Raw genomic sequence first — 71,769 nt, 5'->3', positions numbered from 1 at the left:
AATCTATCATTACTGCTTATATTTTCTGTTTATAGCTCCGTGCATCTGGGGATCCTGAGGACGTTGCACCACAAGCTCGAGGACCTGTCTTCGCTGTACCTGCCCTGGCCTCTGCTGAAGAGGCCTCTGCTAGGTCCAAGGAGTCCCGGATAAAGGAGGGCGAGACCTGGGCCAACAATGTCGAGACCAGGGCCAGTGAGCCTCAGACCGGGGCCGAAGCCAGGGCTAATAAGGTCAAAGCCTGGGCCAACGAGGCCGAAACCAGGGCAGGGCCACCGAGGCTGATGCCAGCATGGAGCAGGTTGAGACCAGGACCGACCTGACTGGGGGACGCTGAGGCTAGGGCGGCCGAGGCCAGAGCACAGGAGGTCGAGGTTGTAACGTAGCGTCCTCTGCATCCGGATGTAAGGTGAAACAGTATAACCTATTTGTCCAGGCCTAACTGCTCGATGTCGCAAATTTGCAACCTAAAAGATTTTTTGCTTAGAAGTTCATTTGCACCAAAAATAACTTTAGTGATCGATTACATATACACATTTGCAGGTACGTCCCCTGGGCGCCGCCATCTTTTTAGCTGGAGAGCGCGTGAGCTGCGCCATAACCTAATTACGATGCCTTGAGAAGAAGACGTAGTCAGATTATGGCGCGGCCCACAGTGTACCTAAGTACCCCCCAGTAAGCAAGATGGCGGCGCCCATAGGCCATACTTACAAAGATGTATACAAAGCAAAAAAATAAAGTTTAAAACGTTTTTCTTATCTACACTTTGCTTTAATTCCCTGCGTTAAATGGTCAACAAGCTTCTTCATATCCCAAAATGAGTACTACTGCTGCTACCATTCTTTGTGATTCTGTAAGTTTTTTTCGTTCAACTGAATGCTGATACAGGAGAGACTTTTTCAAAATCAGGGTAGGCAATATCTGTGATGGTAAAGCACTGAATCGTGATGCGAGAGCTGACCCTGCTTGGGTTTGGAGTTTGACTGTCTCTATGTTTACACACAGTGTCAATTTTCATGCCTTAATTTGCTGTTCTCCTTACAGGAAAAGCTTGTGCATTTCTCTTTAAAGTTGCAGCTGTACATAGGTGAAATGGGGCCACTCATAGTATGATATAGAGTGGCAGCAGCATTCTTACTCGATTTGGGAACGGTTTGTGAAGCGGCGTGTTGACAGTGAGTGCCCGTGTCGAAAGCAGTGAAATATGCACAAAAATACTGAATGTGCACTTGGAGAGAAATTTTGAAAATAAAAGTGACAGCCACTGAACTGAGCTGACTAAGATCAGGGAATGAGATTTGAGGGGTATTGGGGTGGCGAAGCAGTCTGAAGGGAGAGCAATATTTCTAGTGCAAGTTAAAGGGCTCGGATAATTTCACAAATGGTTTCTTTATGGTGAGTATACACATGTCCAGCATGGGATTTCAGGCTTGGATTTCACAGCTTCATGCTTTCCCACCATTTATATTAAAAGTTTGAAGTCTAGGAGCAAGTTTGGTGCAGTGTTTGCTTTAATCGTGTGCACTTTTAATTTTCCTTAATGTTAAACCAGGTGTCACATGTGTGTAACTTCAAAGCGCCTGTGATTTCAGTGTTGACTGTTGAACCAGTAATTTTCTTATAATTTGATGCTTCCTACCGGCAGGTGTGCCACCCCTTGTTGCGGCTATGGAGACTCGTGGAGTGGCAGGCCCTGTGGTTCAAGAGGATATTGTGTAGAATATGGTATATAACAATTTTTTTTCTTCACATCGCAGTTAAAGGTGTGAATCTTTTATCTTGTCTTTTTCCTAACCGTAATGGCTCATTCACACGAAATTTTGACGCTGGGCGTCAAAATTTGATCAGATTATTTTGATGCTCGAACCACAATCGCAGACTTTTGACGCTGGGTGTCAGAACTCTGTGGAATATCCTGTGGCAAGCGGATCGATCAAAGACCTTTTTGATCTTTTTTTTTCTTTTTTGCTGGAGAAAACTTTTTAATTAGAACAAAAGGCAGGAATTCTATTGCCATATGTCACACCAGGGAATGTCAGCTTATGTGCAGCAAGAAAATGAATTTCGGCGGCGCGAGGATGTCTCGTGCAAGGCTCTGTCACATGCCTCCTCAGCTTGCAATGGCCTTGCCGCTTGCCTTCCTTGTCTTGCTCGGCCTTTTCTGTCCTCAGCTACAGTTGTTTTGCGACAGCACACTGCCTTTTGGTGCCAGGGTAGGTAGATGCAGCTTTTAAAAAAGGTCTATTGCATCCTTTGTGATATAGCAGACGTTCACAAATCATTTTAAATCTCGTTTAGCAGACGATACATCAATGTCTTTTTTGTTCTGTTTTCGTCGGTGATTGACACTTCATGGCAGACGAAACCAACACAATTTAGACGAACTTGAGGTTTTAGCACCGATTTTCCATGTTACCTAAAAGGAGTCAGTGTGAAGCGCGGATTGAACACGAGTGTCATGTCAGCCTTGACTGCCCATTCGGTGAGAACACGAGTCGCACCTGATTGATGATGCTTCACTAATTATTAATCTTAAATCTGTGCTCTGCTCGGTCCCCCTTTTGGTCACAGAAAATCCAGTGCGTTGACTTCCCAAACTCTTCTTTTTCTCGCACTGACAGGCAACATATTTGCAAACAGTCTTTTAGCTCCTTCACTCTCGCCAAGACGAAAATCAGACCCCGTGCTGTGGACAGCTTTCGTTCGGTGCTCGCATATTTCTTGGTTGTCACTGAGCAATGAGCATAGGTAACATGTAATGCATGGTGTTTGTCAAAAGTTGACCTCCTAACTTCCTCCACCGACGCACACTGGCACGGCAGGGTTGTACTAAGGAAACTGATTTTCCAGATACATCATATGGGAACGGCAGGGAGTAGTAAGCCTCAACATTATAACTTACAGTGCGACTAGGACAAAGACAGACAGAGGAGAAAACGCAGGACAAGCGCTGAACTGGCAACTGATTCTATTGAAAAGAAAATACATATGATGCTGCTGCTGCTCAGGCAGGCATGCCCCTCCGTGGCCCTGGCGCTTCTTCTTTTACTCAACACGATACCAGCCGAGTTATCCGAGATCCGAAAAGCCGATCTCGCTCTTCATCAAAGTCACTGTGGGCTGGCTCACACACAGGGATCCGTTTTGTGTTATGTAGTATGTCTCCATCATTTCTCGGGGTAGTTTTTGGTTGTGTCGGAACATCACTGTCGTGTTGTTAACAAAAGGGTTGGCATCCGCAATCCCGGCAATGCATCGCGAGATGTGTGTGAGCGGTTCCTTTTGTAGAACTGTGGTGTTCTTGTAGTCTTATCTTGAGGCAACGCCAAGTTTGTCCTATGTAGGTACGCCCGCAGGAAAACAGAATCTTATAGACCACACCTTTTATGCAGGCGACAAACTGCATTCCGTGTTTGATGCTGCTGCGGCTGAGATGTCGGATCGTCATTTCTCGCACGTTTGTTGACTGGAGCACACAGAGCCGAGATTGTGACAGGCGGAAAAATCAACATTCACATTGTATCTCGAGGCAGCTTTCTTGAGTCCGTGGGAAAGGCGGTGGATGTATGGTATGACTGAAGTTTTCCTTTTCTCTTTCTGCTCGAGGTCACATTGCTCGATGTCTGGATCTGTTTTAAGGTATTTCACGATTTTTTCGCAAGTTGAAGTAATGACCGAATTAAGATACCCCAAATCCTTGAGCCGTTGAATTTTGGAAATGAAGTGGGAACTCAATTTGTGGATGCATGTGCTTGTTAAAGCTGTCCTCATACAGGGAAATGCGATGCCTTGTTTGACGAGTTTAGAGATGGCTGACTGAAAGTTTAGAAGAGCCTTTGCTGTTCTGGGACTGTAACACCAGCAAACATGATCATCCCCCTCTTTGATGCGGAGATCCAGGAACTCAATAAGGTTCTTTTTTGGGGCTTCATATGTGAATCGAAGTCCTTGCCTTTTTTTCGTGAAGATCTTCAGCACATCGTCAAGCTTCTGATGGAAATTAGCCCTCTCAACGAAGACCAAATAATCGTCTACGTACCTAAACACTTTTTTGGTGTTTTTCTCCAAGCAAGGTTCCAGATCCCGATGGATCTTGCCTAGGAAGATGTTACTGAGCACAGAGGCTACCCTCGACCCTATGCATACTCCGGACTTCTGTAGGTACACCTTGTCCTGCCATCCGATGAATGTGGACTTCAGCCCACTCCAAACTCGTCACACAAGGCATCGCATTTTCCTGTCTGAGGACAGATTTAACAAGCACATGCATCCACAAATTGAGTTCCAGCTTCATGTCCCAAATTCAACGGTTCAAGGATTCGGGGTATCCTAATTCGGTCATTACTTCAGCTTGCGAAAAAATCGTGAAATACCTTAAAACAGATCCAGAGATCGAGCAATGTGACCTCGAGCAGAAAGAGAAAAGGAAAACTTCAGTCATACCGTACATCCACCGTCTTTCCCACGGACTCAAGAAAGCTGCCACGAGATACAATGTGAATGTTGTTTTTTCCGCCCGCCACAAGCTTAGATCTGTGTGCTCCACAGTTAACAAACGTGCGAGAAATGACGATCCTACATCTCACAGCCGCTGCAGCATCAAACACGGAATGCAGTTTGTCGCCTGCATAAAAGGTGTGGTCTACAAGATCCCGTTTTCCTGCGGGCGTGCCTACATAGGACAAACTGGGAGTTGCCTCAACATAAGACTACGAAAACACCACAGTTCTATGAAAGGAACCGCTCACAGACATCTCACAATGCATTGCCGGGATTGCGGATGCCAACCCCTTTTGAACAACACGACAGTGATGTTCCGACACAACCAGAAACTACCCCGAGAAATGATGCAGACGTACTACATAACACAAAACGGATCCTTGTGTGTGAGCCAGCCCACAGTGATTTTGATAAAGAGCGAGATCGGCTTTTTGTATCTCGGATAATTCGGCTGGTATCGTGTTAAGTGAAAGAAAAAGCGCCAGGACCACGGAGGGGCATGCCTGGACGAGCAGCAGCATCATCATATGTATTTCCTTTTCAATCGAATCAGTTGCTCGTTAAGCGCTTGGCCTGTGTTTTCTCCTCTGTCTCTCTTTGTCCTAGTCGCACTGTAAGTTATAATGATCTCTACCGTAAACTCGCCCAATTGTCCATTCTGCTAAGCCTGAACAGTTCGGTCTTTTTTTGGTGACCAAATTCGGTCGGCAGCAAGACTGCTTTTTAAAAGTGTGAACGAACCATATGTTCTAGCAAAAAATGTGCCTATTAGAGAGGTTCAACTATTAGAACCATAGCTATACTTACTGACCTTATAATGTGAGGCCTAAGTTTCCACATTCCACCAGGATGTGCGAAGAGGTAAGCATTGGAATCTATGGAAGAAGCTTAGCAATGTTGAGGCATAGAAAGGTAATGGTTCTTCAAACAGCGCTAACCGTATTGTTGGTTTCATTTCTGAATTGTTTTGTGTTGTCTCTGTTTCTGTCGTGTCCTTAAATCTCGGTGATTTGCTTTGTTCGTGGTTTGCAAGGTTTCAGCAGACCCGTCCTCTTTTTTAAAAGGTTCTTTTTTTAATTAGATGCTGTATATGGGGTGTCTGTTCATGCAGGCTTAGGCCATCCCAACAATGTCAGGACTGCTTTCTGCTGATCATTTTCATAACCTAAATATAATTCAGTTAGAACCCAGGGAACAATTTTTGCAACAGATATATCCCTCATTGCCTCTACGCACGCCTTCTAAATTCTGGGAACTGGATGGAAATAGTGTATTAGGTTCACCACTATCTTTCGATGGTTTTCCGAGTGATGCTGCCACACTCCACGAATGCGGCCAGCGGAAGTTCTCATTCAGCCACTGTAGGGCGCGCAACATTCAATTGGTTGAGGCGTTTTCAAAGCTGGAGAATATAGTGGTGCCTCGATTATGTGACTTTCAGGAGACTGCGCGTTAACATTGGATAATCCAAAAAACAACAGTTACGGGTCAAAGACATACAGAACTTCCAAACAGCCTTTAAGCTGATAATCTGCTGGAATCTGAAGAAGCTAGAACCCTCATGCAACTATGAATGTAACCTAGAAATTGTGTAATAGGGGTGCCAATCAATCTTTATTATCACATTGGAACTTCAAAAGAAATCAGTGAGTTTCTGCTGACTCGTCCAGTTGTGCATAAACCAGGGACGCATAATTGGGGTTTTACTGTATCCACTGTGGGACACATTTCATTCTCGATCGCATAATGTGTAGAAGTTTCTTAAAAATTTCTGGGCGTTGCCTTTAAGGACTAGCATTTTCAAAATAAAAAAAAAACAATCAGAAAACTGCTTTAATAAACGACGCAGATCAAGCCTGGAATGTGCTCGACAGCGGATGTTTTCTTCAGCTTCGATAACACTTCCCCAGTCGACTGCTGCATGCTGCAAGATTTCCAATTCAGAACTTCCGGAGGCTGCAATCACATAGTGAAGCGTAATTATAGTTGGAGGCACCTACTACAGTCCATGTGCATGTTCTCTTAAAGGGACACTTGCATGGCTGTTGGGAATATAGCTAATAGTAATCAATAATATTGATTACTATTAGCCTTGGCACACTCGCAACTGTTGTTTATTTGGAAAGACAATTTACTATGTAGGCCTCTTCGGCCAGCCTAGTCATCATCACTTCGCGCGAAGCATTTTTGTTTAATAGTGCAATTGATGCCCCACTTACACACTCTTTTCCTTTTTCCTAAATATCATATTCCTCATGCAGTTCTCTGCTTGTTTTGGCATTGTATCTGGCAAGAATCTTAACATCGTGCAACACCAAGGAACAGGGGCATTTGCTGCAGTGAATGGCGGGGTGGCCAGACAGGCTAGCTCACGTGGCAGCCACGTGCTCATGGGCACGTTCATTCATGCATCCACAAATTTATTATTGTGTTTTATGCTGCAAGGCTCAGACGACTGCTCTATGATGTTGATTCTGTGGCAGAGCCGAGCCATCTTATTGGATGCCAAGGACATCCAATAGCACGGGAATGCGGTGGCGCTGACCGACTTTCCTTAATTGTGTGAAACTGAGGGTATGGTATCACAGCTGGTCTTACATTGGACCTCTCACGAGTGGGTTTGTTTATACAGAAGCAAGCTACCTGCAGATGTGTATAATTCAGGTCGCCAAAAGCTTGTTAAATAAAGTTGAGGCATAAACAAGCCTGCTCGTGAGAGGCCCAATGTGAGACCAGATGTGGTACCATACTTACACTCATACCTGCCAACTCTTCCGAATTTTTCGTAAAATGTACAAATTGGGACTAATTTTACGATTTTACGAATCTTGCTTCAAATCTTACAAAAAATTTTTTTATTTTTTTTGTTGTTGTTTTTGTAACTCCGTTGTTGGTGGTATCTTGTATTGCCACAAGAGGGCGATAGGTACCGTCCACAGCAGCGTCGTGGTTTTTACTATCCGTCTATTCGGTGGCCACGAATCGAAAACCAATCCAAAGCTCAAAGCCTTTGTTCGTGTGTTCGGCGGTGCACAGGTGCAAGTTGGTTCGGCGTGTTCAGACGTTGCTGGGGCCTCGTTGTTTCGGCCAGTTTCGAGGCAAAAAGTATGGCGTCTTTGTTTGTTGCACGTGTAACTGTAGCATTCTCCTTGTCACTGTGGCTTCGCGGCGCAATGCCGAACTCGAAACGTCAAAAGAGGTACTTTCAGGTGTTCCTGAAGTCCTACACGTCGAAATTTCCGTGCTTCATGCCGCCCAAAAAGCAAGAGAAGTTTGGATTGTGTAGCACGTACACGTGTGATGTAAGCGTTTCGCACGCTGGCCAGGCTGACATTAAGCTGCACATCGCTTCGCGTAACCCCCCCCCCCCCCCCCCCCCCCCGGCCGCAGCCGCGCGACTTTTATGAATTTGAAATTCCACAGGTTGGCAGGTATGTACACTCAGTGTCACACAATTCAAGGAAGTCGGTCAGCGGTACCGCACTACTGTGATGTCTTCGGCACACAATAGGATGGCTTGGCTCTGCCACAGAATCAACAGGCCCAAGCCCCGCCGTCTTAGCCTTGCAGCATAAAACACAAGGATAAAATTGCTGGGTGTGTTTTGGGCGTTGTGTGTCAGATACCAATATTGTGAGGGGCAGTGTATATGGGCCAGATGTGGGAATGACCCTGCCCGTGAGCATGTGGCTGCCACGCCAGCCAGCCTGTCTTGCCCTCTGTTCCCCGGTATTGCATTATGTTAAGATTCTCGCAAATACAATGACAGAACAAGCAGAGAACTGCATGAAGCATATGACATTTGGGAAAAAGGAAAAAAGCGTGTGAGTGAGGCATCAATCGCCCTATTAAACAAAAATGCTTTGCGCCAATGTGATGGTGACTAGCCTGACCAGTGGACTTTATATAGTAAATGTTCAAACTAGCCTTTTTACCCTCTTTACTATTAGCTAGCTCTCTTCATCAAACACTTCCTTACCACCAGCATGTCACGGCCATTCGTGCACATGCGCTCGTCTAAAAGGCATTCATATGGATGTAATGACCGTATTTGGTTCTATTTTTATGTTTCAGATAACCTTTGGAGACATTGCGCTTCCTGAAGCGCAGTTGAAGCATGTCGACTCGAAGCAGCCATCCATTTACGTTCAGGAACTCGCGGTCATGGTATTTGAAACTGAGGCCCTGACAAACTGCTGCCTTACGGGGTCGGCAATGAAGGGAAAGCTTCCTAAAAAGGGAGTTAAGGACTTGATAGGTGAGTAAATTGCCGTAAAGAGGAAATGGCAAGGCACTATTGCAATCAAACTTAACAGGAACAAATACTAAGTTTACTCTTGACATATATTGGACTTAAATCTTGGACAAAAGCTCACCAGACAGAAGCTCACCGGTCAAAAGCTCACCACGTGAAAATTTCATGTTGGTCTTAACACGAGTGCAGACAACTTAGGTGCATGCGTGCGACACTAAAACACAACAATGAATTAAATCTGATAGGCACATGGTTTGTTGATTAGACTGGAAACAAGTTTTTCGATTGGTTAGAAGGAAATGCAGTCCCGTACAGGCTGTTTCAAGCAGTCTTGGTAGATCTCGGTGTACCTGGAGCCCCTTGCAAATATTTTCCAGACGGTTGTGGCATACCTTGAGTCAACCCAGATTGATCTTATCACCTTCAGCTCCACTCATTTTGGTGACCTAAATTTTTGTCCCAAATCGTTGCTTCTGTACCTGTTATGGCTTACCTGTCGACACCGTTGCATGAGATGGGGTACCACTTCTTCTAAAAATAGTGCAATGTCCATTGCGTCCGCACTTTGGCCCAGCTTGTGACTCACCGGGTAGCCAAAAAAAAGGGGGTGAGCTATTGTGTGGGTCTAAGAAAAAAACGGGTGAGCTTCTGTCCGGTGAGCTTTTGTATGGTCACCATTGGACTTGTGTCTCGGTACTCATGGATGGTTGTTTCTTTTTGGCTTATGTTGGGGGAGGTATTTGTCTTTTTGTGTCATTACGTCTTGCGCTACACCTCTGGTTTGCAATAATGTGCCCCAGTTCTAGCATACTTTAATTTTGGCCTAGATTATAATTCACTCTGATGTTCCTTCTGCTTAATTTTGATCGTCGATTTATATCAGCGATTAAACTTAACGAAACTTCAGTATTGTTTACTTTTGTGTACAATTTTCTGAAGATAGCTGACTGTTTACCCCAGCTTTAGGCTGCTGAATCTTTCAAAAACTTTCAGCTTGTTCAGTTGTTTTTAAAGTAATTGTTTGGTACAGTATGGCCTCAGTTGGTTTTATATCAGTAAACCCTGAATTATAATATAAAATAGATGTCAGAATCGAAATTAAAAAAGTGTGGTCATCTGTGTGTTTAAAATTATTGTCTAGCTACGCTATCTCCGACTTTCTAGCCAAATATCCTGAGGCACTGGTTCTCGAACAGGGTTCCTAGTACAGTATACTGAGGGTTCTTTCAGCACCTGAACTTCCTCAATCGTTCCTATACCATTGTCATACACTCAATTGCAACAATGCCAAGAGTGGAAGGGGCTCCTCGGCTAACAATAACATTAGTAAATTTTTGTTCGCTGATGTCAGAAAGTTTGAGAGTCCCTGTCACAAAGAATGTTATGTTTGCAGGCTTTTAAAGGGGTTATGAAATAGTCCTCAGACTTCGGCCAAGTAAGTGTGGCAGTATGTCACCATCGCATGTGCAGTGAAGATCAGAAAACAATTTTTTCCAAGGTGCACTAGTTTTATTAAAAAAATTAAATAGACTTAAGCTTGGGGGGCCCCTCAACCTTTAGAGTCCTTTCCAGGTCATGTGCGTGTGACATGAATTGGGGGCCAAATGAGTGAATGACAACTTTTATAAAAACCTTAGCTTCAAATTGGGCAGATACCTGCTCAACCCGCAAACTCAACCACTATTGGCGCCAAGCCAGTAGTTCCTGTGGCCACCATAAGCTGCATGATGAAAAATGGACCCTTTTTTCCTTTCTGATTACGCAGTGCACTCGCGACATTTTGAGGGATCACGGTGTGTTTTCTCGTACTTGTGATAAGGTAAAAGAAATAAAAGTAACGAGCTCCAGACTGTTTCCACAGTAAACTTGTTTCATGATCCCTTTAATGCATTGCAAATTGACGAAATGCCTTGTTTTACATTATTTCACAGCAGCAATATTTCACAGTTGCCAATAAACATAGTCATTGGTCCCCGTGCTCAATATATTTATATGATTAACTTTTTGTTGTTGGTTTCTTTTTGTGAAATTTTCTAAAATTATGTGGACCTGAAGTATAATTTTAAGTAGTATTAAGAAAATATAGAGTCTTAAGGCAAGTTCCTTAATTGTCTATTGTCTTCTCTTTTCAGCTTTTGTTACTGCCAATTCCCTGGAGAAACTCGGAAGTCCGTGAAAGAATACCTGTAAAGGAAGTGCAGCAATGCTTCCTACACTCAAAACAAAGCCTCCAACACACAGAAAAAAACTGCAGAATGAAAAAAAAAAAAATTAGCTTTCATTTTTATTTATTTTGCGCATTGGCTTTTTTTTCTCTTAAATCTGATTAGCGATTAATTTAGATTTTATTTAACAAGTGCATTAACTTTTTTCATTCATTTTACTTCAGTCATGTAGGTGATGTTACTTCAGTCATGTTAGATGATAAATATTGTAGGTTTTATATTAACAGGTGCAATACTATTTTTGCTCGTTTTTCTTCAGCATGATAGTTTGTAATTATTTTTTTCTTCTAATAAGAGCTTGTTTATAAAGCTTTAAGTGCATCTGTGATATTTGTAAGCCACTAAAAGTATTACGTTTTTTGTTCCATCGTAAGTGTTTGTTGTAGGCAACATGTGTTCATTCTATTGAAAAAAATATTTGTTTAATAAAAAGTTCTTACTTTAATTTGTCATCACTTTGAACTCGTCTACATTAAAGCCTGTAACATAATGCATTTCAGTTTCGATAACTGCAAACCACTGCAATTGCTAAATCAATATAATTTTCTACTTTTCTTATCTGGAATTGGTCAGGAATAAATTGGTGAAATGCTTTAAAAGTTCTATTAAGTGTACCCCCGATTATATTTGAAAGCCTGCTTCCAAATTTAATCCGGGGTACAATTTATAGTACTAAAGGCCTGCATAAAAGCATACTAAAATTCTGCTCAGAAGTGTACTAGAAGAAGTATCCTAAAAGGATGGCGAAATGTTACTTCTGAAGTGCGTAAGAAGTGTACTAAAATGCCTCTTACAGGCATGCTTAGAAGTATCCTAAAAGTATAGCGAAATGTTACTTTTGAAGTGCGTAAGAAGTATACTAAAATGCCTCTTACAGGTATGCTTAGAAGTATACTAAAAGTATGGCGATATGCTACTTTGAAGTGCGTCAGAAGTATACTAAAAACCGGCCAGTTTAGAGCATCAAGCATACTTCTGGAAGTGCAAATAAAGTATACTCTAAGAGCCCCGGTTTTTCGCTAAGGGTGGTGCTCCCGGGATGTCTGGTAGATGCTTAATGTCATATCCCAGACCTCGTGCGATGGCCCGGCCTTGAGTAGACGTTGTTAATGATGGCGTTGAGCTTCGTTATGGGTGTTAGTCTTTTCTTCTGTCGTGTTGTGCATCACGGCTGCTTGTAGATCTTTGTTTTTGGCAAACGGTGGGACTCCGAGTTCTATTCGCTGGTAACCCCGCACCATGGCCTTGAGTTTGTTTTGTAGTGTTTTGTTGGGGCGAATGTAAGGTTATGCGTACATGATTCTCGAGTAAATGGCTGCCTCCATGATTTTGCCCATTTCGTGTTCTTTAAGGCCCGACTTGCCCTTAGTAATCATGTATATCATGTGTACTATCTGGGTACCTTCTGCGTAGTGCGCTTCATCTAGTCTCTACTGCCTCCATTTTGTTGCTAATAAAAGCCTGGAAGTTTTATGACATGTCTCCGTGAGAGGTGAATACCGTCAAGATGTAGGTTGATGAGGTTTCTGGCGGATTCAACCATCTTGTGGTTAGAGTTGTGGACTAAAACGCATTCGGATTTCTCCGGGAAGCAATATATAGCCAATACTTCGTGCATGTGCTGAAATGATGTCGAGGCCCTCTTGCATGGTTGATTTTTGCTCTCCAGCGTTTTCTTTGGTACACAATAGAGTGATGTTGTCCGCATAGTTGGCACGGTGAAGGTTTGAGACCTGATTGAGCTTTTGAGGAAGGTTCTTCATGGCGAGATTAAAAATCGTGGGCGAGAATACCGCACCCTCGGGTTTCTCTCGATGTACTGAAAACGCATCGGATGGTTGTCCGTCCGGCCCCAGAATGCGGATAGTTCTGTCAGTGAGACAATTATTGATGTAATGAAGCATTCGTGATCCGGGGTTAGTCTCTGTTGTCGAAGGCTTTTTGTTGTACTGCGCTGGGGGTAGCTTAGACTTCTTTGTGTATCATCAATGCCACGTCGTGGGTACTGACGTGTTTCCGAAAGCCTATGAAAGTGTGAGCCAGCTGATTCGTGTTCTCGAGACGCCGTTCTAGTCTTGTGAGGCCCATTTTCTCCATGAAGTTGCCTAGGTATGACGTCATCGAGATGGGGCGTAAGTTCCCTGGGTTGTTGAGCGTTTTTTCCGGCTTGGGTAACATGGTTGCATGCGCTTCCTTCTATGCAAGCGGTATGTGGCCAGTCTCCTATACAAAGTTGATGAACTTTAATAAGTTCTGTTTGGTGGTTGTCCGGTAGATTTCGTAGGATGTCATATGTGATTTCGTCAGGTCCCGGGGCAGTTTTGCGCCGTAGCAGCTGTAGGGCCATGTAAAGTTCCGCTTGGGTAAATGAGTAGTTTACGCCCCTGTCCTGCGAAGTATTCGCAGCTGGAATGTGAATGGCTCATGGGTCAAAAGCTGGATAGAAAGTGTCCCGGATCTCTTTGGTCAAATCTTTCATCGTACAGCCTGTTTGCAGCTGGTAGAGTTGCAAGGCGTATATTTTCTCATATTCTGTGTTGTATGTTTTGGTTATGCTGGTTCTTTTTCAAACGTTGGATTAAGTACCGTCGTTTAGTCGAAAGGGCTAGAAGATAGTTGTCGTTATGAAGATGGTCTTCAGTATTCCTTATTGTCTTCGTATACTTCTGGATAGTAGTGTGGATGAGTCGGGTCCATTCCTCCGGGTCGTTGACGGGATCATTGCAGTCCTCAAGTTCCCTGCAGGCTTTGGGCCAGTTCACGATGTTTGTCCAGTTGCAGTTCGCAATCCGAGTTCCGCGTTTTTTACACAGTTGGATTTGGATCTCCATTATATAATGGCCACTTCTAAGAGAATCTTGGATGTTTTCTTATGTCGCCAAGAAATGGTTCCTGATCCACGTGAGATCGGGTATTGTATTTTGTTCTTGTGCCGTGGATATTCTTGTTGCATGGGTAGTATCGTTCGCTAGCGTGAAGTGCTGATTGCTTGGGAGGTTGTCTAATTTGCGGCCTACTGAAGTTGTTTGAGCATATCCCCATGCTACGTGATGGCTGTTTAAGTCTTCCAAACTGAAGTGTGGAGCGCTGCCTGCTGGGCCTGTCTTGTATAGATCTGAGTTGTGCCACGGTGCAGTCTTGTTGATTTGGACCCCAGTAACAGTTGACAATATCGAGCGTGTGTTGACCGATATCTGACCGCGTAGCAACGTGCTCCATGGTGTGGGTGTTGATGTGCGTCTTCTCTATTCGGATGGTTCGAATGCATTTTCTCACGTATGTGGTTGCAATGGTTGCGTTGTTGGGTACGACTGTGACTTTTTGCTTTCGACCGGTACTTGGTTCTACAAAGTGGTTGTAGCCTCGCATTGGGAAAATTCCCCTAGTTTTCTGGAGAACGACGATATTGGCCTCAGTCGCCGTGAAAATCATGTGTTGCAGCAAGTATTCCTTCTTTCGACGCAGGCATATAAAGTTATATTGTCAGATTATGAGTGTCTGTGGTATTGTTGCGTGCTGAGGTGGTATCGCTTGTGTAGGATTAGTTACCATTCGAGTGTTCTACGGGCTGTATCGAGGGGCGTTTGTGTGGTTGCGCCTTCTTTTCTAGGACCTGTATGCGACTTTCAAGTGCCTCATATTGTTGTGTGTGAGGGGCTTTATGATGTGTGTGAGCTGCTCCCTGATTCTGCGTTCAAGAGTCTGCTCAACCGTTTGCTGGATTATCTCTTTGAGGTGGGCGGTGAAAGTTTCAGAGTAGAGAAGAGGAGTAGGTGGATAAGAAGGCGCGGGTATTTGGCTGAGAGGTGGGAGAGCCGGATCACTCGCAGCATATATAGCGGTTAACTGCGACGAATGGGGTTCGATGACCGGCTGGGGTGCCCATTCCTTTCGTGAAGCTTCAAAGATTGGGGCCCCCGTTACTGGCTCTTGAGAGTTGTTTTGGGTACGCCGGAATGGTGCGGACTCCGCCTGGGCGGCTGGTATTTCCCATTATCGAATCATGGCTTCGGCGAACGTAACTTCAGGTTTTAAGGGTGGTGGTATCCCTTTATTGGAGGGACGCTTGTCTGGCTGGGCGCTGGCCCTGCTCTGGCTGCGGTTGCGACTGAAGCTCCGACTCCTGCTTATGCTTCGATGAAAAGATGCCAGCAGTGCGTAGCGATTGTTTGAGGGCAGATCCGGCCAGTCTGTTAATGAGTCACGGTGGGGGTGTGGCCGGGGTGGCTGTAGTCGGCATAGTTCACCTCTTCTTCCCGCGTTGTTGTTAGTTTCTGTATTGCGAGGACACTGAGGGTGTGTGGCAGCCTGTTTACCCTGCCAGTTTAAGCACTTGGTGTCACACTCATGGGGGTCTCTGACGGGATCTGGTTGGGGGCAAACTTTTGGCCGCAGTTGGCACAGCACACGAACCAAGAAGCATGACCCTAATATGGTGAGAAACTGATAGATATAATAGAGCGTTTTAGGGCACCGTTTTTTGCAGATACCATATGGTACGACGGACCTTCCGGTACGAACTGACCAAATGCGAGTCTTGTGCAGTAGCACATGCGGAGTTCATATCGGAGGATCCATCGTACCGTAGAGGATGTGCAAAACGGGTTCTTTAAAATTCTGTAATGAAATAAGATAACGCGGGGACTTTAGAGTGTTTATCTCTGATTGAAAGGGTAGAGAGCAGAAGCAAAGGCAGGTAGAGTCTTTGTCTTTTCCCGCTTTTTGAACCCGTTTGGACGTCGAACGCCGGCATCCAGTGTTTGAGCGCGATACCCTTTTCGAAACGCAGAGGGCGCTCTTGTTCCCTCTAATTGGAGAAAGACAAGGTGTATGGCGAATAGCAGCTAGCCTCTGCGTCAACCCGCTGATCCTTCCCATCAGAGCTTGGCGCTCTGGCTCCACCCCTCTACCTCATCTCTTTCTCCGTTCCTCACCGTATAGGCCACGGCCTGCGTCTTGTGAACTCCCTGAGGTTATAGTAGCATCTGTATTGCTTCGGGGCGGGGAATGTAATCTGCCCAAACGGGTCTGTTTTCTTCACGCTCAATTGTACCATTATTGTACAGCACTCGCGGGACCTGTTGACTGCGATTCACTACTACCGCAAACAAACGGATGGCCAAATTTGTTTGCAATGGTTTCTTTCTTTTTTTTTTAATCGAAAGGCTGCCAGTCAATTTACCAGTGGGGTCATTTGAAAAGGGGTCATTTTAAAAAAAACGGTACATTTCTTAAGTACCCTATTTTTCCTTCACATCCCGCCTCTTGACTGCACAGGCAAATGTTGCCTGATTCAGAAAGGTTCTCCTTCTATAGTTGCCGCCTGGTGCATAGCCCACACCCACTCTGTACTTCGAACGCAAAACGAAATTAAACTTGGCACACCTTCCAAAATACCTACTTTAGTAACACACAAATAAGCTTAATCACACTGAAGTTAAATTTAACAGCCTCTTCGACATTTAAATAAAAATTTATTAGTTAGTCCGCACCGAGTAAAATTTCAAATTTCAAGCATGTATGGCCCTAGGATTCTACTAAAAAAAAAAAACGCGAAATTGCGATATTGTGTTCGCGCTCAATATTGTGCAGTGTACAAAAATGCAACCTGCACATTTCTGGAAACATTTTAGGACGCCAGGTGTGCGTGTTTAGATTGTGAATTAATTAAGGGCGATTGTAACCGCTAAATACTAGTCACGTGAGTTTGAATAGTGCATTAGAAAATCAATATTGAATTACAAATTTTGATCAGGATGTAGATTAGACAAGACTGTGGTAGACGATAGTAAATTGATGGAAGAAAATTGACAGAGAAAGAAGAACGTCTCAAACTCAGCTATTCCGTTTATTTCCTCAAAGCCTTATATAGCCACAAACTATTCACTGACCACCGATATCACAACGCCAACCTTTGTTATGCAATCCAACCCCTACTGTTCTTCATTTGACCCGTAAACAGTAACCTCAATTCCAAACTGGGAACAAGGGTTTCTTGAACAAACCACCCTACCGACCCACTTCCTCTCCAGCCGGAGTTCTAAAATGCTGTGCCTTATCTAAGCGAGGACTGACATGTCCCCCGACTAAAACTTTCCCTTCAAAATAACCCGTTAAGTTTTTGCCTAAAATAAAAGAAAAATCACCAATTGACACTATATTCTAAGAAACATCTTGGCACTACTTCTGAGGAACTACTTCCGAGAAACTTTTAAGAAGTTTTGGGGAGATTTCTCTCGAATATGCGTGGACGAAAAACAAAATAAACACTCTGCCTCAGTGTTCCACAATACTGCACTACACTAAGCACTTTTTTCAGGGGAACCTTGCAGAAAAATAAATAAATACTGTGATTCGCACTATCTACTTTCTGTGGAGTACTGAATAACTATAAAAATCAAGCTGCAGGACAATTATGAACGACGTGTAGATTTTATATTTCGCACATATCGGCAACAAGGGGTTTTGTCGTCGTTGCGTGCCTTTGTGACCGATAAGGCACACAATTAAAAAAATGGCGCGGTCTTGAGCTTTTTTGGCCTTCTCCATCTCCACCCTCTTCATTATTTTTCTCAAGATCAAGGTACTGTGATATTTCTCTACTTTCTTTCAGTAAGATATGTCCCAAGAGCGATCTAAATTGCAATATACGAGCACGTGTCGTTCAGCAGCAATGCAATAAGTTGCTCCGCACCCATGGGACACCCGCAGTTGCGCAGTTGCTTATTCGATCGCTCACAATACGTTGCCTTTTTTCTGCATATTATCTCTTTTTACATTCTTTCTTTTTCTGTGTAATGATGACTTCTTATTTCTTACAGTAAAAGAATAACGTTAGTACTTCAGAAAGGTGTGCCACGGTAAATACCCTGGGGTCCCTCGAATCCATGCGTTCTAGTTAGACTTGGCAGCGGTACATTTTTTTCGATTACCACAGAGAATGACAGGGGTGCCTCAATTCAACCTTATTTGCCCCATGAAGCAATATGAAAAAGCTGCGTTATGTATTAGTATCATCATATTTCGTGAGTAAGCTTACGGTCACATTTCAATAAAAAAAACTATGCAATAGCGTTTAAAATACATTAAATTGACAGCCACTAAACTTGAACATTTTAGTATCGATGTAGGCTTTAGTAGTAAGGCAGATAAATGGTTCCTGGGTGTAAATGTTTACTCTTTTTTTTTTTTTATTTGCCGAAATAGCAGCTGCATTTTTCGCTAGGCCAGAATTCGTCATTTGTTTCATAAGAAACGTTATTTAAAACAATCGTTTTAATACAAATTCTGATTTAAAACAGTTGTGTCTTGTAGGCTCCGATAATAGAACACACAAATATTTCGGGCGTAGCCATCGGACTCGTTACAGCAGTGAGCAGGCGAAAAATTCATCACGTTGTATGTTCAATAACGCGTTGTATGTTCAATAACGTGGCTCTTGATTCTCGCAGATGATGATGATACCGTGTCTCTAAAGCTCATAAACAAAGAATACTACATGTACACGGGACGGGACAAACAGTGGGAGGATTTCTGGAGCACGAACGAGCACGTACCACGTGACACTAAGCGTCGTACCGTGTTCCACGCGGCGGCGTGTGTTTCCAGAACACCTCCGATTGGATACATTTCGTTTCTTGTGCATTAGTAGAGAGTTTTAGTGGATCGTTCCCATGACTCCGATAACGATACCCGATACTCCACCACCGCCTTCCTTGCGCATGCATAGTATCGTTATCGGGGCTATCGGAGGTATTGGAACGATCTACTAAAACTCTCTAATTAGACAGGTAGGAAACGCCAGAAAGCTAAGGTGGAGCGGTGTAGTGGTTAGCACACTCGACCGGACATTGGGAGGCGCAGAGTTCAAATCCTGGCTCCGCCGTTTTATGGCTTTCGGCGGGTTCCTGAAAACTTCAATTCTTTGATTTAAGTATGATTCATCCATCTGCACATATTCGTTTATATATATATATATATATATATGTGTGTGAGGCAGAGTAGCTTGAGAACAATGGACCGGCAAAATGTAATAAGTTAGAGATCCGTACTTGCGGAGTTGCTATTTATTGCATGTATTACGACGGTTTCGCCGAGAGGCTCGGCTTCGTCAGGCGATGGCATACATCATATGTATATATATATATATATATATATACACATATATGTCTTAGCTAGTGGAGCTAAGTTAGAGGGTGTTTCCCCACTTCTATATGTGGCTCGCATGGTTTGCATGTCGCGTCTGCAATACAAGCTCCGAGGTGTAGACGGAAGTGTTCATCGTCTGAGAGCGTATCTGAGACTCCGCCCGGTTTACATTTCACGGAGCAATAATGTAACGCGTGCGCACTTGCGATCAACTAGCGCGAGACGCGTCCACCGTTAAATTGCGAACGCTCTCCAAGGTTGGTGTTCTCTAGGATCTAGGCTCTCGAGTCGTAGCGTCGACGCGTCGGACCTTTCGCTAAGTGTCCTTGCGTTGTGCACTCCTTTTGGGCCATGCACCTGAGGGCGTCAATTTAATGAGCATTTCTAACCAAACTATGGGAAGCTTTGCTTGTTTTGTTTGTGGACTAAACTCTCATTTTGGAAGTACACTCCCGATGAAACGAATATAATTATTATCCGAAACGTGTTAGCCGCGAGTAAGTACCCGTACACGGATGCTCTTTTAAAGGATCCTAAATATATTTATAAAAGCCGGTTGCAGCACTATAGATAACAAAAATTAACTGAACAAAGTACGACCTATATGTATACAGGGTGTTTATTTTGAAATGCACAATATTTTTTTTTTTTTTTTAAGGTAGTTCACGCGTACACGGGAGAGCTCTGTTGTCACTGAGTATTTAGCGGGTTCGGCGGACAATATGGGGCAATATTTTTTTTTCCAAACCGTCGGCTAATTAACTCATATTGCTTAATAAACTTATTCAGTATGGCTTTTATAATTTATGTCCCAATCGAAGTTTTAAACTCAATCACGAATATTTGTTAAACAAATATACATAATTTTTCAAAAAGGCAAAGCCCTTTGAAATATGTAGCAATACGTTTTCTAATTTTTCTCGGCAATACAAAAAGTGCGCGCAGGAAGCACGCCTCAATATATTCCTTTCACCCTTAAGGGAATGTTGAACAAAAAAAATTATAATTGGAGCTGTGGGGATGTCTAGATAGAGTGTAGTTGGTCAGCCATTTCAAAGGTGCGATGAGTCGCTCGATATAGATTAGCAATCCAACCAGTGCAGTACAACTGCTAGCCTGGGGCCTTTAACGTGCACCACGCAGTAGTAATACACGACCGCGCACCGGTACGACGCTCATCCAGATCGAAACGGGCAGGGGTGGGGATTGAACCCAGGATCTCCGGGTCTTGCAGCGCGAGCGATTGCTCCACGTGCTCCGAACTGGTGTGTGCTAGCCCACTCGGGCACGATCCCTGCTGAAATTCGGAAACAAGGAAAAACGTGTCTTTTTTAGTTAATTTCCATAATTTTAAAAGGTCTCGCTCAAGTCAACTCGTTATAAAACACAGCCGGGAACGTACTTGACCTTTTTTTTTTTCAAACTGTGGTATTGATGGTCCAACTTCGGTATGCGATGCGCTTGTTCGTGCTGGTGTTTTTAACCCGTCCTTTTGTGTGGCTTTCTCTTTCGTAAAAAGGATGCCTTCTCGGAAAAGTTATTCCAGTTTTTCCTATATTACTGGTGACTACTTTGGCTTGTATACATATTTTCAAGCTTGGGATTGGTCGATGGTTGTAATTGACAACTCTGTTGATACCGCCACTGAAAACCTTACTTTGATAGCCAGAATATGTATTGATATTTCATACTTTAGTGTGGTATTAATTCCTCGAGGTTACTGACGGGGATTTTTACGGAATTATGTCATTATATGCTCAAAAAAGAGCTGTTTCACGAACTTTATTAAATCGACTAGTACAAATTTATGGTACCCAAAGTTCAAAATTTATAGAACACTCGTGAAACAATTGTACGCTCACGACAAACGTGCTCACGAACTAAAAGTAGAAAAGAGCTTGTTCCGGAGACCAGACGAGTTCTGTCAATTTGTTAAACAGTATACGAAGAACCGATCAAACGGTATATTGTTGCCGATTGGAAATGGGATATACTTCTACTCCCCCATAGAGCCCTGCGCGGATAACAGTTTGATCATCCGTATCCGAACCGCATCCGCGAAATGTGGAACCAGATGCGACTGACAATTCAAGCATTCATTGTATATCATATCATCGAGCGACAATGAAAAAAAATATATATTGAAACAGCACTTTTTAAGTTGTTTGCTTATCCTTGTACAAAGAAATCTTCGGGTCACCATTCAAAAGAGATGTCGTTTTATCAATATCAGTTTCATCGTATTTATATTAAAAGCGATCAGCCTTCCCGAGGCACTTCGCGTCGAAGGTCAGTCACGTGATCGTCCTAGGAGTCCGCGACACTTCGCCAAGAAGAAGTGCACAAAAAGGATGTCGAGGCACTTCTTTTCTTTTTGGAATCATGGCCGCACTACTCTTTGCGGAGTGGGGACGTTTCTTTTACTTTCTTGTGACTTGTACGTTTGAGGTTTTCTTTGCTCGGAGAAAGTTTCCGTTCTTTTCCTGCCAAAGTACTAGCTTTCTCGGGACGATTGATGCCCTGCAATCTTTACTTTTTGTAAAGATAGCATTTTTGACGAGAGGAAACGCACTAACTGAAGCGATCTTCAGTGAGAATCAGATCTTTCTTAGGATCCCTATTGTTTCTTCGAAACGCGTTTTGTGGAAATACGTTTCGTGAACAACTTTTCATGGACATACATTTCCTGGACACACGGTTCGTCGACGCTGTGCGTTTTGCGGGCTCATGACCCTGCGACGTTTTGTTGACAACGCATTTTTTCACAAAGCCGTTAAAAGCTAGAGCGCGATTCACTAAGGCGAGCTTAACCAAACCACACACCCCTCCCCCCTGTAATCCTGGCGAGACGCAAAAAGTTTATTACGAAAATAGCAGGGTTGTGGGCTACGAAACGTCTCAGGTTTTTCGATGAGACGAACACGAGAAGTCTTTCGATCAAACGTCGCATGTCGACGAAACGAACTGCAGATGAAACGTCACTAGACGAATTAAATGCCACCGGGCAAAAGTCTAGAACTTGATCCGCGGATATCCGCATAGGCATCCGATCTGCAATCCGCCAAAATTTGTCTAATTTTCATCCACATCCGCCAGTTTACTCCGGATATCCGCGGATACCGGCAGACAATCCCCGGATATGCAAGGCTCTACGGCCATGAAGTCGCAGATACTTTCGCAGATCACTCTCGTGAATGTTATTCCACAGATATCTTAAGGCCCTTCCTCGTCTGGTCGTTTTGATGTACAGGACTTTCTGAATATCCCAATTTTAGCTACAGTCAAAATTGTTGAGGCAATAAATAAACTAAAACCAAAATTATTGGCGGTTTCGACCGGATACCAAGAACCATAGTGAAGAGTTGTGCCGAAATATTTACGCCGGTTTTTGAACACATTTTTACTCTACCATTTCGGGTGGGCGCCTTCCCGTCTTCATGGAAAACGTCGGCCGTAGTGCCTCTGCACAAAAGCGGGGATGCTTGTGCGGTCGACAACTATTGAGCGGTTTCGATGCTAAGCGTCTTTCCTAGGTTTTTTGAAATTCTTATTCATACCCGTCTGTCTCACTATTTCCGACAAAGTATTGTACTCTTTAGTATGGCTTCCATGAAGGTCGTTCTGTGGGGACTAACCTTTTTTTTGTCTTCATTCATCTGTCCATTTGTTCTCACCCGTAGTCAAGTCGACACAGTGTGTTTTGACATGTCAAAGGCTTTCGAAAGTGTAAATATAAGCTGCTTCTACAGAAACTTTTGTGTATGGTGTTTCCTCTACGCTAATTAGATGGTTTCAGACTTATCTATCAGATCGCAGAAGGAGCGTGCGAGGTTTAAACAGCTTCTCCGAACCTTTTGTTTCCTCGTCCGGCGTGCCCCAGTGATATAATTTGGGACCACTATCGTTTATTATTTTTTATTAATTATATTGAAATGTGCATAAAAATTTCTACGTTGTCGTTTTTTGCTGATGATTTGAAGCTGTGTTTACACATCGAGTCACTCGCTGGCTGTGCATATTTACAGGACGATGTGCCACCTGCGCATGAGTGGTGTTTATCCAATCACTTAATGATCAATCCTAATAAGAACAACGTATTATAAATGTATAGAACACGGAAACCGACTGTAATGACTACATTCACGGTACCACTCTTTGTTTACGGGCCATCACAGTTTGTGACCTTGGTGATAATCTTGATGGCCATTTTTATTTTATTTTTATGTATCATAGATTGTCAGCTCCCATTTTAATCTTTTCGGCATTTGTGGCCTCATTCGTTGCAGGATTAAGTTCGCCAGTGTTGTTTGGAACTATCTTACATAATCTTAATAAGAACAAATTGAACATATTCAGAAGAGGCTCATTCGTGTGATTTATGATCGGTATTTCTATAAAAAGTGTTTATGATTATAAATATAATCTTAGAAATCTGGACTTACAATCTTTATCAAGCAGAAGTGTCGCGCGAGACATATAACTTTTAACAGAATGATTCACGGGGAACTTGATTATGCTATATTATGTTATGGGAATTTCCACGTACCTGTCCCAGGTAGTAGACATGCGCTTATCCATTTTATCGTTTGCATCACGAGAATCTCTGTCCTATTACTCGCATGCAACTTACATTTATTTACATCTCCACTAACTTTGTGTATATTACTGTTATTAAAAACATTTTAAGCGTGAAGTTGAGTTACTCTTGTACACATACCTACCATATGGTTTTAAACATTTTTCTATTATATTGTATGGGTGTATGTATGTATGCTTGTTATTGTCAATATATAGCTATTTGTGAGCATGCTGTATTTTGTAATTAAAAAGACCGGTGGTTTTTTGGGGCACGAAGAACAAAATAAATAAATAAAAATGATCTACGACTTTTATTTTACTGGGACCATTGTATAAAAGGTGAAACTATCGGAAGGAACTCTGCAATATGGCGGCAATTTTATAATTGCGAATGACGCTTTTTCTTTTGCGTATGGCGCAATGAGAGACATTAGCTCCTGCGGAAAGGACCCCCGAGATGCCTTTATAGGTATCTTGGAACACATAACGGAGGAGATTAGGGAGAAATCATTATTAACAAATACACAGGACTACTTGCAGAAAGAGTAGACATACATCTTACAGGCTTCCTGGTAGAGGTTTTCTCACTTCCTGAAACAGCGCCACTTTAAGACATCTTCCCGCAGAAAGGACTGAACTACATTCGGGATGTTATGAGGGACACTAGTGAAGCTATCAGCAAGGTTGATGAAAATAATCCCTGGAGAAGGGGAACAAGAGGGATAGAGGACAAACATAAATCTGGTGTCAGAGATACGCGCAATGGCCCACCTCAAAAAGCAACACCGCCCAATGCTTCAACGACACTCCAGCTAGCATCCTCAATGGACAACAGAAAGATTCAAAGGATCACCGTGCTGAAATGTTAGGCAACATTGCCTCTGAAACAGAAATGTTTTCCTGGAAACTGGACGCGTGGCAAGGAGGTCGCACTCGTTCCAAAGGATAGCCAGTACCGACGGCACCGAGGTAACTACAAGGCACGGATTATGACAAGCACCCTATACATAACTTTCGCACACATCCTGAACGTGCGCAAGACGGCATGGGTGGAGGAGGACGGTTTACTCACAGAACGCCAAGGCGGGTTTCGACGGAACCGCAGGTTGGAATATCACCTCTTTACTTTTATGCAATGTATCGAGGTGACCCGAAAAGAGAAAACGAGTTTAACGTGGTGTTTCCTGGACATTGCAAAAGCCTCCGACAGCCTTCCACAGGACCTGCTCCTCGGACAACTGAAGGAGTTGACCATGCGACCAGAGTGGATCACCCTAATTAACCGTCGGTTAGGACACAGCTGGATAGAGCCAACTCTGAGGCGGTTTTGGTAGCGAGAGGTATCCGTCGGAGATGCCCATTATCTCCACTTTTATACATGTTATAAGTAGCTCGGCTAGAGAAGGAACTCGTCCGGTGCGGGCTGGGCTTTTCGTTGGTTCATCTGGAAGCAGGGGAAAAATCAACTGGATACTGCCGGGATTTACATATGCGAGACGACATAGTACTAACTGCAGAATCAATGAACGACATTCAGCTTTTATTTGACATCTGCACAGAAGAAGCAGCGGGGCTTGGCTTGCGATTCAATGTCAACAAATCTGTAGCAGTAGCATTCGCAGGTTTTCGAATTATATCACTAAGCGAACTTTTACTAGGTGAAGACAACATGCCAGTCCTCAGCGAGTATAGGTACGTGGGCATCATACTGTCAAACGAAAAAGACTACCTGAATGAGCACCACGTCCACCTTCGGCAAGCAGCCATCCGAGGAACCAGCATTCTCCAAAAACGCAGCCTCTTGAGTTACGAGAGTTTCATACTGTCAAGGGAGCAGTTGAAGGCGGTGGTGTTTTCTAGACTAAAATTTGCTAACGCTGTGGTCTATGCATCCTAGGAGTTGTCCAATCCCACATGAACCGAAAACAAAGAGAATTTGGCTGCCAGGCGCTTGGCTTCCACGGATTAGTAGCAAATGAAGATGTGCAGCGCGACCTGGGTTTCAAGGCTCGGGAAGCGAACAGCAAACTTATGTGCGACGGACGGCTTCGACACAACAAGACCTGCCGTCGGGCCAGTAAGTTGTTCCGATACCCCCACCTCACGGGACTACAAACCCGCTGGCAGTGACGCTTAAGTCAGCTCCAACAATGTACGGTTTCTTTGCTGACCCCGTACAAGCCTGGACGTCATGGGAAACGGAACTCAAAAATCCGGCAGATCTGTGATCATGAGACCCAACAGTGGCTCCAGGTGGCACAAACAAAGTCGACACTGCATATCTACGTGACACTAGAGCAGAGCATCGCCTCAGAGACTCGGCTTCGCGATAACAGTCTTGGCAGCCGACTGCTCATTGAGGCATCTACGGACGCTGTCCTACAGATGTCACTTTGATGCAACTGTGATAGAGAGTGTCTGCCAAACGTGTGGTGCCCACAATAAAAGAATAGCACATATTGTACTTCAGTGCGTGGTTCTGAAGCCGACCTTTACACAGTTCAGTGGCGCCTGTCCCCAGGCCCTCTGGCGTCCTCTCATGCTTCCGCCTTCAGTGGGTGCACTCACGAACGATATCAAGCCATCGATATAGGACGTGACGGGCAAGCAAACAACTGATGGGCTGTTGAGACCTCAAAATGACTTCTGGATGGCTGGTGCAGAAAAGTACTGCTCAGAGGGAACTAAACTTCCAATGGACCCCCAGGATTGTGTACGGACACAGGTTGAGCCCGCCCGTTACAAAAGAACTAGCCGTAACCTCATCATCATCATCAATATGGTTGATAGGAACATGAATTTTAAAACCAATACATAAAAAGTTTATTATGCAGTTTTAATTAACTAGCTGGTGTATCGTGATTATTATTTCTCCGTCTAACCTCCGCCCAGCCCGTTAAATACCCAGAGAAGACAGTGCCCATTAAGGGGTCCTCCTTTCTTAAACAAAAAAGTGGAATGTTAAAAAAAAACTTTGTATTGCATATAACGGTATAACAATAGCGCTCCGCTCCCCCCCCCCCCCCCCCCCCCCCCCCCCAAGGAAATCATCTTATTTGTCGTTAGAACGTACGTTGTCTTAAAGGGAAATTTCCCAGCAATATCTTCACTGTGACATACATCTCCCAACCACACTCCGATACGGTTTCCTGCAATTCTTGCGACAGCTTGAAAATGCGAATCGCCAGTCACAGCTAGGTGACCGGTGCGTGACCTATGGATTGGAAATGGAGAGATACCTGATCCAAGACCAGGACCAGCCATGTTCTTTTCGGTCGCGCACCAGTCACCTAGCTGTGTTAGGAGATTTGTGTTAGTCCTTTGTCCGCTTTGTTCCCTTCTCTGGGGACTATCACTGTCATTTTTGTCCAGCTCGCTTGCGGCTTTGCTTTAATTTCATTATAAACATGAGGTTGTGACGTTCACCGATAAGAATGCCGAAGAACGAATTACAAAGCTGGAAGCGTGAACGACTGTTGTACTGTAATATTAAAGCCCTTATTTTTTTATTTTTTTTTTTGGGGGGGGGGGGAGGGGGTTGAAGTGTTGACCGCGGTGGGTTAGATCCGTTGAGTGCACTACTAACCAAGCATTAGTGCTCTGCGGAGAAGACACAACCGCGGAGCTCGCTTCCGCGGGTGTTGCTTCTCTGCAGTGCACAGGTGCTCAATAAGAACCGCGCTAAACGGGGGCAAACCCGCCTTGATTAACACTTTCAGAAGTACAAATATAGTGGACAGGTTCTTAAGACGAAAGACCACTTTCAAAGCGGGATGCTGCACGCGCGCGCGTGGTACCTGTAAAAATAAACAAACTTTGTGAGTATATTGAAATCTACACAGCAGTAAAAGTTGCAAAATTAAACATTCACTATTATGCAAAAGTATAAGTTAGGTAGAGATGTCCCCACAACCTACGTTCATCATTCCTGATTGTATTTTCGAGATTTAATAAAGGTTATTTGCATATAGCCGAAGGATTCATAAATCTCCTCAATTAACTACAGATGGGCATCTCCATAGGCTTAATTTTATGTCCAATGCATTCTTTTATGGCGTTCCCGTACAGGCAATCGTCTTTATGAGGTCACAGTCCATAAATATAGCTAGATAAGGGTTAGCTTAGCTTCGATATATACAAGTGGGAGCTTATGAAGAACCTTTACTAGTGGTGCAGATGGGGTTTTGTTTGGGCATGATGCAGTAGTGAAAAGCTTTATAGCGCGCCCTGGCACGCTATAACGAAAACTCAGCCTCGAGAAATACAGGGGTAGGCGAAAATACTGTTGCAGGGGCTTCTGTTGCTGGGGTTTCTGGATGGACAGTGGAAGTGGGCGTGCAACTCTTTCTTGTCGTGTCCGGGAGCTGATTGTTGGGAAACCGGAACTCGAGAAATGTGTTGCTGAAAATCTGCGATCTAGGAAGAATGTCGCGGGAGTTCCGGTGCTCAATGTGGCACCCTAAGAAATGCTTGCGCCTCTACTTACCCGCAAAACGCTCAAAGAGTCAATCACTTTGATCTACGAAATCAGCTCAGCAAATGATGAGGCTGAACATCCGTTTATACCTAAAAACGAAGTCTGCGCTGTGGCATTGCGCAACGCAAAGCATCATGCTTGCATTGCTTAATGCCACAGCGCAGACTTAATTTGAGGTTTGAACAGATGTTCCGCCTCATCATTCGCTGAGCGGATTTTGTAGATCACAATGTTTAACTCTTTCAGTGTTTTACGGGTAAGTAGACGCGCAGGTATTTCTTAGAGTGTAGGGATCTGAGCAGGTATCAAAAGGACGTTAGTTTCACTCATATCGTGTGCGTCTTTTTTTTTCTGCTGAGTCAAAGCCCCATATACAATGTGTATAAGTTAAACTAATTGTTAGTGAGCGCGTTGGTTATGATATAAGTTTAGAAAGAGTTATATACATAAAGACAGGGGACGGGACAGCACATCTTTCAACTTTCAACAAACAAATGACTTATTGCCGGACGCTTCGCCTTCGGAACTCCACTATAGGAGAGGGAAATTTAAAAGGGGGGAAAAGGGGAAGGAGGGGGGCAAGACAAGGCCCCGGGAGAAAAACAAGGGGAAAGTAAACCGCAGAGACAGCGGGAAGGAAGGGAAGGGAGGAGGCGTCCCGAGGCGTTGCTCTCAAAGGGACCCAAATTTGCTCCTTCTGTCACACCGCCAAGAGTGGATCAGCTCGTAGCGGTACACCAGATCGCGTCGAGAATTCCGGAGCCTGCCCGACAGGAGTTCCTCGGTGTTGGTTCCCGTTTGGTGTGCATGCATGGAGCAACCCACCCAACCAAACCAGAATTTCCACAAGTCGTGAATGAACTCAGGAAGTCTGACCTTATGCTTTTGGAGGCAGACAAGACAGGAGTGTTTCTGGTCATGAACGAGCCTAACTTCGGTGAGAAGGTTGAACTCACCATCAAGAAAAACTTCGTTCTTGTTAAGGAAAGGCCGTCCGGCACCCTCCGTTCGGAAGCCAAACACATCTGTAGGTCGAACAACCTTTTGTCGCTTCTCACGAGAGTGTCGGCCCCTGCTAACCAGTACCTAAAAGTGTTTTTCACCGCCAAGACACACAAGCCGGGGATCCCGCTTAGGAGCATCATATCAGAAAATGGATGCTGGCAGAAACCTCTGGCTCTCTACCTGCAGAAGCACCTGGCAGCCATCCCCCTGGACCAGCCTTTCCGCGTAGGCAGCTCTCAGGAACTCCTCCTAGCTCTCCAGCTTCTTCACACATCAGGCACAGGCAGCACATTCTTCTCCCTAGACATCACCGACATGTAGTACAGCCTCGACTTCAACATTCTCCTGGATGCAGTAGAAAAAGCCATCACTGTACAGGGCATTGTCAAATTCCAAAATTCTTCCGGCATCCCCCTCAGGGCGTTCTTGCAATTAATCATAGTATATCTTTTTTCGACCATGGTGGAGCATGACGGCAAGATATACCTACAGAAATCAGGCGTCTGCATCGGTCCTGCCTAGCACCTGCGCTCAGCGAGGTCTACCTGTTTTTCGTGGATCAGGCCGTGAAGGAGCAACTGGACGGCGTCGCCCCAGGAACCCAGGTGTTCAGATAGGTCGACGATTATCTGGTGCTCCACGACTCTGGCGCACCCACCGCCACCATCCAGAAGGCCTTCACAGAGAACGCAAACGGCCTGAGCTTCACCAGGGAGGACCCCTCAGCGGAGGGTCTCCAGTTCCTGGATGTACGCCTCATAGCCACCCAGGGAGGCACTTGCTGGCGCTTCCAGCAGCGGTCGCAGAAGCCGGTGCTGCCATTCTCAAGCCACCACTCAAAGACAGTAAAAGCAGGCATCGCAAAAAGTCTCATCTTCTCCACCCGCATAAAAGTCCTGCCAACACCTCTCCCCATCTAGCCTGGAGGGTCAGCTCAGCCGTCTCACAAACGCCGGATACCCGCGCGACCTGCTGGCCTCCACGCTCAGGAAACTAATAATTGAAAAAGCCGCCACACGGAAGCCTGCCCGGAAAAGGTACACTACCATCCCCTATTTCCACAACACCGCCCACCGACTAAAAACAGTGGCTAAACGCTTGGACATGGACGTTGCGTTCTCGTGCCTCTTCAAGTTGAGCGCAATGTGCCGCTTGGTGAACTCTCCCCCTCCTCCCAAGATCGACTGCGCCACGAGGCACGCGGCACCCTTTGTCCCCTGCGCGGTCGGGCGGGTGTATTCCGTTCCCCTCTCGTGCGGGGCAGAGTACATCGGGCAGACGGGCCGCTGCCTCAACGACCGCCTGCGCGAACATGAAAGAGAAATAGCAAGAAACGGCGAGGAGTCCCAACACCCCATGGTTCGTCATCTCAAAGTTTCCGCTCCTTGTGCCCCTGAGTTCCCGTCCGCGCGTGTTCTGGGGGCCAACAAAAACCGCTACGGGCGCGAGATCGTGGAGGCGTACGCCATAAAAGAGGCTCCGAAGAACATTTCGTCGGCCTCGCTGTCGCTGTCGGAGAGAGAGGTGACATTTCTGAGACTGGAATTGACGACCTTGGCGGGCGCGGGCCGGGCGAGTGGTTCTTGCTCCTGAGAGGAAAATCGGGACGCCTCCTCCCTTCCCTTCCTTCCCGCAGTCTCTCCGGTTTACTTTCCCCTGTTTTTCTCCCGGGGCCTTGTCTTGCCCCCCTCCTTCCCTTTCTCCCCCCTTTTAAATTTCCCTCTCCTATAGTGGAGTTCCGAAGGCGAAGCGTCCGGGAATAAATCATTTGTTTGTTGAAAGTTGAAAGATGTACTGTCCCGTCCCCTGTCTTTATGTATATAACTCTTTCTAGACTTGTATAAGTTAACTTTGTATTACACTACGGGGCAGAAAGAATAAACCGAGTCTTTGATTGCAAAAGACGCACGTTTCGATATGCCACCGAAAACCCTATATGAAAGTAGGCAGACACCAAGAATTTAACAGTCGGTAGTTTTTTGTTTTGTTCGATTTTATCTTTTTTTTTATTTTAAGACATGTTATTAACGTGAAAAAAGAAGACGCAAAACAGATTAAAACTGAATGAGCTCTCTGCGAGAACCCTACTTTCCAGTTTTCGTGGCAAACAATCATTCTCGTTAAGGATGCATTAAAATAGCCCGTGGCTTCCACGTAACCTACATTTCACCATGTCGGTGGTCCTTCCTACTTGATCTAGAAAAGTAAAAGCAACCGGTGGTGCCAAATGCGTGCTGCACAACATACGCGCTCAACAGGAAGGCTGCTGCAATGGCCACTTATGAGACACCAGTGAAATTCAGAATGGCCTCTCATGACTTCACATGCACTAACATCGCATAGATGCCATTGGGGTGTCCTTACTGCAGAGTGCGTAAAGTCTGCGGCGTACGTTTTGCTCAACTGGTTCTCTACTTTTTCGGCAAGAACAAGAAACGCATAACAGTCAGCATGACACTATACTGTATGGCCAAAGTCATAAGTATAGTCCTCCTTTATTCTTGAAATTACAGGAACTATACTCCGCAATAACGTTTCTTGGCAATTCAGTGGCAGGTACAAGCACGTGTTCCCTCTCTCATTTTGAGCGCTGAATAAAGCTGCGCGCGGGCTCTCCTCCTCTCTCAGGAAATGCCAAGAAAAGTTGTCGCGGAGTATAGCGAGCATCCGTGTAAGTCGCGTTGCATGCGAGTATACATGGGTCACACTACTGCCAGCATGCTTCTCTAAAGCGAGAACCATTCCAACACGATTCTTTTAACATGTAGCGCAGCGAATACTTCGAGCTCAAGTTCCTTGCTCAAGGACGGACCTGGAGACTTTAATCTCTGAATGATAAAGCGCTTCAGAGTAACGAGTCAGATACTTTCCCGCCTAAAATCATTATTGCCTTTATCTCAAACCTAGGGGAAAAGCATTTTCATCCTTGAGAGATCTTAACCGGAACCATATCACTCGGGGAGTGAACCACATCCTTTGTTTTCACTACACAGACACATCACAGCCCACGCACCGCTGAATACCAAAACCCAAAACGAAGAACAACCTTCGAGTGCAGAGCCGCAACTGAGCACGCAAGCATTCCACCGCGTCGCGGCGCAACATCTCCTAGATAACAAAGCCGTTGGGCTGAATGAGATGACGTCATCAGTACAGTCTAACGCTGGGCGCAACTTGGACACGACGATTGCGTCGACGTTCGGCCCAAACTTGGCTCGAAGCGGAGCGCTAACGCAGCCCTCGTTTGCAATTTCTCTCCAGCCTTGGCCTTCTCTGACAACTACGGCTTTGTTTTTTAGGAGGTATTGCGCAACGCCTCCTCCTCTCGGGCACCGCGCCAGCTGTGAGCGTGACTTTGCCGAATACGAAAGGGTTCGTTTTGACGAAGACCCGCTGGTATCTGTCAGTTTTTTAGTGCCGGGTTGAAAGGAAGGAGTTGAAGCATTCTCACGTCAGCGCTTCGAACCAGCGATTCGATCCAATGAAAGCGTCGCACGCGACAACTGACAAACGTAAGACACCGCCGCGTTTTCGTCGAAGCGAGCGTCCTAAAGCTAACGCATTAAAAGGGGCACAGAAGAAAGGAATAAAAAAAGAATGCGTGGCATCTGTGACAAGTCAGAGAAAACAAGATTCTTTAAGTGGGATTGCTCTTCAATTATAAGCGGCGCCCTCATAAACCTACAAATTATGGAACAGGAACAATGGAATATCAAGTCAGTAAAGCTCTCAATAACATTAAAGACCACATAGATTTTAATAACACTTTTAGTAAATTTAAAAGGGATCTCAGGACACTCATGGTCGGCAGTGGTATCCCCTTATTATCTGAATCTGTATGTAATAACTAGCTGTTGTTGTGGTATAATCTTAAAATGAATGTTTTGTTTACTACTAAGCGTTAACTTCGTAAACTGCGTGCTGCTGGAAAGCGCTGCACTGGTGACAGAGACCTTGTCAGGCTTCACGCCTTTAGTCTCTGTCTCTATTTCGGTTGATTCGGGAAAATAAATAAACATTCAATCATTCATTCATAAAGAAAGCAGCTGAAGTTGCTCCATTTACTTTGCCAGTTTGGTGTTCATTTTCATTGATGCCTGCTCACTCTATGAAATCAATTCAGAGATTTCCTGGTCTATTCGCCTTATCTGAGAGTGCAAAACCTTGAAAAGCTCGCGTTCATTCATCCAGGTTACATAGAATGATTTGTTAACACCAGAACAAAAATGAGGTTTTTAAAGGACTGAAAAATCTACAGCTGTCGAAAAAATACTTAAAAGTACTTTAACACTAAAGTGAAGAAGAAGATATCTTATATCATATCATATTCAAACCTCGTTTTCTTAATGCTAGTATGTGAGGTAAGGTGGACAATTATTTTTTTATTGAAAGCCAACTGAAAAAAAAAACAAATTGCAGAATCTAGAATATGTACACTGTAAAAAATCTTTCGTAGAAAAAACGAGAAAATGCTTGGCAGCTCTATTAAGAGGGGATGCTCATTAAAATAACGCACCCCCATATTCAGAAAATATGTGAAAAGGGACGTTAATGCAACGATACCCATTTTTTCAAAATACGAGGATGCTCGTTAAACTTATGTGTACACATCATTTTAATGAGCATCCTTATACTCTGAAAAAATGGGTATTATAACATTAATCTAACGTGCCCCCATATTTTGAAAAAATGTGAAAAAAGTCGTTAATATGACAATACTCATTCTTCCGAAGTATAAGGATGCCCATTAAAATTATGCATGCACATAATTTTAACAAGCAACCTTGCACTTCGGTAAAATGGGTACCGTTGCATTGACGACATCTTTTTTCACATATTTTCACAATATGGGGGCACATTAGCATTTTAATGGGCAACCCCTCTTAATAGAGCTGCCAAGCATTTCATCATTTCTTTTTTACAAAATATTTGTTTCTACATCTCTTTTTAGCTGAGGCACTGAAGTAGCTCATGTTCTGCTGTCCAATATTTTTCACTTACACAAGTTTCTGTGCAACGATATTCTGAAATATAACTTCAGGGTCATTGATGCACCTGGAAACGTGAGCCATATACTATGGGGATTGCAATGCAATGCAATAGTAAATTTATGCACTTTGGAGCAGCTCTGCTGCTTTGTCTAAAATGAAGAGAAAATAAATGGCACAGAAACTTTAACTTCAAAATAGGTGAGATAGGGTGCAGCAAAACAGCAACTAGCTAGTGTTTCTCATATGATGCACCTGCAGACACAGCTGTGAGCTGCTAAAATCTGTTGCAAGCCAAGAATAATAGGTAAGTGGAGAGAAGGAAACCACCATTGCACCATGATTGGTTGTTTTCTCCTCCCCACTCCCCTGCTCTCCAGCCTCCGCTCTGCTGATGTTGAAAGAGTGGCGGGCTCTGTGGGAGGGGCTTCCTCTTGCTGTTCTAGAGTTGCAACAGACCAGAGCGACCTGGAGGTTTTCTAAAGTGCAGCTCAAGCTGGCCGGATCAAATTAAGGCATCATATCGGCAGCAAATTCTCACAACATAAACACCCTTGAGAAAGGGTTCAGAATTGAGACAGCAGTGAAAATGCAAAATAGTTTGGTCGGTTGTTTGTAAATTATTTTTCTTTAGCTCTTTGTAGCTGTTTTCTTCGAGCTTAATTTAAACAACAAAAAACGAGGGAAATTGTAATAGCTCTTTATTATATCTAAAATTCTTTTATGGGTACTTCTTCCGAGGTGTAGGGCTATCTCAATGCTCCCTGCATATGCAAAAGAAAGATGTATATAGTCATAAGCTAAGCACAAGGCTGTCGAAACAATACAAAACAAGGTGAGCCTGACATGCACACAATACAAATAATCCTGCTCGATCTGCAAAGAGAGACCAGCTCACCTTGATGAAAACAACTGGTCTGGACCATAAAGGAAGGCCAGCACATCTCGGCGCCTAGTCTTTTCCTCCGAGGAGACCTGCGCTTATCACAGAAAATGTAGTTTTAGTTGAAAACCAATTGACATTGCAGGAGAGAGGCATGAAATATGATACAGCAAGTAATGTCCGTGACAAATAGAACACAGACCACAGCTCACTTCCAGTAAAACACCGTGCCTTGGGCCTCAGGCAATTAACGAAACAAAAACTTGTCTACGCTCAATCTTGCACTTTACGTGCAGGAAACCTGCAATAGACCCTTTCCGAAATTCAGTGCCATCTGGTGGTTTGTAAAGCAGTTTAGGTTTTGCCATATCAATGGCGGAAACGAACTTGTATCGGCACCGTCGCTTTCGCAAGTCAACGGCACGCGAGGAATTGTTCGGTGTGAGTTCTTTCTCGATCACGTTCAGTTCGATGGTGACCAAGAACTTGCATTCAGAATTAAGCTCCAACCCACTCAGATGCCTCGAGAAAATTCCCTACACCAGTGTGCTTTAAAGCCGATTGTATGCCGCCCACAGAGTGACTGAATCTGAGTTATTAGAAATAAACGCTTACGTAGCTCTTGTGTTCCATTCCTACGTCGCGTCGTACTGACCCCCCGAATACAGGCCTCGCAAGATCCGCTTAGGATCATCTTCAACGTCTTCCTTTATCAGTCACTAGAAGACCGCCATTGGTATGGCACAGATGCTGTTCCACAGATGATGATAGTGATCAAAGTAGCCAGACAGAATTTCGGAAAGGGTCTATTGCCAGGGAAAATGCAGATTTAGTTGAAAACCAACTGACATTTCAGAAGAGAAGAAAAATCTTGGGCAGCAAATAATGTCTGTGACAAGTAAGGCGGGTAGGAGACCATAGCTCACCTTCAATAAAACAATGTGCCTGGGCCAGTTAAAAGAAGAACACCTTGTTCGGACCCCAGTCTACGCTTTCATCTTAAGAAACCTGCGCTTAACAGGAAAATGCAGTTTTAGTTGAAAACCAATTGATATTTCAGAAGACGAGCGAGATAAAACCTGATGCGGCTAATAATGTCTGTGATGAATAAAACACAGACCACTTGTAATGGGACCATAGCTCACCTTCAATAAAACTCCATGCCTTGGACGATTAAAAAAACAAAAAAACTTGTCCACGCTCCATCTTGCGCTTTACGTGCAGAAAACCTGCAATTGCCAGGGAAAATGCAGATTTAGTTGAAAACCAACTGACATTTCAGAAGATAAATCTAGTGCAGCAAATAATGTCTGTCACGAATAAGGCACAGACACTTAAAGAAGAACATAGCTCACCTTCAATAAAACAACGTGCCCGGGCCGTTTAAAAAAAAAAAAATAACAGCTTGTCCGGACCCCAGCTTACGCTCTCGTCTGAGGAAACCTGCGCTTGTCAGGAAAAATAGTTTTAAGTTGATATTGCACAAGAGGACCAAGACAAAACCTGATGCAGTGAATGTCTGACGAATAAAACATGGACCACTTGTAACGGGACCATAGCTCACCTTCAGTAAAACTCCATGCCTTGGACGATTAAAACAACAAAAAACTTGTCCACGCTCCATCTTGCGCTTTACGTGCAGAAAACCTGCAATTGCCGGGGAATATTCAGATTTAGTTGAAAACCAATTGACATTTCAGAAGAGAAGAAAAATCTAGTGCAGCGAATAATGTCTGTGATGAATAAGGAACAGACACTTGCAGAAGACCATAGTTTACCTTCAATAAAAACGATGTGCCCGGACCAGTTAAAAAAAGAATGACTTGTCAGGACCCCAGCCTACGCTTTCATCTGAGGAAGCCTGCGCTTATCAGGGAAAATGCAGTTTTAGTTTATAACTAATTGATATTACAGAACAGAGGCATAAAAAAAAAAACTAATGTGGCGAATAATGTCTGTGACGAATAAAACAAAGACCACTTTTAAAGAGACCATAGCTCAGCTCCAGTAAAACACTGCTTTGGTCAGTTGAAAAGAGAAGACTTGTCAACGGCTCATCTTGTGCTTCTCTCCGAGGAAACCTGCGCTTGTCTGAGAAAATGCAGTTTTCGTTGATCGCAACACCTCAAGGCCAGGTATTGTGTTCTAGGATCTTTTAGAAATCATCCGCAAATTACAACAAGTCACATATGCTACAGGTGAAAACGAGACTATTTTAAGACTACTAGGGCAACATATGAAACTTGCCCACTGAATCACTCTAAAAATATGGCATATAAAAAGTAATTAGGTTGATGATACATATAAACTATGAAAAACAAATAAAGTCTTCCAATTTTTAAACATTCTACAGCGAGAACCAAAGGGAATCTAACCCATTTTCGCGAGAAGCGGCACTGTAATTTGTGACGTATCGTAAAATACCGGGCAAGCGCCCACTCAATATTTAGACATAATCGCAAAAAAATGGGAGATGGGCGCTTTTCCGGTTATTAATTTTACATTTCAACGTACTGCGCAGACTTTGTCAGATATTACAAATTTGGGAATGGGCACTTAGTGGAGAGTGGGCGGATGCACGGTATTCTACGGTATGTTCAGCTAGGTGGTGGATTTCTTTTATAAAAATTTCGAAGGAGAAACTTGCCCCGGTCAAATGTTACAAATAAATACAATAGGTTTCCTATGGACAGACATGGAATCAAGGCTGTCTCAGGTGGAAGTTTAAAAACGCGGTTGAGGGGCACTAAACTATATACGAGACAAACCGGGTGATGAGAGCGAAGTAATAAGTGTCTTCGTTCCTACCTTCAATGTTTGAGCTAAATCGAACGTCCCATTGGCCCACAACATTTTCAAGCTCCAATCTGAATAAGCTCAAAACCACGTTGGTCCATAACAAATATATTGTTTTTATTTGTAACTCTTTGCTGAGGTAAGTGTTTTCTTTGGTACTATTTTAACAAAACAAATCCACAACCTAGCTGAACCTACGTCACAAACTACACTACCGTAGCAAGCAAGACTGATTTTTTGGGGGGGGGTCAAGTCGGCTAGCGCACACCAGATCGGAGCATGTGGAGCGAGAGCTCGCACTGCAGAACTTAGGGATCCTGGGTTAAATCCCCACACATGCTCATTTGAACTGGATGAGCATCGTACCCGCATGCGGTCGTGTCTCACTACTGCGTGTGCTTGTTAAAGACCGCAGGCTAGTGGTTCTACTGCACTGGCTAAATCGCTCATCTACAGCGAGTTATTCGTCACAACTTTGAAATGGCTGACTAACTACACGCTGTATAACTATCCACATAACCCAAATTATTTTTACTGATTTTTGCGATGTATATAAATTTGTGGGCTAGATTCCTTTGGCCCTCGCTGTAACAATTAAAACATAGATTAACAAATATTTTTGTAAATTTACAAGGACCTCAAGATTCTAATGGTAGGCGGCGGTATGCGAGCCTTCATTGTACCTAATATGAATAATATATATAAAATCAAGTTATCTAATCTGTCTATCATTTTAATTCCATCTAGCACTATAAATAAAACACTGTCTCTTTAATTTATGCTGCAGGGCTGCCGCATATGTCCTTGCTTTTTCTTTTATATTGTGTACCATTTGTAAGAACTGAAGGCAGTACAGGAACTTTTAGAAACATTTTCGCCTTTAGTCTCGTATCCCCATCGGTCAAATTAGAAAAAGAAAATCGAATTAAAGGAATTCCTTCCAGCGCAGCTCTTGGGCGCCTCTTTACCGGCTTCAGCGGCGTCGGCGTCGCCGTAACTGCGCGGTGCATTATAGGACCTTTCCCATGATGCAACACGTGTGGAGGAGGACGAGGGGAGGAGGAGGGGAAGAGGAGAAGAGAAGGGAAGAGGGATGAGGAGCAGAGGAGGGACAGGGAGGAGAGGAGGAAGGGTATACCCTCCCCTCTTCCTCCTCAAGAGCTATGCTCTAATTCGGCGTTACGGGGTGTTGTAAACGTCTTTTTCTTTTTTTTGATCCGATAAAACAAATTTTTATCTGCAATAGCAAAAATCAAGCATCACAAAATATAAGAGGGAAAGACGAAAATAGAAAACACACCATTAGAGTGAACGAATCTTGTTCAGCAGACCTAGAATTCTGGCTGGGATTCCATTGACCTTGTTGTGACCACGGGAGCTGGACTTGCTACCTTTAGATGGGTTTATCTGGCCAAAATGCCTGTATAAGAGGTCAAAGAAACGCATGTCAATTGAACATGAACAACTCACATTCTTGGGTGAAAGATGTCGAGATGTCCTTGTGCGTGTTTATACAGCCTGCCTTTGGGCTGACTTTCACATGTCGGTGGCTGGTTCACACTGCGCAGCAAAATATCTCGTGCAGTATGGCTGCTAACCCGAGGCCAACATGCAGTAGTGATACACAAACAGATGCCAGTATAATGCCTATCAAGATTAGAACAGGTGAGGCGCTAGTCCGACTGTGGATTCCTGGACTCTGCAGTGCGAGGTCTAGGTCCACATGTTCAGGGTTGCGGTGCACTAGCATAATCGACCACCAGTCCTGCCATGAACAAACACTGAATTCTGACATATCTGTACCTCTGAAGGAACTCCAGCGTGTACGAGGCCTCCTTTGGGTACTTGATGTTGAAGACGAAATACGCTCCCAGGAGCGAGCAGAGAGCGACCTCGAGACTGCTTGCCTCAAACACAAGCACCCTGTCAACAACCAGCGCAATCTGGAGAGGGTCATCTAGAAGCGTAGAACCTAAGTAAAAAAAAAAAAAAGCAAGATGTGATGATCATCAAACCGACATGTTACAGATGTAGTTAATTTATTGCAATCGTAACGGTTCAAATGGATGACAGAAAGGACATTGCAATGAGGTAAACTAGGAAATATGGATGCTCTGCATTGGAATACAGTACAAGCTCGTTACAACAGATCTTGTTGCAGCAGAAACTTGGATACAACATACTGATTTGTGAAGCTCAGTTGGTTTTCCTATTTGCACCACTGATTCAACTTCCTATCTGAATAATACATAATCCTTTTTTACAACAGAGCGAAATAGTAGTCAAAACCAGGGCTCGGCGATATCAGAGATGCATGTATCTCCAATACTAACTTCAGAGACAGTCGAGTACCTTGTATCTGGTACTGCCTGCCAGGAAAAAATGTATCAATGTATCAGTACCTAATACCCATTTTTACAGTATCGAGTATTTTGGAGATACCCAATAGTTAAGAAATTAGCATTAACTTTTAAAGCTCACTTCCAGTTCATTTTCTTTCTGGCAAAACCAGGCTATCCTTCTTTCTATTTTGTGAGCTGTACATGCAAATTGCACAATTTTGTTTTTTGGAACTGTGGGAACGGGTCGGGTAACACCTTCTGTAAAAGGGCAGACAGACAACACCGGCATCTTTGTTGAACTGACATCTCCTCAGTTGAAGGCCGATAAGTGGACTAATGCAATGCAATATATCATCATTAGAGGGTTTTAGTAAGCCGGATTTTCAGTCCTAAAGTGATACCCACTAAAGAAACACGTTTAAGGGCAATGGAAGGGTATCGTCATCGGGATTAACAAAACGGTCTATAAAAATTTCAAGATCTCTGCTAAGCGTGCCTTTGAGCTCGGCAGAGAGCTATCAAGGCAATCGTGGCCAGTAGCATTTGGCCTCTTTCTTTCCTGGTTCCCTGCCCTCCTCATTTCCAGCTCTCCCTATCCCCCGTTTACCCTCGTCACTCCCATCCCCTTGTCTTCCTCCTCTCTCCCTTGTTGGCTGTGCGTTTGTCAAGGTAAAAGGTGACCCTGACCTTGGACCCTTGACCTCTCCTCCTCCCGTGTCCCCCATCCCTTCTAGCTCCCCTCCCTTCTCCCTTTCATTCCCTCGTCTCCTCCTCTTTGCTCCTCCTCTCCCTTCTCCTCTATATCCCTCTTCCTTCCCACTCTGCCATCCACCTCACCCTCCTTCCCCTTTATTCCTTCTTCCCCCTCCTCCTCACTCCCTTGTGTGATTATGTGTTTGTGCAATCGTGGACTTAGACCGATATCTCTCGATTTCCTCCACTCCATCAATTCGCCTCCTAACCCAGAATCGTTAAGAATTTCTTTATAAATAACACAATCAAATCGCCTCCTAACCCAGAATCGTTAAGAATTTCTTTATAAATAACACAATCGTCAACATAGAGGCCTATGAAAGAGGAGATACGTGCAGGAAGGTTGTTAATATAAATAAAAAATAAGTCGGCCGAGTACGGTACCTTGTTGGACTCCGCAGCTAACATGCAAAGCTAACAAAAAACGTTTATGAAAAATATCAATACCAGAACCCATAAAATCCAGGTGAGAAATGTTTATAATCAATGTAAATTAATCAGGTTTCCTGCTTTCCAAATACTTGCGATGGAATTTCAGCTATGTATCGAAGCATCTAGGATACTGCATGGAGCATTTAGATCAAAGATGGACTTTGCGTCTGTATCTTGTATCAGTACCTAAATGTAATTTTCCATGGTGTCAAGTATACTATCGAAAGCCCAGCCCTGGTCAATAACAAGGGCCATTATAACGAGCTTAGACTGTAATTGCACTACTCCTTTCACAATTTTCTTAATTATCTAAAAATTAAAAGGCAGTGCAAAACTATCTCACCAAGGACCGCAAGGTGAGGTGTATCTGGGCAGGAGCCAAGAACACTGGCAGCTGTTGAGTGCTATAATGAATACAAAAATCAAGAATATTTAATGGTGTACTTGTTATTGATAAGAAAACAGATACTTCCATGGTAAAAAATTGGTCAGCAAGGCTGAGAATCGAGAAATTAAATTAATAAACTTTTTGCAGCTAATATTTAAATGCCATGAACAATATTGTGCGTGGTATTATGCACTTCACACAAGGAATTGCAGTCAACAGAGCAGATGATCACTGCCTCACAGAGTTGACCTCTGCAATTGATTGCATACATTTATGAATAACTAAACAAGTTCATGGAATAAGATTACCAAGCTCACCGGGTGAAATGAGATGAGAGCCTCTGGATTCTCGTCGAAGTAGGTAGTCAGGAGCTGAAGAACAAAGGTGTAGCGTGGTGGCGCTTGTCCATTGCAGTCCAAAGTTTTCTGGATTGTCTGGAGGAGGGACCTTGACTGAGGCTTCCATGCTCTCCACATGACATCAAAGAGCTGATTTCCTTTCGACGTCAGCTCAGTGGTGAAGGCAGTGTGGTAGGAAAACCCAAGGAGTGTATCAACATGAACGAAGAAGTGTGGCTCTTTGAAGAGGTGAGGCCAAGACTCCGCAATTTCAAGGAGTGTTTGCTGCATGGAGTTGATGTGCCTCCTCTGCAGTGCGTAGGTTTTCTTCATAGTAGAGGAGATCTCCTCTAAATTGGTGGCTTTGCACAGCTGCTGCCTCATTACCTCTAGATCGTCCCACGTGTATGGCGCACAGTCTGGCTCCCATGCCACGCAACCGTGGGAGTCTGTTTGTCTGCCTTGCTTAGATAATGTCGCTTCTGGTTCGTCATCTTCAGTTCTTCCCGGCCCTCGTTTTGCAGCATTGTGTGGCCGACGCCTGTTATCCATGTATACAGCAAGTTGTCGTGATAAAGATGACGTACCGTCACCAATAATATTTCCTGTCGACATCACGTCAGCAAAGGAGTGTGGGTATCTTGCCACAACCAGGGAGGCAATCTTGCTTACTTCTTTGATTTTGGGTTTCGGATCATGCACTGCGATTGCTTCTCCCAGGAGTTTGACCATCTTTCGTCTTAGGTAAGGCTCTGGCACCTTCTCCTCTTGGCAGGTTCGTACCAGATCTGCAGGCATTGCGCCCCAATCCACTTCAAAAGAACTCGCCCAGCGGTCCTTCGAAGCCCTCTCTTGTGATGCGCGGTGAGCCGTGGCTGCCGCTGGGTTTGTCGGTGTTGAAGCTGCTGATGTTGAGGGAAGTGCACAGTTTTCAGTTTGCAGTTGGGACCCAGATTTTATGAGATGTAAAAGCTTCCTGATATGCAAGGTCTTGAGGAAAGGCTTTAAGTCCTGTTCTTCCAAGTATAGAAGGTCTTTTGCTGTACTGTATCCCCCCTCCACAAGGTGGGTCACCAGTGCGTCAAGTTGGTCATCGGGTATCTCGGGTACCAGTTGTGTTATAGTTGCCCTTACAGAGTCCATCTTTATTTTAGGGGAGAAATACAGTCAATGTGATTAGATTAAATTTCCTTTACTATCAAAAAAAAAAAAGTGACAGGAGACACTTAGCTATTTTTATAAAGGCATTCTAAAGCGTTAAGGAGCCTGGCAAAGCATCACTGTGATGAGAACTACAGATATGCAAAACCCTGCATGAATACAGCGATCTGATCATGCAATCTGCATCTGGAGACTTTATACCCACACCTGAACTGTATCTTCGACTTTCTTTTCTACCGGTCATCCAAAGTGTTCCTTTACATTTCTCCTATATCATAAACACAAGCGTGAATTAAAAAAGATTCCCTCGCAGTCACACTTCATAAGCTGTTTGATTTTCTTTTTATTAAGATATTGCATCCACCAGTTCACTGTGGATACCCACAGATACACAGGGCTCTACAGGTAAGGAGTATATTCCACATCATGTTTCAAGGAAACCACATTCCTTGTTCCACAGGCATAAATGTGCAAAGGAGAAAAATCCAGAAGCTGACTGTAAGCAACACACAGAAAACTACCTCTGCAACAATTTACAATTTTCAGTCCCATGCTTGCCCATGTTGTTATTTTGCATGCCTCTACCGCAAACACAACCTTCCCGTGCTCAACGATACAGCAAACTATTTTGCCAGCCATTGGCTCCCTACACTGTTGGAAAAAAATTACCGACCCCGCCACATACTCTGTCCCTCGATACACCAATGTTTGACTAACTTCAGCAGCTGACAGTTGAATGCCACAGCTCACTACACCATCAGTGAGTTCTTTTGAATACATTCCCTCTACAAAAGACAATGCATGCTCTTGAAGCAATTCATCTGGAAAAAGCTTGCCCGCTCTGCAATATGACTGAAGCATCTCGTGCTTCCTTGCCATAGAGTAAGTAATATTTTTGAAATTTTGAGTGCTGCGTATGATTCGCTTAAAGTAGGAATGCTTGCTCTCAAAGCGAAGCGTTGACAAATGGCACAATGGACCGTATTCGTAGCAGAGGTCGGGGTAGTGCCTCAGATAATGATGTTTGGGTTTTAGAGCTATGCCAGGAAACAGATGTACCCTACGGGACAAATAGTCATCAATGAGAGCACGCAAGTACTCTATTTGAGTCACATGAAGTTGAGGCGATGCCAAGATGGTTACAATGTCTTTTAGGATGAGGTATAGCTGCCACGCCTCATCTTCCACATCTCTGACCTTGTCAAAGAGCAGGACGGGCAAAAATCTGACAAGATAAAATGTCTCTACTGCCTCTCCTCTACAGTTTCCTTCACAGGAAACTTTGCACGGCCGGTTCTTAGAGTCATGCCCCTTAAGCTTCATGTTCGCTATTCTTGAATTGAGTTCCTCAATGCTGAACCACTTCTTCTCAATGGCGAGTCTCCGAAGGATAAGCGATAGGTCATATGGGACTACACCCTCATATAGGTCGTGAGCAATGCACGGGGGCAGGCCAGACGTGGCATGAAAACTCAGGAGTGAGTTTAGGGATGAGTCAAACTTAACCCCAAGACATGAGTCTAGTCCTTCTTCCTTGATGCGCTTTAGACATTTTTCATAGCTCTCAGCCGTACGGCGAGGTCCCATCGATCTAAAATCGGCCATAAAGGCATCTCTTGTCACTTCGCAAAAGCGACAGAAATATTTTGACCTTGAAAACGACTCTACAAAGCCCCCTATCCCGTGGCTTCCGAGGTTGTCACCGAGACATGACAACAAGCCGCAGTTGTATCTGACTCCATTTACTGTAACACCATCTTTTTCAAGATCTGCAAGGTCTGATACAAGAGACTTCATCACAACATCATGTCCCACTTTTTGTAAGGTGGACTCATAGCACAACATTACTAACTGCATCGCATGAACTTTTGTTTGAGCGAATGGTGGCATGTTAGCGATGGTGTAGTACATCCCCAAGATTTTGTGTTTTTTTCTGGCAGATCCTAAAGGGTTAGCAACTTCAAATGCATCCTGAAATAATAGTAGCTGAATGGTGTTCTCACCAGCAATAAAAAAATTGGACTCTCCATAGAGCTTCCCATCAGTGATGTCTTGGAGAAAGCCAGGCTCCAGATCGTTTGTGCGAGAGAGTAGCTTCTGAACAGAAATGTCAGAAAGGAAAGCCTCTAGTGTTTCCTTCACTGGCACATAGTGAAAACTTCTAGCATGCGCACATTTAACTTCCACAGGGTCTATCACGACAAAATTATTTCTGTAGAACTGGCTCCTCGAATGCATACTACGCAAGACCCCACTGTCTGGGCACAGAGGAGATTGCTCAGCTTTCAGTTCTGCCACAACTGCATGGCATACTTCTGCGCTGACATCGAAGCATTCCAGAACTCTACAAATGCCTGAAACTTTGCTGTCTTTAGCTACAGATTCAAGAAAGTACATCTCATTGGCAATACTCTGGACAACTGATGCAGGCACTAGGTGCATTGATTCCAACTTCATAAAAAACAAGGCCAGATGTGTTGTTTCTAACGATGCCTCACCAGGGCCCTCACAAGATGTGTTTGCCTGTTCAGCACTGTGCGCGAATGAAAGAGACTCACTGTTCTCCATGTCAGTTCTAGGTTGTGCACCATCACTATCATAATCATGTTGACTGTATGACGATGGGGGTTTTGCCTGGTGACTATGACAGCGACTCATGTGCGCCGAGAATGTATTTGAGTTCTGGAACTGCCTTCTGCAGTTTTCCATGAAGCAACTTGTCTTGAGGCCTGAACTGATGTGGCCTTTGATATGTTTGGTCATTTCCAGTCTGCTCCAAACCTTTTGTGAGCAGAATGCGTGAGGGCAAACATATTCTCTCCCGTCGTGATGAGATTTCTGCCCACTGTGACATTTTGACGTGTGCACTCTTAGGGCATTGAATGAGCGGAAAGACCTGCTACACCATTCTTTCAAGCAGGGCAAACTTAGGTTGTGACTTGTTGAATGAAGCCTATAGTGTCTCTCATAGTGATACAAGTTTTTCTGTCGCAGCTTGCACACATGGCAACTGTACATGATGCAGTTTTAGTGATGTGAACTTCCGGCCTGAAATGGGAGAGTTTTTGAAATAAGAAATAACATAACCGATGAATACTGCCATAATGCTGTGCTTATGTAACCAACGGCAGAGGTTCATAAAGTATCAAATGTCCAGAAGAGGCAAATTCCTATACTGAAAGTGTGCGTTAAATGTGTTCATTTGACATCCTGGTTTAATTGACCCAGCTTTTCATTAGTCAACGATCCAAAAATAGCAAAATGTTTGTCGAATCTGTGTTACATTTAAATTGTAGAACAGGTGTCCCACTGTACAAGCTATTTTGATGTCTGTGGGCTTGTTTCAATTCCAAAAGTTAACTACAAATGTCTGGGTAAAAAAGAGAAACATTAGATGCCCGCAGTAATTACCACAGAGGAGAGAGTATGTGAATTAGCCATCCGCATGTTATGGTTGCTAGTGATTTGGCTTCAAATTGCGCTGCTCTAGCATGATTCACAAGAAAGTTACAACTCCGCAGAGAGTGAAATACCACCACCGCAGACCGCTCAAGTGCAAAACTTCTTTTTTGCCTATAAAACACATGGTTTGGAGTGTTGCCCAATTTAAAAGAGCAGCACGCCGGCATTTCGCCCTTTGATGTTTGAGCACACTCCTCTGTGGAAGTAGTCAAGTGGTATATACGTACCTTCAGACTATGGTGATGGCAATTACGGTGCAGGCCTCGCTTGCGACCACCACTGGACAGAGGGACGCAGAGCCAGGCAGAGCCCTGCTGTAGGTCTGGGTAAAAAAGAGAAACATTAGACGCCTGCAGTAATTACCACAGAGGAGAGAGTATGTGAATTAGCCATCCGCATGTTATGGTTGCTATTGATTTGGCTTCAAATTGCGCTGCTCTAGCATGATTCACAAGAAAGTTACAACTCCGCAGAGAGTGAAATACCACCACCGCTGAAGGGCAAAACTTCTTTTTTGCCTATAAAACACATGGTTTGGAGTGTTGCCCAATTTAAAAGAGCAGCACACTGGCATTTGGCCCTTTGATGTTTGAGCACACTCCTCTGTGGAAGAAGTCAAGTGGTGTATACGTACCTTCAGAGTACGGTGATGGCAATTACGGTGCAGTCCTCGCTTGCAACCACCACTGGACAGAGCGACGCAGAGCCAGACAGAGCCCTGCTGTAGGTCTGGGTAAAAAAGAGAAACATTAGACGCCTGCAGTAATTACCACAGAGGAGAGAGTATGTGAATTAGCCATCCCCATGTTATGGTTGCTGGTGATTTGGCTTCAAATTGCGCTGCTCTAGCATGATTCACAAGAAAGTTACAACTCCGCAGAGAGTGAAATACCACCACCGCTGAAGGGCAAAACTTCTTTTTTGCCTATAAAACACATGGTTTGGAGTGTTGCCCAATTTAAAAGAGCAGCACGCTGGCATATGGCCCTTTGATGTTTGAGCACACTCCTCTATGGAAGTTGTCAGGTGGTGTATACATACCTTCAGACTATGGTGATGGCAATTACGGTGCAGGCCTCGCTTGCGACCACCACTGGACAGAGGGACGCAGAGCCAGGCAGAGCCCTGCTGTAGGTCTGGGTAAAAAAGAGAAACATTAGACGCCTGCAGTAATTACCACAGAGGAGAGAGTATGTGAATTAGCCATCCGCATGTTATGGTTGCTATTGATTTGGCTTCAAATTGCGCTGCTCTAGCATGATTCACAAGAAAGTTACAACTCCGCAGAGAGTGAAATACCACCACCGCTCAAGTGCAAAACTTCTTTTTTTCCTATAAAACACATGGTTTGGAGTGTTGCCCAATTTAAAAGAGCAGCACGCTGGCATTTGGCCCTTTGATGTTTGAGCACACTCCTCTGTGGAAGAAGTCAAGTGGTGTATACGTACCTTCAGAGTATGGTGATGGCAATTACGGTGCAGGCCTCGCTTGCAACCACCACTGGACAGAGCGACGCAGAGCCAGACAGAGCCCTGCTGTAGGTCTGGGTAAAAAAGAGAAACATTAGACGCCTGCAGTAATTACCACAGAGGAGAGAGTATGTGAATTAGCCATCCCCATGTTATGGTTGCTGGTGATTTGGCTTCAAATTGCGCTGCTCTAGCATGATTCACAAGAAAGTTACAACTCCGCAGAGAGTGAAATACCACCACCGCAGACCGCTCAAGTACAAAACTTCTTTTCTGCCTATAAAACACATGGTTTGGAGTGTTGCCCAATTTAAAAGAGCAGCACGCTGGCATTTGGCCCTTTAATGTTTGAGCACACTCCTCTATGGAAGTTGTCAGGTGGTGTATACATACCTTCAGACTATGGTGATGGCAATAACGGTGCAGGCCTCGCTTGCGACCACCACCGGACAGAGGGACATAAAGAGCCCTTCTGTAGGTCTGGGGAAACAGAGAAAAATTAGGCGCGCGAAATAATTTCCAGGGAGGACGGTGCGAAAGCCCTTTCTGTTAAATTACCATCAGCATGTTATGCTGATTTTAATGACTGAGCTCCAACTGTCGGTTCCCGAACATGATTGACAGGGAAGTTATGGCTCAAAAGACAGTGAACACTGACGGCAGGGTTCGTTTAACTTTCTAGCGTAAGCAACAAGTGCTTTAATGTACTGTATTTTCCGGTCTAAAGACCCTAGGAGCCAATTTTGCCTAAAAAATAAGTTTCGTTTGGATAGTTGGCGCTCAATGCATAGTCCGCAGGGCAAAACGTAGGCTGAAAAGCTAACATCCATAGTCTGTCAGTCCGCACCTCTCGCACAAAAGATATTTGCGGACGAAAGTCTGGATTTTCTTGTGCACCTCTCCTGGGTGAACCGCAGAGCTCTCAGCTTGACCCACATTGACCGCTTGCAGGCATCCAAGCAAGCAGTGTGTCACACGCAAGGCATAGAAAGCCTGAGCAACAGATTGAAAGTGTGACGTTCACTTCTTAATCCCGGCATAAAACATTTGAAAATCTGCAAGCCAATCAGACCAGTCTGGTGCTAACGAAGGATCTAGAAACAAAAATTAGTGCATAGTATAACCCGTATCTGTAGATAGTCTGCACAACATAAAAAAACAACTTTTATACATGCATAGTCTGCAAACTATAGACCTTTCCAGCGGCAGTCTCGAACGAAGCGAGCGGGTAAAAAATGCTGAGTCACTGAGCTGTGGACACATGCGCAGCGCCCGATATACCGCTCAGCAGATCAACAGCGCATGCTTAGAAGGCGTTCCACAGCCCAGCAGACAAAGATGGCAGCGCGCAGCAGGGGATTTCTGCAAAGGTCTATAGACCAGAAAATATGCACTGTCTGATTCCAAAGCGCTGCACACTTCCGTTTTGCCTTTTGATGTTTGGCCTACTTATACCAACACACTCATTGATAGAGTTAGTCAAGTGGTGTACACATAATTTGAGATGTTGCTGATGTCAGTTATTCTACATGACTCACTTTCCGCCACAACATAACACAGGGTCACATAGCCACACAAAACAGTGATACATGTTTGGGTAAGAAAAAAGTTATGAAAAACAAATTAACATTATGTACACGCTTGAATTTGCATGGACCAGGTAACGGAAACCTTTTTGAACTTACCGTCTGCATAAATGTACTCGGTGTGACTGTAAAAGCTGGCAAGTTTGGCACGCTGGCAAAGTTTGCAGCTGGCGATGAACGATATAATTGCGATGAAGATTTATTTTTACAAATTAAATGACCAATTACCCAGATTAACAAATATTTTAAAATGAAGAAACGTTTATTTATGAAAGATCTACATTACACAAAAAAAAGGTTGCACCTGTTTTTTTTGTTTTTCTTTCGTCTTGCTTATTCGTTTGGGCGTCCCCAGAACGAAATGGGAAAAACAACCGTTCGTCCGGTTGTTTTTCCTGGTAACATGACATCAAAAGTACTGCCAGCGAAATGGATACGATCGCTGTCGCGGCTGTGACGAACACGGCGGCATAAACATCGAAACCGAAATGTCGCGAGTGAATATACGTACGTCAACCGCGCGAGCCTATGCGGAACCACTACGCAGCGAATTTCTTTCAACCGCTCTACGCGCTCTACCTCCTTGGGAACATCAGTTCGTCTCCCGATCTACAAGCGCAACACACAGAGAGATCGCTCGCGATTTACAAGGGGCACAGGAATTCACTCGGCGAGCTATCCAGATTTGCAAAAAGAAGGCACTAACATTGTTCCGAGAAATGCACAATTTTTCAAACGCCTCGATCAAATCATTATTTAACGCGATTATTTTGCTGGACACCAGCCTCTTGTAGGATAGAGGAGGCTTCTTTTTTGCATTCAGTACTACATTACCGGAGCCGACGGCAACGAAAATATGCACTGTAGCCGTTCTTGTTCTGTTTTTAAGATTTCACGGCTTCAGAGTTGACGAATAAGAGAAAAAACATAATACTCTTGGCTCAAAAATGTTTGTATGACCAGTTTCAGGTAAGCACGTTTGAAATTTGAACCTTTAAAGACACGCCAAATGTATTGGATTTTAAATACAAAAGTTATTCAAAAGGACGCACTCACACTCGGTCCTCATGCAGCACCGCAGACACTACCGACGGCAATGCAGAGCGGGGACCAGTAGCACTTTGTGGCGTATACAACATGTTCTTTGGAGTACCGATTTCAAAAAGCTCCATCCTTCTTTTTATGCCTTTCGATGTTTCTTTGAAGCAATAAAGTAGTGTTCACATACCTTTGGACGTCGCTCCGCCAGGAACGAACGGAGGGAACGGCGCGATACAGCCAAACAGGCCACGCCAAAAACCACGAGGCTTCGATTGCTGCGCGAAAGGGTAAAGTGCTATCGGAAACAATATGAGCGTGAACGCGCTTCCGCAGTGACAAGCGGAGGCGCGTTCACGCTCATATTGTCTCCGATATTACATAGAAAGTTTGTTGGAGTAGTGCATACCTTTGGACGCCGCTTCCCGCAACGAACGAATGGAGGGCACGGCTTATAAGGCAACGCCAAAAACCACGAGGTTGTGATTGCCGCGCGGACGTAAAGAGAAAGTTTGTTAGTACGTCCTACACGCGGCGGTACTGGCGGTACATGAACAAACGCGACGATGCGCCGGAAAGGGAGAGGGGGGCCTCCGGGCGTCGAGGTCGAGCACGGGTCGGGTTCGCCCTTCTCTGCGCATGCTCGGCGTCCAGGCGCCTGGCATGCTCCGCTGGCTCTCGGCTCGCCGCGCGCGCTTTTCGCCCCGTTCACTCCGAGAAACGATCACAACTCATCTTTTAAAAATACGAAAGCGCGTCGTATTTTTTGATTGTGAAAATGCACGTATATTTTACGTACATTTTTTACAGTGTAAGTAACTAACCACTCTCAACCCACATTTGCGCTTTAAATATAAGCTTTGGCCACTCGCGCAAGTACCACTTTTTCGCAGGCTTCTGAGATAGGATAGAACTTATTCGTTCTCTCAACCGAGCAGGAGAAACAAACCAAGAACACGACCATTTTCAAGCCGAGTAAAGCATCTTTGCTGCGACCGCCAGGCCTTTTACAGTCGTCGGATGGCCGCGTCCTAAAGCCCCTCTATCATTGGAGAAGTGGCGCCATTCATTGCTGTGGAATTGCTCGAGACACGTGCGGCGCGCCACTTCTGGGAAGAACATGGCGTCTGAAATCTAGCTCAGTCCTCGTTGCCGCCGTGGTCTTCCCAGTGGGTGCACGTTGAACGTGCCTCGTGCATCGACGCACCTTGCGCTACCTTTGAAATATGAAGGGGCTTTACCGCGCACTGCTCCACAGCGACCTCAGCGGCGTGGTGGCACGTCGTGACACTCTCATGGCCGACGGACCGCACACCTCCCCATTCTAGTACAGCCTAACTAAATGCGGTGGGGGATTGTTGGCCGAGTGCGTCGGCGCACCGCAGCTCTTAGCACGTGGAGAAATGACCAATCGCGAGCTCTGTACAAGTCATGGAGCTCACACTGCAAAACCTGCAGAGAACAGGGGTTCAATCTCCCATCTCCATTGTGCCGGCGTTCGACCATGTATTATTACTGCGTGACTGACGTTTTAGACCGCGAACTAACAGTTGTATTGCACTGGAAAATCTACTCTACAACGGGCAACAATGTTGCCGTAGAAAACTCCTATTGTCTAAAAACAAACGACAAATTTTAAATTCGCCGTGACATTGCATTTTATTGCGTTTTCGCGTGTTTCCGTTTTTTGTTTTTTTTGTCTACATTTTTCACTATTTGGCTTTTATTTACGATTCAACAAAGTATAGGTGTCGGACTTTTGGAAATAATTATTTAACTAGGAAAATAACACCTTAACTCAAAAGACGAAAAAAAACAGGGACCTTTATTTAGAACAATGAAAGAGTAGAATGTGTTACACTTGTCTTTCACACGTGATAGCACATCACGATTAGCTCAATTTAGGTTTGAGGGAGCTACAGGCTTTGGACGGCTCTATCGAGGACATGCAATTCTTCATTGAAAGAGTAATTCAGAGCAGCATGCTCTCTCTTGTAGGTTCCGCTTCGCTGGCAAGGTTAAACTAGATACCAGTGATGGGCAGTATTTCAAATACAAGTATTTGAAATACGTATTTCAAATACTTTGTGTATTTTGCATTTGTACTTAATTACAAATTGGGTAATGTATTTAACGTGTGTATTTAAATACTAAAACGTGGGTATTTCAAATACAATTGTAATAAATACAATTTTGTGGGCGAATATACATCCCTTAAATGTATTGTTACTGTCCAGAGCAGGAAGAAAACTACGTTCTGCACTGAATGCAGTGTCTCTCAATCAAGCACAAGCGTTTAGTGACTTTGTGCTTACGGTTCTAGTCCAGGGCAAGAATAGTGACGAAATCGACGTTCACAGGCAGAATGGCTATTTAAGTGCCTGTGACAACTTGTGATGCATTCCAGCCTGATTTCCATCCATATTTTTGCCTGGAACATTCTAAATGCGCGGGTCGTCCAGATTTTTGTAACTGGTGCGAGTTGCAACAATAAAAAAGTCTCTAGCTTGCGCTTGTTGGTCTATACCAAAATGTAATCGACAAAAAACGCTGCTTGAAGCTGTGTACTTTTTTCACCTATTACGTCCAAGCTGATTACATTTTTTGTGATTTTATTTCGATTACGTTACTAGAGCTTCGCACACTAACTGCCGAGTGTGCGATGCAAAAGTAAAATGAGATACCCAGAAACCCGTTGCAGGTGCCCTGAAGTCGCTGACGCAAATTTTGAGAAATGTATTTGGAAAAGTATTTGGAGGAGACCAAATACATTTGGTTGTATTTGTATCTTGTATTTAAATGTTTTTTTAAATGTAATTAGATTTGTTATTAAATACATTTTTGATGAAGTATTTTGTGTTTGTATTTCGATACATATTTGCATGTATTTTGCCCATCCCTTCTAGATACATTACTGATAAAGTATTTGGTGAAACACAACTTACCTACTGCATATGCTCAATGCCTCAGTTTTCACGTAACTACACATTTGCTTATTATTGTTTTAGTTTCCCACTGCCATTCAGCTCGTGCTCTTTTGTGTGCGACATGAATTTTAGACCAACGTAGCTCAGGAGCAATCCATTTCGCGGATTGTAAAAATCCTGTCCTACTTACCACGTGAGCCACAGTCAAGAGAGACTATTTAAACTTCACACGCGGTCATTTTCGTGGGTGAAAAATGTTGTTTGTCAAGAACAACAGCGGCTGCAAAAAATTATTTAAAAAAAGAACAAAACAAAAAAACTCGCTGTCAGCACGCTACCCTTAGCATGCAGTTAATACTCATAATCGGCGCCGAGTTGATTGGTAGCTTTCAGCAGGTGGATTTTTTCTGTCATGCAAGTGTTGGAATACTTTTCTTTCTGTTGTAAGCAATCAGTTCGAAATCAATATGTAATAAACTACTACGAACATTCAAACATTACGGAGTGAGCAGTATTTGCGTACGTACAAGCTTTAGCTTTCGAAGCACCCTTCACTTTCCATGCGCTCAACGCTAGTGTAAAATATAGCGCTTTTCTTGTCTTAATCATCGTGCGATGTGCTCACTTACACCATATTTTATACGTCAGAGTCAACCCTTTGCATATTTTTAATTGTAGCATACCACTGCTTCCGTTAACAAATCACCAAATTAAGACTGGCACATTGCCTAAACTCGCTGGAAAATCTATTCACAGACCCAAACTCTTTGCCTGGTCAGTCACGCATTTATAACCGAACCCGTGTTAAACTTAATTTGTATCACTGATTGGTTTGAGGACATTTTTATTCCTGCATGGAGTTTACCAAACTCAATATCTACACCCTAGTGTCCTTTTCTTGTTTTGCTTTCCGGTGTCATGGTTTTGGACAAAATAAACACCCAGTTACGTAGATTAGACTCCAGACAAGACAGTATAAATTGTTTTTTTTTTTATTTTATTATTTTGGGTATTTATTTCCCCAAGCCGGAAGTTCGAAAACCAAGATCTATCACGTCGTTACGTTTTCCTAGAAATCCATAAAGCGCGAAACACATGCACGACAAAAGGGCCGGCCCGTCATATATATGTGATCACATTAAAATATGGGGAATTAGCCTCCGAAATCGCCGGAGTGCTAATTGAGAACAGGCTCTTTTACATGCTTTTCTTCAAAACTCCGTTTGTTTCGCTGTGCATGCGTCTCGCCATAAGCTGAGGACGATTTGCGCGTTTTGTTGAAATCACATTTGCTTGAGACCTGAGCTCCGAGTGTAGGCAACTGGCCCCCTTGAACGAGAACTAGCGAAGCCGTGAGCATTCCACAGAAACCTTGAGCAGAAAAAAAAAACAGTCGAAGGACCAGGGATGTTGATTTCAATATATCGAAAAATACCTCACTGTATTGATTCGCCACGACGCACAATTTCTTGCATTGATGTACGTGCCTGGAAGGCAATCTCACCACCATCTGATGGTTCAAGATCACATTAACCAAGGGTGGGGTGGGGCCTTGAGGCATCACCAGCCTCATGAGCTCATCAGGAACACCCATGAGACCATTCATATCTGCCTCTATGTCCCGCCGTTTCGAAGCAGCCTGAATGCGCGCAAATGCATGGGAAACTCTCACTTTAGATAATAATATTAACTTTGTTTTAAAAGCATAGTGCGTGGCAAGTCTTGAGAGTTTTTTTATTGCTCCTCAGTCAATGACACTGCGGACGTAGCCATATGAACGCGTTAAGTTGTGGCTGTATAAATCAATACTTCTTAAAACGGGCAAACACCAATCATTTCTTTTACTTCTTCCTACCTCCATGAGTGAACGTTTGTAAGCCACATAACTATTTAATTAACTAGGTGTGGACCACACGGCCATGTCAAATGAACATTGTCGATGTTTAATTTTAGTTGTATATGGCAAATATAATACTTGAAATGACCTCAAAAACAAATGGAATGCAAAATCTTGTTGAAATTGTAGTCGTTGAACAGCGATGCGAAAACAGTCGTCCTCGGGCATCCTAGTTCCTCAACTCGTACTCAGGAATGTCCTGGAGGCTCGTAGAATATGTTCTCGCTGAACCCACTGATAGCATAGATGAACCTGTAGAAAAATTAAGAAATAAAGTCATTGTTTGACATGGTTTTATTAAGGTCTTGCCCCACTACCAGAAAGGAATACACTAATTTGTTTTTGTCGGCCAAACAAAATCAGATCTTTGGTTACCACTACACTCTCTAGCAACTCAGCATGTAGACAAAAGTGTTCAGTTTTGACGTAATTGAGCCCACTTTGGAAAAGCACCCCATTGCACGTCGAACGCAAATGAACGTCAGAAGTGCTTGTGCCTAAACAAGCTCGCCACCTCTTACTATGGATTAACCCCCTGCACGCTTCGGATTTTGTTTTTTGTTGAGTTAAATGTTTTACCATAAAAAATGGCACGTTCTCACTCGCGAATTCGTTATTAGTTCACCGAAGTAAAACCGTCTTTCCAGACTGGTGTACACTCCGGAAGAAGTAAATGTACAACCGAAAGTCTACTACGGCATGATATACAGCGGAACCATCGTGTTAAAAACTAACAACGACCACGACGTTCACAATATCCCCAATATTTTAGACGTAAAAAGGGCACGAAACCTGACATTCAAAGGTATTCAAACTTTGCCGCCTACTGGCGGTGCAGCGACTGGCTCTACTGGGAGCGCCATCTAGGAACTGTGGCGGCATTCATACAAGTTTCGGATGTATCCACCGGAGGTCACTACCTCTCGGTGTTTTTCACTCCAGAACGAGACGTATTAAAAAAAGCTGCACGCACGTTTTTTTTTGTTTTTTGTTTTTTTTTTTCTACTTAGGCTTTGTGTTGGCAAAAAGAAATGTTTCTACAATATATTCTCGTACAATATATTTAGCACCATTAGCTATTGGTCGAAGGAAAAAAAAATTTCTGTGTCCTAACTCTATTTACTGGGTTTGTATTATAATCGAAAACAAACCTCTTTCACATTTAGTAACTCGGGGCAATCGCTTCCTTGATATCGGTTAGGGGATATGTCAAAAGTTTTAGGGGGAGGGGGGGGGGGGGATAGAGGAGTCGTTGCGAATTAAGAGGGTGCCTTCAGAAGAACAAGGGGGAGCGTACACCCGCCCCCCTTAGGGGGGTGTAGAGAAATCACTGTTCTCGACTAACTGTCACGAGAATAGCAAATATAATACAGTCTAATACTGAGAAAAAATGTCAGCGCCCACAAGAAATTGACCGCTGCGCCCCTGGTGAGTCTGGTGAGCCTGGTATCACCTCTAGCAGCCGAATTACTGACAATACATTTGCGTCGCCTATCTGCATAAAAGGTGACCTATAAAAATATTGTGACGATTACTCGCCGCCATGAAGCTTGCAAAATAATTATAAGTAAATAGGGGAAGAACATAATCTTTATTTGAGATATTAATTACGATCCTTTTTTGTCATCAGAAAATGATTCGGATGTCAGTTTGTATGAGTAAAGCAAATTGCGAATGCATCTTCGCTTTATTCTGAATCATGTAACTATGCTAAAATACATTTTCCACCTGTGTACTGTGCTGATCTATCTCTGAAAAACTGTTGCCTGCATTTCGTTGGGGCTCCTGAGCCAGGCAATCCCCCATATTGCTGCTTTTCGACTGGTTAATTTGCCAAAGTCATTCTCGTTCGTTTGAACTTGAACGTGAGCCAGAGTATACGACCATCCCGCATGCACGGTAAAAACATGTACTTAGCTTCCTTGTATCCTAAATTTATGTACAACATAGGGTATAAAATTAGTAAAAGCATATAATCATGAGTGCTACATTGAGTGGAGAGAACAGCCTTCATACTTCAGACTCACGCTCTTAAACTTCTGTGTTTAGTGTTTGTAGTGCGGACGCCTAATATTCGGTCCATTTGCATGCAGCTTAGAATTAAAATGATTCCCAGAGCACAAATTTATTAAACAAATATGGACAGAACTTTACGAACGTCAGTGATCCTGGATGTTGCAGAAAGATGCAATCACCTGCGAGTTGATCGCCGCCATCATTTGTGGTGGGTGTCTTAACGGGGCTCGCGTCATCCAAGCTTTCAGAGAGATGTATTGAGCGTCTGACAGAGCACGAACAAAAAATAAGAAACATACATTAACAGGCATTTTCTTGCAAGCAGATGGTCCTAATATTGTTTTACAGATCATCATTGCATATTTAAGAGTAAATGAGAATAGTTTACGTTTTGTGCGTTTATTATTCTCTGAAACTCTGAAATTTGTTCCTTTTATTGCAGTCAGGTTTTCGAACTCTGCATACTTTGTTCACTCCTAAGCTGATTGAGATTGCCGCCGATGTCACAAGCATGAGAGCTTGAGGTCGCCGCCTTGAAGCGCTCTTCCGGAGAACGAGCACCCGCGTTAGAAATGCACGTCTCAAAACCAGGAGTGCGGGCTAGCTTACGCTTGTAGCTTTGGCTGAAGTCTGAGCTTAAGGGTAAACTGAATATAGAAAGGTTGTTAAGTTAAAGTGTCAGTAATATTTTTTTGTGTTATGTACAGCACAAACTTTAGCACAAATATGCCTGCCAACATCAACTTTTGCACCGAATTGGGTGCATATTTCTTGAAACGCTTTGTATTCCTGTCCAGAACAAAAAGGTAAAAAGAAAAATTTTGCAATTTTTTTTTCTGATTGGTTATTCCTTCTCCAGAACGTTTTTCCATTTTACTAGGAACACGGGCCGTCCTTTGTATTAATCTAAAGAAAACTAACAATTTGAGATACAACCAACAAATTCATTAATCGTGAACTCTTTCAACTTGTACTTTCAATCGAAGAACAAAAATAGTGAATTGTTGGTATAAGATACTTCAGAAGAACCTCTTGGAAGTCCCAAAGGAGCAGCCAACGTTTCATTAAGAGTCTTTCAAATTGTAATCTCTAAGCCTTAAAACATACAGAGAAAGCATAAACAACGGTTTACCTTCCAAAGAGTGAGAAGGCATTTGTTCAGGTGATTAAGAATATAATTTCTTGAATCCTAACTATGAGACATATGCTAAAATACTGCAAGCCGTCTGGCAGACGAAATGCATGTTTTGTTTCGTTCCGTATGCACAGTTCCTATCACATTTATTATTCCCCCACTTTTTCAAACCTTGTTGTTGTATTCAGTAGCAAGCTCTTAACCCACATTATACCCTATCAAATACCCTTTCCTTGCAGATTGTTTTTAATATTCATCAATGACATAGTTTTCTATGACGAAAACAAACCCTGGAAAAGGGGAACAAGGGGGACAAAATAAAAACATAAATTTCTAAACAGAGCAAGGTGACTGATGCGTGACCAAAAAAAAATCCGCCTGGTCCTGGTATCAAGTCGGGGACATCTCCATTTCCAGTACACCGCTCTACCAACTGAGCTAACCAGGAGTTAGACGCCACTAGAGGAAACGGGTTTTACTAGTTGCCTTCGGTGTAACACCAACAAGGATGAACGGTCTTCATTTTAAGGTTAGGATGATAATGCAATTAAGGCAAAGGTGCAAGCGAGCTGGACAATAATTCTTGTCCAGCTGGCTTGCACATTTGCATTAATTGCATTGTCATAGTTTTCTATGCGTGTTGATTAGATTTTGAACGAAGATTCGCTAACGGTTTGTGTGTTCGCGGACATAACCACGTAGAATTTGTGTGCCAGAAGATACTTCGCTGGTTTCACATTTCTGCCTTGTCATCTGCCTATTGTGCGAAATCGCAATGTTCTCTTTAATTTCTAGACTCTCTGCCTAATCAAACTCATTTCAAAGAAGTGCTTACAGTTCAGGGGTCAGTCGGTGATTAGCGTGCACTTCACCGTCTATTCCTTCTTGGATGCGTTCCTTAGTCCCCTCAGAGGAACGCAAAGAGCGCACAGAAATGCGAAGTAACGGGTAGCTGATGCAGGTCATCAGTAGCGCTATCATAATCAGCGCCACCCATTGGCCATTCTGAAATAAGTCATGTGAGCTGAGGCTCAAAAAAACGCTTTTTTCCGGTTCAAAACGTTTGTTTACAAACAATAATAATGTCAAGGTTTTAGTGGCACTTTAAGCCAGAGCCCCGACGACGTTACGAGCCGAGGGGCTAATCAAACAGCAACGTCAGAGCGTTCACTGTCTTTATGGGCGTGCTTATCTTTCGGCTTATCTAATCAAGCAAAGAGATAAGCATTGATAATGTCCTTTCAGTCTGTCTGTGTGCTGTGAAACAAAGTATAGATTTTTTATCTATAAATTTCTGCCTCATTTAAGATGGAAGTTCTTTCAGTATAGTGGCAATGGTGCTTGAGGTCTGATGATTTTGACTTACCATATTTCTAACTAACACATTGCAGAATACCGAAAATCCAGTGTGGTATATCCGCTGAAGTGATTCGCAGTCAGCAACAAATCCGATAATCTGTAAGGAAAAGATATACCACAGCAACACAACATTGCTAAGGCGTATATTTGCAAATTCATATGTGCGATGCACGTTGAGTTTAATTTGCTAGGCACTTCATCTCGCTTTCTGATTTTAGTTTTTGCTTTATTGAAGATTTCACTTGAAGCCCACCAGGATGTTCGAAATGTTTTGAAATACCCATCAAAAATGTTTCACGTATGTGAGATGTCGTCAAAGTGTCCCAAGGGTACTCACGTAGCCTTTACGAATTCGTAAAGAGTGTAAGAGACCTGCCATAGCCTTTTGAGAGGCCTGTGGGGGATGTCCCAATTTTTCTATCAACCACAGCACCCATCAAAATCGTTTTGACGGGTCTGTTGGAGAGGTCACGTGACCCTTCAGGATATATGCGTCGGAGAAGCCGCTTGACAATCTTGTTCCGGGCGGCTGCGACGAGTTTTGGAAATTGAGGGGACGTTCCCGCGTCCCATCCTGTCGTGGCGCTGACGCGGCCCCACCGAAGGGGAAACGGGTGCGCACGAGTCAAGCCGCCCTGGAAAGGAGGTCGCTCCTCTCCACTTTTGCTTCCCTAGTTTCCGCAGTTTCCACCCTTGCTCTGTTTTACTTCGCCGTGTCCTCGCTCACGAGGGATAGAGGGTGCTTGATGAGAATGAGAAAGGGACGTTGTACTGTTTGTTTGTAGACAACCTGGTTTTCTTCCGTCGAAACTCAGCTTTCGTGAGAAGCTGGTCGTCCTGTTCTTCTGTGTCATCGAGCACAAACTAAATACACAAATATAAACTGACGCTCAGTGTCGGCGCCCCGCCCCATCGGTGCGACCTAACTTCTAGATCAGCTGGGTGTACAGATCGAGAAGGTCTCTCAGTGCCCTGTATTTTGCGTCTCTTCGTCCGTGCGCCTTCCAAAGCATCCAGCGACCGACAGGGACGCCGGACACATCACCGTGACTGTGCTCAGGATTTCTCAACGGCGGCTGATGTTGGTTGCGCTTTGGTGGTCTTCGCCAAACGTGCTACTGAATGTGTTATGTGTCCGTATGGTGCGCCTGCTCGGTTTTGTTAGCTGAACTACCGTATTTCTTTTGAATTTACATAGCGGCATTGTGAGTTCCTTGAGAGATGTTTTTGCGACAAAAAACTCGGTTGTTCCTTTTTGGTCAGATCGCTTTTGTTTACAGATGCTTGCGCCCGAGCTTTAGAAAATGTTGGTTGGGTGATTTCATTCGAATTCGACCAGACTTGTCGGGGGGGGTCTTTAGATTTAATCGTAAAAAATATATATGATACCCGAATCCTTGTGATGAAAGAAACTGTCCTTGAAAAAGATTAGAATTGTATAGTTTGAGAGAAAAAAATTCTGAGGCGCTGCAGGGTAGAACACGTCAAATTCCCAATTTGATTTTATCTCGACTTTAGCCGCCATTTACAAAATATCAAATTCTTGCAGAATTATTATATTTATTACGCAATATTTACGCAGACTTGGCTATCTTTAGAGGTAAATTTCTGTCTTCTGTTATTTTAAATTAATTTTCTAAAAAATCTCAAACATGCAACCTAGAGCAAGTGTGACGCAACTTCGGACAGCTATATAAAACGAACGGTAGGGCGCAATGACGTGAGACAGATATCTGTGCGTAGCTATGAATGTAAGCTATCGATTGACATGTATTTTCTGGTTATTGTGCTTACCGTGTTGTTTTTATTTTGCCACAAATATAGACCAAAATGAAAAATATACAAATTTTGAAGTCAATTTTCTCAAAAAAGCCATTTTTTATTTTGTTCATACTTTTTTAATTTATTGCCCAGATTATGCTTAATAACAGGGTATAAATATTGCTCGACCTTTTTTTGTTGTAGTTTTAGGACAACCAGTTCAATAAGTCATTTTTATCGCGTAATACCAACCTCCGGCTCCGGTATGCGGGCTTCACCGCAACATTGATAATTGGCTCAGCAATATCAGATTTCACTGACAACCACTTTACCTCGTTGCATTCCTAGTAATATACTTTTTACAAAAAAAGAAATGTCACAAAAAAATGACAGAAGGCAAGTGGCGTAGGCAAATTTTTTTTTCTCTTTCAAACTTTTTAATTGATTTCCCGTGTGTTGCTTACCAGCTGGGTATGCACGTTTTCTGGCGCTTTTCTTTGTTTGTTTTTACATCAAAAGAAAGAGCCATGTTCGTTACATCAGTTGCAACTGGTCCAGTTGTTAGGTGAAGTATAGTTTCAGTAACCTCTTCGCGAGCGCCAGCAAAAGGCTGCGATTCTTATCATGAAGATTACCATGCGACTCTTAGTTGACCTCGGCGTGCGCCGTTGCAAGAGGGTTATACTAATCTTGTTAGAGTGGAACTCGCGTCGTCACAGGCTGTCGCAATGCATCACAGCGAAGTGGAACTGTGTGAAGCAGTCCTTGTCCTTCTCTCAATAAATTTATGGGCGGAAGCTTGAGACTCTTTGGTGCCCGAAGTTTCTGTAGCTCGGCTGGGTCAAGTTTGTCAAAAGGAGAAAACAAATGCAGTAAACACTAGACATTATCACGCCGGTCGATGGAGTCGTAACTGTATACATACAGCTTTTGCGGATACTTATTTGTTTCAAGGGTGGCAAGTTATCACCAGTACAAACATGGCCACAGTGTCGGCAAGAGCATCAGAACAAAAAGGAAGGTTTGGTTGGCTTATCACTTTGTGTCTTCGTTGCAGCGCTTTTCTCCGGAACTAATGTTTGTAGTCCTCTTTGAGCCCCTGGTGCTATGGTCTGTCTGTTTCTCTTATCCATCATTTATTTTTACTTGTAAGCGAATAAGACGCACCATGACATTTCTGGCGTCCTTAGGTTGATTCGCTAATCAGTGTCTATATTTGACAAACTCATCTAGTATAAGAGAATAAAAAAAATATAAGAAGAGGGCTTACAGCAATGAATTTGTATAAGAGAACTGCGGAACTGCGTCGAAAGCAGAAAGCCGGAACCTCCCAAGGAATGAACGCGTTATTTTGAACTCAGTCATGGCTGCAGTTTTCAGCTTTAAAAGAAAGAGTTGCGCGGACTACTTCGAGAGACATAAGCGAAGGGTATACCGCAACCGACGTTTTCGTTATGTCACCGATCTCAACGTAGACGCCTTGAAGATGATCCTGCCTCTATCGAAAGCCGCGGCTCTTGCGTTGGATGACGTGCTCTGCCAGAACTGCTTCCAGTACACCGGTGAGAAGCTTTCATTATCTGTCAGTGATCCATGCTCGAGCTCTCCAGCAAGCTGCATCGAAGAGCACGAAGTAGTGGAAGGTCTTAACGAAGAGATTTCTGCTGCTGGGCTTGAAACAACTCCTTTGCACATGCCTTCTACAGTAAACCCGAAAAGCCGTCAGGCATATGCTGAAAGAAAACAGCGGGAGATTGAAGGATCACACAGCCGACAGGTACGAAAAAAGTTGGCGACTGCATATACCTTGGAGCCAAGTGGGTCAAGTTCTCGCAGTGATCAACCATGCCTCGGCTGCGACGGGTGGTGGGCAAACATCAGAGAGGCCTTTGTGAAGGCGGCATCTTACCAGGAGAGATGTCAGCTCCTCACGCTTGTGCCCAAGGTCGTAGCCACTAGGGAGGTAGAACGGCTAGTTCCTGAGGCATCGAAGTACCTTCTGAAGAAATCAAAGCAGCTTCGTGAACGGTTCGGCGTATGGGAGCGTCCGGAGCCTTATCACGGTGGAAGCATAAGCGAGGACACCATACGGGCAGCCACGCAATATTACACCGACGACGATCTCGACTGTTCTCGGCAGAGCCCAAACAAAAAAGATGCTGTTAAGCTTCTGAAGGATGGCGAAGAACATGTGGTCGTGAAGCGGTATATGACAAGGTCTGTCCGAGAGACGTACAGGCTGTTTAAGGAAGCAAACCCGGACTCAAAATTAGGTCTGACTAAATTTTACTCGCTGCGGCCAAAGTGGGTCAAGCTAAACCCTGAACAGACTGTCTGTGCATGTGTGTGCTGTACGAATTTCGATTTGTGCTTTTCCACCCTGAACAGCATGCGAGAAGAAAAAATAGCAAAAGAGGAGATTCTCGCTTTGTGCCTCTGCCCTGAACCCTCGTCCGAATGTTTCAGAGGCTAATGCAAAGACTGCCCCTCGACTGACAGACTCTCCTCAGAATCATTGGAAATGGTGCCTGAAGAGGAAATTACATTTTTCACATGGGAGAATGGTGATTTGATAAGCAAGACTGCCGACTCCAGCGCCTTTTTGAAAGAGCTACAGAAATGGGCCACAAGGTTTTCCACGCACGATTTTATTCGTAGGACACAACGGGAAGCCATACGGAATGAGAAGTCTAGTGTGACCTCAAGACACATCGTCATGCACTTCGATTTTGCGGAGAACTGGACGGTAATTTTGCCACACGAGATACAGGAGTACCACTGGCACAAGCGTCAGCTCTCTGTTTTCACGTGTGTGGCATCCACGTCGCAAGGCTCAAAATGCTTCGGCGTTGTCTGTGAGGACTTATGTCATGACACTTCCCATGCGCTGCTGGCTCTGAGACTTATAGAAGACTGGCTGGAGGAGCACATCCCAGTTTATGCTTCACTAACGTACATATCCGACGGGGCACCTGCTCATTTTAAAAATAGATTTCAGCTGCATGAGTTCGAACGAGTGGGCCATACCCAATTGAAGTGGATATTTTCTGCCTCTGGGCATGGTAAAAACTCTTGTGGCGGGGTTGGAGGGCTTCTCAAACACCACGCAACGGTGCACAACCTCCGTTCACCGGAGGAGCAGCACGTCCGAACATCAGTAGATTTTGTGGACAAGGTTGGAAGGCGTGTCAAAAACGTAACTCTCATGAACTTAACCGAGAAGGAGGTGAGTGACTTCCGCAGAATCAAGAAAACAGAGTGGAGTTGCGTACCGACTCGGAAAGGCATCCGCGCTTCGCACGTGTGGCGACGCGAAAGGGGCGAAGCGCAGCTTGAGCGAACTGTTCTATCTTCGTCTTAAGGCATGAACCTCTGTGGTGCACGTGCGGAACTCTCAGATGATCTACGGCTTTGTTTTGTTTTGTTGTTAAAGCCTCTTCTTGTACATTTGCGCTTCTGGGAAAAATTATGTGTTTCTATAGGTGTGCCTTGTTAACCCAAATGAATTACTCAATAAATAGAGTGATTTTGTTAAACTGTTACCTATGAATGTTTTATTGCATGCTGCCAACAAAAGAGTATGATTACTGTAAGCTGAAAAGCAACTTCCGATATGCTGTGCGTAGCCCAAAAAATTTAAACGTATGCAACAAGTAGTCCAAAAGCCGAAGGATGGACAAAATGTAGTCAATTGTTTTTTCACGTACCTCGGAATACTAAGGGCCAATGAAGGATAGGCGAAAGAATGCCATGCGGTAAATTTAAAAAATTCGAGCCGATTTTCCGATAATGTTTGTATAAAATAAAGATTGTCCGAAACGCATAAACGGGGATATTGTTTTTCTGGACTGGATAGTGCCGTAGAATGCAACCCGACATGATCGAAACGGATAAAACGTCTTGGATCTCTCCACTCGCTTAGGCTAGTTAACATTGATGTTAACTAAATTTACTTTTGTTGTTGTTTATCACGGCACAATGTACAAACAAATAATTTAAATATATAAGTTTCGTGCAACCTCAGTAGTAAAACGTTGTCGTGGCGACGTTCGAAAATGCAAGCTGTGACTTCGCAGACATCACTTCGTCAATTCAGCCATCTTTCATTTCTTTATGACGTTACTGATTTTTTAAAAATTATATTAGTAAAAATTCAACGGGGTAAAGTAGTTTTCAGTGAAATCTGATATTGCTGAGCCAATTATCAATGTTGCGGTGAAGCCCGCATACCGGAGCCGGAGGTTGGTATTACGCGATAAAAATGACTTATTCAACTGGTTGTCCTAAAACTACAACAAAAAAAGGTCAAGCAATATTTATACCCGGTTATTAAGCAGAATCTGGGCAACAAATTAAAAAAGTATGAACGAAATAAAAAATGGCTTTTTTGAGAAAATTGACTTCTAAATTTGCATATTTTTCATTTTTGTCTATATTTGTGGCAGTATAAAAACAACACGGTAAGCACAATAACTAGAAAATACATGTCAATCGATAGCTTACATTGATAGCTACGCACAGATATCTGTCTCACGTCATTGCGCCCTACCGTTCGTTTTATATAGCTGTCCGAAGTTGCGTCACACTTGCTCTAGGTTGCATGTTTGAGATTTTTTAGAAAATTAATTTAAAATAACAGAAGACAGAAATTTACCTCTAAAAATAGCCAAGTCTGCGTAAATATTGCGTAATAAATATAATAATTCTGCAAGAATTCGATATTTTGTAAATGGCGGCTAAAGTCGAGATAAAATCAAATTGGGAATTTGACGTTTTCTACCCTGCAGCGCCTCAGAATTTTTTTCTCTCAAACTATACAATTCTAATTTTTTTCAAAGGCAGTTTCTTTCATCACAAGGATTCGGGTATCATATATATTTTTTACGATTAAATCTAAAGACCCCCCCCCGACAAGTTTGGTCGAATTCAAATGAAATCATCCGGTTATTATCGTCTTCATTATTTAAACATGCCTGTAAAACTCAATGTCTGAAATAAATTTCCAATAACGTTTTCAATTGCACTTTAGGTCTATGGTTCAGACTAATTTGGGAGTCTAAAGGATTGAATTTCTGTAGGGGTTTGAAAGGCTGAAGGCTCTGATGGCCTAAAGTGGTGTGAATGTATGACGGGTTGAAGGGGTTTGTAGGGCCTTGAAATTTGGTGGGCTGAAGGGGTTTGAAGCACTAAGAGGGTTCCATAACACATCAGGGCTGAAGTGGAATTTTCAAAACGCGGGGCCGGATGAGGGCGAACTTGAATCATTAGAAAAGCAGCTCATTGAACCCTTAGTCACTGACATTGTCAGAATGGGAGAGAAGAGCTTCCGCTGTCCCTCCTTCAACGCGACCTTCCTACCTTCAACAAGGCTTCAACGTCTCGTGCACCCCGAGTGCCCGCGCGCAGTCAAACCAGGGCGGAAGGCATGAAGCTCGTGCTGCATGACGGCCGTTTGAAAATCACGCGTTGTTGTTCTTATTAAGGCCAAAGCCTTATATGTCTCATCATTCAGTCCTAAGCGAAAACACGTCGGTGACACGAAAGGTGCCGAAGCCCACGGTACGCCCATGGACCACGAGATGGCGCTACTTGTTCAAGAATTGGCGGAGGCGCGTGCGCGGCGCATACCCAGCGGGAGAGGAGGGCACTTTCGCTCAGGCAGCGGTGAAGAGCGGGCGTGCGACATGCCGTGAGATTAACGGCGCCAAAAGTGCGTCGTCAGAGGGCGCGCAGTCTTCGGAGGTTTGCTATCTCCGGGATCGTCGCTTGGGCTTTCGCCTTCAAGTCGATTGAGGGATAACATAAGAGACCCTGTGAATTTTCCCGCAATTATAGAAGTTATTTTTCCCCAGGAAGCATCTCCCAAAAACCGTTTTATATTCTGATTCGCTCTTTTCGCAACCTCAACAAGGATTGATCTGTTGTATTAAGATGCAGATGCAGAACAGTATATAAAAGAAATGTATCTTTTTTAATGGAATATTTGAGGAGAATTATTAATAAAAGTAAGGGTTTTGATGTCATGATGTCAAGCACTTAATACAGAACTAAGAAAAATAGAAGACGATACGCATTGCATTGCAATACAAAATTTAATATATTATTACCTGCAAACTATAAGGGGTTGACATCTCTTCATACACACAATACTGAACGCATGACACTTACAAAATAGATCATGCGCAAGTTAATCGGTGAAAATCTGGTAACTAAATGATTCTCCAAAACGTTGGGCTAATTTTGTGGGACACTTGTCTTCCTCGCAATCCTTAAAGGTACAGTTAAACCAATCCGCTTGTTTGTTTTTTTCTTGTTTAGGGTCCCACTCAGCAAATTTGTCAGGATTGTCGTACAGAAAAGGGGTACATACGTTAAACTTGAGGGCGGAAAGTGCTGCCTCTAATCGGTCAACCTTGTTTTTGACCAGGTTCCTGTAACTCTGAAAATAAATATTACGATTTTAAATGTGTTTAAAAAAATGAACGCCTACAGAGTTTGACATATCATCGTCCACATGGTTTCAAGATGCCAAAACTCACAATTTTTCTCTCTAAAAGCGCCTCTTTCACAGACTCTTGTAGTGTTTTTAGGCAAATGAAATTTGTTAGCATTCATAAATATTTAATAAATATATAAATATTCATATGTATACTCAAGGAGGAAATATTGTTATGGAACATGTCAAATTTAAACACATCAATGTTGACGAGATAGTTGGATAGCCTTGAAGTTAACACAATTATTAATTCACATTCTCACATCCCACAAAGGTCAGTGCGACATGTAATCTCTGAACGGCCGTTGCGCAGTAAAGATCTCCACCAGTTTCATCCGAGTTTGGTCAACACATTCGGATGTGCTGGGCTGAGATGCGCGTGTCCTAAAGACGAAATGACTGTTATCTCTTGCTGGCTAGCATTTCGTTTTCCTTCGAAGACCCAAAATTCCCGTTCATCGTCGTCTAGGACTAATTTTATAATTTGCTCGCGCACGCTTTTCAGTTAGTCCCCTGGTTTTGCACACTGTACCTAGCTAGAACGAGATGGTCCCATCGGGGAGCAAAACGAAGTTCACAGGAGAAAATCCTGCCACAACTCCCTTGAAGCCATCCTTTGTCTTAGAGCATAGGCTCAAACCAGAGAGAAGTTTCAACAAATTTGAGACCCGCTTGACCGAACCGGTTAGCATTCTGACCAAATCGGTGTGCAGTTCAATCAAAGGGGTGACGAGTTTGTTATACCGCTAGGCAACGGTTCGAACCATTTCCAGGTATGGACTGGCACCGGTATTAGCCTGTGGGAATTTTAAACTTTCATTTTCAGCAGGGTATCTTTGAGTTGTTCTGGTTTATGTAAGATCCAGTTGAGAAGTGCAGGGCGCGCCTCCTTCAATATATGCTTCACTTCTTTCGCAGAAACATTCCTTATTCAAACACCTCAAAAAGCCTTCAGAAAACAATGCTTTTCACTAAAATACGCAGGCGCGATGGTCTTCAATCGCTGCGCCACATCACTGACTGTTAGTCTCCTTTGAAGACTTCATGCGCCTAAAATATTATTTTATTTGCATTTTACACAAAGAGAGCGGTATGCAACTTAGGCGTGCGTTGGCTTTTTAATGGTGGTACCAGTTATGAGTACCTGGCTATCGAAACATAGAGAAAAAGTAGATAACTGTTTAATTAAGATTATTTTCCATAAGATATCGGCCCTCATATATTAAACCAAGAAAATCTTACCGTATCGACCGCTTCAGACACGCGGCTGGCCAGAACCTCAGGACCTAAAGCCAGCGTTTTCTTGATCGACGAAATTGAATCCTGCAAGGTAATTGACCTCAGGGTGGGGACTCCAAAGAGCCGACATAAAACTCTAAATATTCTGCTACGCAAAAATAATTTAAAAAACTTCGGGAGGTAAAAATTTATTGTTGATACTTAAATTAAGTAAACTTATATAAGCTACGTCCATTAACGGGTTATTAATTTAAAATGTGAAATTGTTATTCTCTAGCAATATGTCACCGTTTTTGTTCCGCATACTGAAATTGTTTTCAGTTGTTTTTTATACGGCAAGTTTTCACTTTTAAGAACAAACTTTTTACTTGAATTCAGGTATATAGTAAACAAAAGTCCGTAAGATTTAAGCTTCATGTAGACAGATATAAATGCCCAGAGAAAATTCATTTAGTTGGAGACAAGAATAAAGTAAGTAAAAATGCGGTGTAAGCTTACCATCTAACAGGCTTGCAAAAATACTCATTATTTATTAGCGAGGCAACTATACCAGTCATTGCTAAGCAAATATTACCTGTGACCGCCTTAGAAAAGAGGGAATGATGAAACTTTATTAGAGTTCAACCTAAGCAGAGAGAGTAACCTTCAGTGTAGTGCAATATCCTTTGTTGTCGACGACGTTATATATTCAGACCCTTACTAAGCGTGCAGTTCTTACAGCAGTATGCCTGCCTACGGAACAAAAACAATGTTGCTCTTACAAGACTCTGACTGTCGACCTATCTTTAAGTATAATTAACTCTGCACTAAAACCTTGTGTTTACTGCTTACTGTTTACTCGTAGCTCGCTCTTAAAATACGTATTTCGTGTTTAATACCGGACGTCAAGGCATTGTTTTTTTTTCGTATTAAAAGCGTGTCTGAAAAGCTACAAATCTAAAAAGTGGCTTAATGTTTTTTCGCATCTCAATATTTGTTTTTTCAGCACGTTTCAGACGTTTCCTCATGAATCACCATCATTTATTTTTTCAAAAAAATTTTTTTGTATAAAGGTTTCAAAAGTATCGATATTTTAGGCAGAACGTCCAGACGGCATTAAACTACATTTCTTTTCAACAACAAAATACGACTGAGCATTAAAAATAAATGCGGGACGACAACACGTCAGTACCCTAAGCTTCACTTACCCTAATCTGTCGCTCTGATTCCTGAAAGTAGTAAAATGCAAAGCATGAACTATTGCATCCTATGTACAGTCGATGTTCAGTTTGACAAATATAAGTTTTTCCACTAAAATCTGGAACCCGGGAGATTGGGCAATTCCCGGGTATCGCCTTCGTAACATTAAACCAGAGTTGTACGTAGTTCAACTACTCTACTCAAGTTACTGTAGTTTAACTACTTTTCTGAGTTGTAACTTCCTATTACATTTTTTTTCGGTAATTAGTAGTTTACTTTAGTTACTTTTTCTAAGTAACTTCTACTACAATTACAAATTACTTTCGATTTTTACTGGTTGTTTTGCCGATCAACAAACATTCCTGCACAAAAGAGATAAGATGTTGGAAGATCAGTTGATATTTGCAAAGAGGGAGAAGCATGTGGTGTAGGAAAGGGGGGGGGGGGGAGAAAATGGTGTGGGGATTTCGAAACCTCCCAAACATTTCAACAAGCCCCCTCCCCCCTGCAGCAACAATGATACGAGGCGCGGAGAGCGAACATGCACGACCCAAGGGGGGTCGAGTAACTACGGGAGGAGCTCCGAAGACTGGCATTTCTTTGTGTCCTGAAGCTCAAGGAGACTTGACCCATTCGAAGAAAGGGCTGGTCTCCGCTTCTCCTCAGCTTTTTGCGTTGCCTTTCCTCCCAAAACTAAGAATATGCAAATTTTCGAAGACTCGAAGATAGTTTGAGAAAACTTAATAATTCCCCCAACGTTTTTATATAAAAAATAATAAACAAGCAGTGTTGAGAAGTACTCTAAGTTCATGGTACTTAAAGTACTACTGTTTTGAAAACTTGTACTTTACTTGAAGTACATTCCCTGAGTAAAACTCCCGACTTTAGTGTACATTCCCCTAATATGAAAACAAAAAAATGGCGTATCGTCGTGCG

At 43.6% G+C, this 71,769-nt stretch overlaps 2 protein-coding genes and 2 long non-coding RNA genes across 4 annotated transcripts; all 4 read right to left on the bottom strand.

Moving 5' to 3' along the window:
* Positions 1–34,859: 34,859 nt before the first annotated feature.
* On the bottom strand, positions 34,860–36,059 carry LOC121833331. Its single transcript, XR_006076632.1, has 3 exons — positions 35,986–36,059; positions 35,075–35,151; positions 34,860–34,940 (listed from the first exon to the last, which is right to left on the bottom strand). It is a non-coding gene; the product is annotated as an uncharacterized LOC121833331 (long non-coding RNA).
* A 142-nt stretch (positions 36,060–36,201) lies between these two features.
* LOC121833134 lies at positions 36,202–43,251 on the bottom strand. Its single transcript, XM_042286238.1, has 8 exons — positions 42,088–43,251; positions 41,726–41,786; positions 39,659–39,827; positions 39,156–39,275; positions 36,838–36,920; positions 36,624–36,706; positions 36,415–36,502; positions 36,202–36,288 (listed from the first exon to the last, which is right to left on the bottom strand). The coding sequence occupies exons 1-4, from the start codon at positions 43,249–43,251 to the stop codon at positions 39,158–39,160; spliced, it is 1,512 nt and encodes a 503-aa protein (XP_042142172.1). The 3' UTR covers positions 36,202–36,288; positions 36,415–36,502; positions 36,624–36,706; positions 36,838–36,920; positions 39,156–39,157.
* Positions 43,252–43,266: 15 nt separating this feature from the next.
* Positions 43,267–47,262, bottom strand: LOC121833133. Its single transcript, XM_042286237.1, has 3 exons — positions 47,217–47,262; positions 46,959–47,053; positions 43,267–45,366 (listed from the first exon to the last, which is right to left on the bottom strand). Exons 1-3 carry the CDS (start codon positions 47,260–47,262, stop codon positions 43,669–43,671), a joined length of 1,839 nt encoding a protein of 612 aa, XP_042142171.1. The 3' UTR covers positions 43,267–43,668.
* A 137-nt stretch (positions 47,263–47,399) lies between these two features.
* On the bottom strand, positions 47,400–51,384 carry LOC121833330. Its single transcript, XR_006076631.1, has 6 exons — positions 51,234–51,384; positions 51,015–51,102; positions 48,594–48,680; positions 48,180–48,274; positions 47,773–47,867; positions 47,400–47,460 (listed from the first exon to the last, which is right to left on the bottom strand). It is a non-coding gene; the product is annotated as an uncharacterized LOC121833330 (long non-coding RNA).
* Positions 51,385–71,769: the final 20,385 nt, after the last annotated feature.

The sequence above is a fragment of the Ixodes scapularis genome, unplaced genomic scaffold (genome assembly GCF_016920785.2).
Source record: "Ixodes scapularis isolate PalLabHiFi unplaced genomic scaffold, ASM1692078v2 PGA_scaffold7__128_contigs__length_106722199, whole genome shotgun sequence".
NCBI lineage: Eukaryota > Metazoa > Arthropoda > Arachnida > Ixodida > Ixodidae > Ixodes > Ixodes scapularis.
The sequence above is the reverse complement of the archived record's forward strand: the minus strand, read 5'-3'. Positions and strand labels throughout refer to the sequence as shown.

Excerpts from the sequence above, each read along its gene's own strand:
- LOC121833134 (XM_042286238.1), bottom strand. The coding sequence starts at position 43,251 with ATGGACTCTGTAAGGGCAACTATAACACAACTGGTACCCGAGATACCC. Across the intron at positions 41,787-42,087 it reads CTCTCATCTCATTTCACCCG|CACTCAACAGCTGCCAGTGT; the intron begins GTGAGCTTGGTA and ends TATTCATTATAG. Across the intron at positions 39,828-41,725 it reads ACCTCACCTTGCGGTCCTTG|GTTCTACGCTTCTAGATGAC; the intron begins GTGAGATAGTTT and ends TTTTTTACTTAG.
- LOC121833133 (XM_042286237.1), bottom strand. The coding sequence starts at position 47,262 with ATGTGTTTTATAGGCAAAAAAGAAGTTTTGCCCTTCAGCGGTGGTG. Across the intron at positions 47,054-47,216 it reads TTTGCCCTTCAGCGGTGGTG|ACCTACAGCAGGGCTCTGCC; the intron begins GTATTTCACTCT and ends TTTTTTACCCAG. Across the intron at positions 45,367-46,958 it reads GCCATCACCATAGTCTGAAG|AAGCTACTCTCTCGCACAAA; the intron begins GTACGTATATAC and ends ATTTCTGTTCAG.